General features: G+C 41.5%; 1 pseudogene; it reads left to right on the top strand.

Moving 5' to 3' along the window:
* Nucleotides 1-71160: 71160 nt before the first annotated feature.
* The window catches only part of LOC145072916 (mitochondrial uncoupling protein 5 pseudogene), a 1321-nt pseudogene continuing 392 nt past the window's right edge, over nucleotides 71161-72089 (top strand).

Here is a 72089-nt window from a genome sequence, read left to right as displayed (position 1 = left end):
AAACACACCAACACAGGGACTTTCATGCTCTCTGGTTCTCCTTCCTTCCAGATCTGAGGTAGCAACCTCAGATCTACCTTCTAGACTTCCATTTACACCCTTAGACAAGATCCCACAAACCCCAAATTGAAGAAACAATATACAATCAGACCAAGAACGAGATATTACCCCCAATGGACGCCCGCAACTGCAATGAAGTTGATTCTAAGCAAAGCCCCTTGCCCCAAGCCTTCAATTCCCACAAATTCCTTCAAAGATTACTTCTCCAAGCTTCAATCCACTCAACAATGGAGCTCCTCTGCGATTTAGGGTTTCTAGCACTCAAGAGGGAAGTAAAGAGGCTGGGGAAGGAACATAATGTTCCTTATATAGTGCTCAACCCCGAGAATTAGGGTTTTCTCCACCCAGCGCCTACTCGCCGAGTCCATCTCATCGACTCGCCGAGTCGGCTACTTAACACGCGGTCAAGCCGCGACTCTACTCGCCGAGTCTGTCCATGGACTCGCCGAGTCACTCTTTCCCAATTAACACTTTTGGCCCTTCATCTCTACTCTCGCTATTTCGGGATGTTACAATTCTCCCCCACTTATATTAGGGTTCGCCCTCGAAGCCTATAGCAGCTCAACTCCAAGGATACTCCCACAATGCTCCACCTGGCCTAAACCAGACCAGGTCCCACAAGGCATACCCAAACGAACTCGAATACGCTTTCCTGCCCTCACGGTGTCCTGACCACCGTCTCAAATAGGGCACCGGATTCACTCTCTAATATCTTCGCTTAACCCCTGAGAATTACCCATACTGAAACACTGCTCCAAATCACAATCATCACTCGACTCATAAAGGCTAGGAAACCATGAACCATCGGATCCCCGATCCGAATCCCACTCTATCCATTCCGTGACGACGGAAAACCCATTCTCTATCACAGAGCACTCCCATGAGTCCTCCTCTTACAAACCCATACACATGCTGAACTAGCTCCAGCATCCTCAGGTTTGGAAAACCCGGCACACTGATGACACCCTCAAACCTCCCCCAGGATGAACCACTAATACATAACCAATACCCTGAACAGAATCATACTGAGAGTCCAGGACTCCCCCTCCGCATCCTTTCTAAGCCTCTGGGCTCTACACCTACGGAATTCCTTCCGCAGCCTCAGCAGACATCCCAAACCGGATGAGCTCCTACTTTACTGCCACGAACACGATGCTCAAAACCATACCCGAAATACTCTAATCATAACTCTGCTCTGCAGCTTTCACTTTCGTGAACTTGCACTCCCTTTCGGAGTCACACACCTTTCCCTCTTCCTCTTCCAAGGAATCCACTTGGCTACATTGCCACCCCAACAAGTGCCACGGTGCTCGCCCAACGCGACACCACCCTTTTTGCGTAACCGCTATTCACATACTCAGATTCTCATTGCATGGGCTCTCAAGCCCATGCACTCTCTCAACTCATCAAACTTAATACCCGGGGCCAGACCTTCCAATGCAATCACACTGCAACATACACAATCAGCAATCTCAAACTGATCCAACAATACCTGCAGAGTCTTCAGCATGACTGGACCGCCTCATCAGGCCTTCAGTCCATCTGGACCACTCTCTCAGAACCTTCAGCCAATCTGGACCGCTCTCAGAGCCTTCAGTTTGGCTGGACCATTCTCTGAGCCTTCGGTCTGACTGGTACGCCTTCCGGCCTTCAGTCTATCCGGACCGCTCACTATCAATCAACAATCCATGCTATCCCCCTCGGAATTCCTCCCATGCGTACCGTTCTAGCCCTCTAGGGGTTCCGAACTCTAACTCCATCGACATACTCGATCCCGGCCTGCTTCCAGGCCTCCACAACCAATGCCCTAGGTCTGTATCCCGCCCCGCATGCCCGACACTCGCTCCTATCAGCCTACACTCTAGGCTGACAGAACACTGCTGAATCCCAACAGCTAAGCACCCTCCAATACTCATCGATCTCCCGGAGAATTCTCCAATTCTCCCCCACTATAACACTGACTAAGAACCGCCATCCGCCATCAACGACCTTCCAAAACAACCCTGCACCAAGAGACCACTTACACACGGGCCGCTTCCACAATCATAAACAACCCTTAGCAAAACACATCTCCTCACTGATCAATCCGCTCAAAAAGAATCTGATCTCCAATTATTCCTTCCACGAACGAAGATGCTACCTGACGTATAACCCAATGCCGCATCTCCACTAACAACCCTTACGATCGATAACCAACGAAAGCACCAAAACACTAACCATAATCATATCAAACCCTCAGGGAGCAACGGATACCAAGACGAAAACCCGAAACACAAATCCATAACCCAAACCACAACCCGAAAAACGAAGAATAACACAACGAAAACCAAACAATTATCGGCTCATGAACATTACACCACAATAATCACAAGATAACAAGACATCAAGAAAGAAACATACCCGCAGCTGTCTCTGGCACTGCCCTGACCTCCTCTGCAACAAGCTGAAAAACACGACCCTGAGCCCTTGGGGGCTCCGCTCCACCCTGACCTCCACCTGTGATCCTCAAAGTGGCCGGTGCTGGAGCCTGCACCGATCCCGCAGCAAACTATGGACAGTTGGCCCTCAAGTGTCCAACCTAATGACAATGATAGCAGATCCTCAAATCCCAAACTGACGCTGACTGCCGACAATCCCTCGCATAGTGCCCATCCCTTCCGCACTTGCGGCATGCACCACCGGTCCTACAAACCCCGTTGTGACCCTTCCCACACTTCCCACAAGTGTGGCTGCTCAAATCCCCCGCTCTAACATCAACGGTCTTGGACCGTTTCGGCGCCGGCTGCGACTGCACCGGAGCCTGCCTCAAGTCACGCATCTGCAACTCAATCTCTAACTCACGCCGCCTAGCGGCCTCCTGCAACTCCAACAAGGTCTCGCACCTCTGCGCAGACACAAACTGCCTGATGTCCCTCTTGAGCATGCTCAGATATCGAGACATCTGAGCCTGCTCTGAAGCGAACTCTGGGCAAAACATCGCCCTCTCGGTGAACATCCTGGTGATCTCAGTCACCGACTCCGAGTCCTGCTTCAGCTCAAGGAACTCCTGAGCCAATCTCTCCCTCTCAACCTGCGGAACATAACGAGTACTGAACATTTCTCTGAACTGATCCCATGAAACCACAGCCCTCTGCGCCTCCGAAAATGACCCCGTGGTCAATCTCCACCAATCCTTCGCCCCGAGCCTCAACAGGTTCAGAGCACACCTCACCCTATGATCGGCAGGGCATGAACACGTGAAGAAACATCCCTCCACGTCTGAAAACCACCTCATAGCAACAATCGGGTCCTGAAATCCATCGAATCTGGGAGGCTTCGTCCTATCGAAGTCCCGATACTGAAAACCCCGACTAGCTCCTCCCCCTGCCGCTGCTACAGCTGCTGTAGCCGCCGCGGTAGCCGTCTCGGTGAGAGCCGCATAACGCTCATCAAAATACTCAACCATGGCGGTCTTAATCGACCCAAACAGCTCTGGCAACTCAGCCCGGAACAACTCCGCAATCTCCTCACGCAGGATCTCACGAATCCTCGCGTCCAACTCGCTCGTGCTCATCTGACCGAAAATCTCGGGCGGCACCGATTCGCCCGGAACCCTCTCTCCAGCTCCCGATCCTGACCCGGATCCACTCTCATCATGCCTCGGAATCTCCATACTGAAAGGAAACACCACACAAAATCTCAGACTCTTCCCACACCCTGGGATCCAACTCTCTCTCAACCCACCCTAGAGATCATGGTTTCCCTGATACGCGTATGGGTCCTGTGCTTTCAGTAGTACGGGCCCATACTACCTTCCACACCTACCCACATTTGTATGAAGTACTACCACAATACCCTAGAGAACAAGCATAACAATAATCAACCCCCACCACTAGAGAAACACTGAGAATCTCCCATAAGGGACCCTAGGCTACAGGCATCACAAATCAGGCAACATATCATGAAATCCTGAAGATCCCTAGCCTAACACTAGCATGCTGTTCTATCAAATCTCAAAAACAAATAACATGCATGGTATTTTGGGGTTACTTACTGGCTCCGGCTGATCGTACCTCCGCGTCCTCCTTTACTCATTTTTGAAAACCATTTTTAATTACTCTTTCAAAAACTCTCCTCGATTTGAGACTGGAGTCACACGAGTGTTTCTCCAATTCACTCAAACCAAGGCTCTGATACCAACTTGTAACGACCGAAAAACACAACCAATTTTAAATTTTTCAAAAACATCTCAATTCCAATAATTCATTACAAAAAGGTTTTCAATACAAAATATTTATCGTATTCCCAGAATCATAACACCACAAAATTATGTGGAGCGGTACGATCACGCCTTCGCCTTGCCACGATCTCCTGAAGAACCTGAAAAACATGAAACCACAACTGTAAGCCCGAAAGCTTAGTGAGATACCCCCAAAATACCAACCACAAACACCATACACGCATAACATGCCATAACATATCTGATCATAGAACAGCCATGCTCTCCGGGTCTACTGTGTGACTGGTCCGCCGCACCGGCCAAAAGTCCACCTGGTCCACCCTCTGAGTCAATCCGCATACATCGAGTCTGCAGTGTGATTGGTCCGCCCGTTCCCGGGCCTTCAATCCACCTGGTCCACTCTCTGAGTCTACAGTATGACTGGTCCGCCCGCACCGGGCCTTCAGTCTGTCTGGTCCACTCTCCGAGCCTTCGGCACGTCTGGTCCGCCACTACCGGGACCTACAGCCTATCCGGACCGCTCGCTGGGCCTACGGGACAACCGGTCCGCCCTGGGTATCTTGGCCTACTGCACACAGCAGGACCCGCCTCAACCCAACTCCAGTCCAAACATCCATGTGCACATATACATACAATCATCTAAAAAAATTCACAAATAACAAGCAGATCAACAGATCACATAAGATGCCACTATCCTAACCAGGATACCGACCTAACAGGTCACTAACATAGCATCTCTCTATCTGTCTGGATACCGATCGCAATCAGGTCTCTAGCATATACCATCCTAACTCACAGGATGCAAACATGATAAAGCAGCAACATAAAAACAACTACCTGGATCTCAATCCGATAAGGGCCGGCCTTGGTGCCTTAGACCCCGTTGATATAGTGAGGATAAATCACCTCGAAGCTGCCGACTGAACAGATAATCCAAGCTACTCCGATCACTGATACGATCTCCACCACTGGTCAACCAGCAATGCGCTGAACTCAAAACAACAAACAATAATTACCAAAATGCCCCTGGACACCATTGGTCAACCCTTGGACAAAGACAAGGTCAAAGTCAACTCCTGATTGACCCTACTCGCCGAGTCAACCCTATGACTCGCCGAGTTCCCATACTCAGACTTCACTCTATCTGCGACCTAACTCGCCGAGTCACCCCGAGACTCGCCGAGTCCAACAACTCAGAGTCCACTCGCACACGACTTACCGAGTCATCCCTTGACTCACCGATTCTCGACTCGACCAGAGAATATCGGAACTCTTCGACAAGACTCGCCGAGTCCAAGAACAGACTCGCCGAGTCCAAGGCTATCATCAACCTACTCGCCGAGTTGTTCATACAACTCGCCGAGTTCAAGGCTATCTTCATCCGACTCGCCGAGTTGTTCTTCCAACTCGTCGAGTCCCGGCTCATCTTCAAGCAACTCGTCGAGTTCACCCATGTGACTCGCCGAGTACCACCAATCTGAATCCATTCAGAAGCATTCCAGGCCATGCAAATGATCCAAAACATAGATCCAAGCTTATACAACTCATCCATCACGTAAAGTGGCAAACTTTACGTGAATTCCAAGAGATCTAGGCCTTAATCACTTATAACTAGGGTTTGGGACTTGCAAGCTTTACTAAACACACCAACACAAGGACTTTCATGCTCTCTGGTTCTCCTTCCTTCCAGATCTGAGGTAGCAACCTCAGATCTACCTTCTAGACTTCCATTTACACCCTTAGACAAGATCCCACAAACCCCAAATTGAAGAAACAATATACAATCAGACCAAGAACGAGATATTACCTCCAATGGACGCCCGCAACTGCAATGAAGTTGATTCCAAGCAAAGCCCCTTGCCCCAAGCCTTCAATTCCCACAAATTCCTTCAAAGATTACTTCTCCAATCTTCAATCCACTCAACAATGGAGCTCCTCTGCGATTTAGGGTTTCTATCACTCAAGAGGGAAGTAAAGAGGCTGGGGAAGGAACATAATGTTCCTTATATAGGGCTCAACCCCGAGAATTAGGGTTTTCTCCACCCAGCGCCTACTCGCCGAGTCCATCTCATCGACTCGCCGAGTCGGCTACTTAACACGCGGTCAAGCCGCGACTCTACTCGCCGAGTCTATCCATGGACTCGCCGAGTCACTCTTTCCCAATTAACACTTTTGGCCCTTCAACTCTACTCTCGCTATTTCGGGATGTTACACTTGGTAGAAAGACCATGTGGGGGTTCCCATGGCAGAAAGACCATGTGTGGGTTCCCATGGCAGGAAGACCATGTGGGCGTTCCCATGGCAGATAGTAAGACCACGTGGGGGTTCAGGTGGCACTAGGTGTAAGACGCTAGAGGGTTTCCATGGTTTCGATATATGTTGTATGCATGGCTTGTTTGATGATGTAGCATTTATATCTAATGTGATATATGTTATCTGGATTTGTGTGTGGGGTATGCTCTGGGAAACTCACTAAGCATTATCTTACAGTTTGTGGGTTTGTTTCAGGTACATCTGAGCCCAAGGGCAAGGGCAAGGCTTGATGGCGCGACATGCACTCTCTTAGATATTTTGTTGGACACTCTGATGTTTTGAAATAAAAATTTAATTGATATGAACTTTGAAAACAATTGTATTTGGATTTTGTGGTTATAGAAATATGTGTTTTGAATATTTAAAAATGAAAAATCTCTTTTGAAAATTTGGTTCGTTACAAGTTGGTATCAGAGCCTTGGTCTGAGGGATTCAGGCACACTATCAGGTGTGTCAGGACTCAAACTAAAATGGTAAAATCATTGTTTTCAAAAAATAAAATAAAAGTTAAAGACTTTTATGGTGTGGAAAAGAGGAGAGTGCAACACGCGTGATCGGCTGAGCCAAGTAAGTAGTTCCCCAATGTGTTAGCCATGTTATACTGATATTTGAGTTATGATAATCGTATGGATCTTGCTACGTGTATGCTTTTAAAGTTATATACGGTTAGGATCTTATAGCCTTAGAATGATTAATTTGGCCTTATTTCCTGTTCCTCGCCTGGTTTTGGTCCTAGGGTAGAATCTATTATTCGAAAGTCTATTTGATCCTTTTCTGTGTATAATTTGCATCCATAAAGGCAACCTGGTATGATTGGTATGGTTGGTGTGGGTAGAGCAAGTCTTAGGGTTACCTAGGATTTGAGATTTGCGGTAGTCTGTGGGATATGAATTATTTTGGGACAAATTAGAGTTATCAGGTAGAGCCTTGGGGAAGGTACAGGTAGGTGTGGAAAGTAGTATTGGGCCCGTACTACTGAAAGCATAGGACCTGTACCCGAACTAATGTTAGATCTGGAAACTCTAAGGAGGACCGATGTGGGAGGATCCCCTCTATTGACATCTTTATCATTATATTTTATGACATTGCAGTTCAGTATGGTGGTGACACGATTTGGAGGAGGGGGATCAAGATCAGGATTTGGCACTGGGTTGGGTGACACCATCGAGCCCATTGACGAGAGGCTGCGAGAGCTCATCACGGCTGAGGTTACTAGGGGCATCCTTGACGCCACTCCAATTATCTTTGGGACGGTCAAGGAGGGTATGATGGAGATTATGGAGGAGAGGATCAGGGCATTCAAGGCCGAGATTGTTGCGGGCCAGGTCGGGGCCCGAACTCCCTCATTTCGGGAGTTCAAGGCAAGTAGAGCGCCAGTGTTTTTGGGGTCTGGGACCCTATTATGAGCCTACACTGGGTGGCGAACATCAAGAACGCCTAGCGCACGAGTTCTTTCCCGTACACAGCAAAGGTGGGATTTGCTTCATGTATGCTGAGAGACAGAGCCCGAGACTGCTGGGGCGAGGTGACTAGTCAGGTGGGAGTAGCCGGTGTAGCTAAGATGACATGGGCCGAGTTTATTTAGCGATTGGACTTGGAGTTTGCACCAGCTATTGAGGTGAAAAGGATGGTGAGGGAGTTCCAGGAGCTCTAACAGGCCACCGAGATTGTGGCGGAGATCACCGCCAAGTTTCGGGAGCTAGTATTGTTGATCCCACGGTATGCTACCGATGAGGACATGCGGAGTATCATTCCATGTTGAGGGATGATATTCGGGATTTTGTGAGCTTTACAGGGTGCAAAACCTTGAACAAGATGGTGGAGAAGGCCTGTGAGCGAGAGATGGAGTTGGATTCTGCACCAAGCGGAAGCCGGAGGAGGCACACGCAGCGGTAGGTCAGGCTAAAAAGCCTAAGACCTCGTATTCATCCAGTAGGGGCCAACAGGGTCGTGGCTGGTGCGCCAAGTGTAAGAGATCTCATGGGGGAGCTTGCCAGGGGACGAGCCTGGTATATTATATGTGTGGTCAGTTTAGCCACGTGAGCAGGGACTACCCCAAGAGGTGCCTGATATGTTTCCAATGCAACCAGACTGGCCATAGAAAGGCCGATTGTCCGAGGTTGCAGGGAGGGGGAGGAGCAGTGGCGGCGCCCGCACCCGCCACGATGAGGAATACTGATAGCCGCCCTGCTAAGGCGGATGTTCCAACGATGAAGAGCCACACATTTCAGCTGACTACCGAGGAGGCTTGGGCAGTGCCAGACGTTGTGGCTGGTACATGTTTATTCTTCTCTTCACTATATTTATTTGTACGGCTTATGTATACATCGTGTTTGTATATGGACCTTTTTGGTCAATGGTATGGTGGCGCATGTTTTGTTCAATTTGGGAGCTACCTGATCATTCGTATCTCTTGCGCTTAGCAAGAAGTTTCGGGATGCGCCGGGAACTTTGGATTCCCCACTCGAGGTAGAGATTGCAAATGACCGCGCTATGAGTCCTGCGAGGATGTATCAGGACTGTGTCCTAAATGTGCTTGGGGAGAGGTTTCTCATTGATCTATCTTGATATCGTTGCGAGGGTTAAAGGTAATTTTCGGGATGGACTGGTTGGTGGTCAATGTTGGATTTGGTGTCTAAGCCCATAACTATAACTGGGATGTACTTGACCCGCTTCTAGCAAGGTCCTTTTTGGGTTGCCTTCACCGGTGCAATTTGATAGGATGGATTTTGAGGATAAGGTTATTTATGGTTTATTGACATATTACAAGTATAATATATTAATATGAAATCATATTATTTAAATAGTATTGATCAAGAATTAATTTGGAATTAATTTTGTGGTCAAAAGAGACAAATTAAATATATGGGGATTGATTATGTAAATCAATGATTCTTATAGTGTGGGCCAATTATCCATGATTATGTAGATGGGCTAAACCAATCCATGGATAGTCCATGGAGGTTAAATTCATGGAGCTTGAGAATGTGGAAAGTCATGGGTAATTAGGGTTTACAAAGTGTAACCCTAGCATTTTCCAAACTATAAATAGAACCCTCATGAGCCAAAATTGGTTACACCATCTTCTTGAGATAAGTAACTTATTCTCCCAAACCCCTTCTTGCATTTTGGTGTTTGTGAACCAATAGAGGCATCACACTTGAGGTGTTCAAGCTTTCAAAGGTCAACAACTCTACCCTACTCAAGAGGTAAGCATCCAAACTAAGTTTATATTGTATAGCTTTAATTGTATGCTAGCTAAGGAGAATGCTTTGGAAAAATTGAAAATGCATGTATAATTAGAAAAAACATAGATCCAAAGCATTTAGGGTTGCATGTGAGCCATAGGAGTGTTATAGTGCTCAAAACCCAACAGTGGTATCGGAGCTTAGAATTTTTTTTATTATATTTGATTCTTACTAGCTTTCAAAGCTAAAAAAGTCGAAATTTTGGCCTCTGACTGGTGAACTCGCCGATTCCATGAATAGACTCAACGAGTCCACTTAGTAACAAAGCAACTCACCGAATCCAGTTCATGCACTCGACGAGTTGAAGGCTCTGTTTGTAGAATTTCGAGTTTCTTGGTTTGGTTTGGATTGGGAACATTACCACAACTGTTTTGGATCATTGGAAATGTTTTTTATGATATGGTAGTGCTTGTACTCATCCAACCACAAGATAATTGTCAAAGTTTTAAAATAATTGGTGTTTTTATAAGATAAACAAAATTGCTTTCAAATGTTGACTTGAAATTATCTTGATTATGAGTTTAGTTAGATCATAGATTATCTGATAATTTTAGTTGTTAGAAAAACGATCTAGATGAATTTTAATGACCTCCATAACTTGTCCTCAAGTTATGGAAAATGAAAGGTCTCATACATTAAAATCCAATGAAACTCGTAACTTATGAATATGAAGAGTTTTGACAAGTTTCAAAACTTGCCCTCAAGTTTTGGAATTTGTAAAGTCACATTAATGAAACTTTAATTCCAAACCCTAGAGTTTTAAAAGTTAAAATTCAACCCTTATACTTTATAATATTATAAGCTTAATATATATATATATATATATATATATATATATATATATATATATATATATAAGACTAGTCAGTCTTACCATTTGTAGGCGTCATTCACGAAGCCGGTCTATAAGGGGGATATAAGGTTACTGCCTATAAAATGGTGTTTTGATGTGTGTCCACTCTCACCCACCGCTTCCTTGACTGGTGGAGGGTCATTAGCCGAACAGGTAGGATAAGACATTAATTCTCCCTCATTAAAAGTATAATGATGAATATAAAGTAACTAAATTTTTATTAAATCCCCAATCTTAGTTACCTTAGGAAAAATGTGAAAATGGTGTTAATCCATGAAATTACACTTTGCACCTTGTTAAGTCGTTAGTGGAGCGTGTGTGGTTAACCAGCACACTAATCTGGGACTGACAATGTGTGGCAAAGGGTAGCTTGATGTTAATCATAGATCAATGGGTCGTGTGTGGTTAACCGGCGCATTGATTAGGTAATTTGTAAAATTGGGTGTACCAAGTTAATTTGCATGGTTATTGACACCTTGTTTGTGATCCTCGGCATCCCAATCACAAACTTGAAGGGCACAATTGAGATTTAAACATGCCATTAAAAAGTTCAACGAATCTCAAAGATCTAGGAATTTCAAACCAATTAAAACTTAATAATCTATATCGTTTTTCATGGTGGAAATTGGTAAATAGACATTTACCTGCCTTCAAATATTTTACAATTGGATTACGGCGTCCTTCTTCGCAATTGTAGAATATTGTGTTGGGTCCTAGCCTTAATATTTCATATTGGCTGTAATATTAAGGATTATCATCTAACCTAAACTTTGTTCTTCTTCTTTTCAGATGTCTATCCCAAACAATGCTTCCATACCAATTCCTTCAGGCTCTTTCTCCCTCATGAACCTATGTGGGAGGGTCATTTTCGATGGCTAGAACTTCAGTGACTAGATTCATAACATCAAAATGGCTATTCGCTATGAGGAAAAAGAATATGTCCTGGATAAAGAGCTTAAGGAGATTGATGTAACTACTGCCACTCCTGAACAAATCATTGAACACATTACTCATGAGAGGGATGCGACAAAGGTGTCGTGTCTAATGATTGCTACCATGACTGAGGAGCTGCAGAAGTCCTATGAGAACTACTATCCTTTTGAAATGTATCAAGATTTGATGGAAATTTACCATCAAAGTGCTCGGCAGGACAGTTATGAGATCATTGCCTTCATGATCACAACCAAAATGAAGGTTGATGAACTCATCACGACCCACTTGAAAAAGATGTAGAGATTCATGGACCGCTTGCTTAAATTGAATGTCAATTTTGATGAAGAGTTGGCCATATATATAATTGTACACTCTTTACTTTCTTGTTATGATCAGTTTTGTATGACCTATCATATGAACAAGGAGGAGTTCACTCTTAGCAAGCTTCAAAGCCTTTTAAGTACTAAAGAAATCAACCTGAAAGGAAAATTGCTTGTGTCTACTCCTACTACTATGTCACAACCCCAAACCAAGGATGGTGGAAACGTCCGGGGGTGGAGGACTTCATGTATAGTATCACAAGAACGAGTATAATAGTGCTAAAAGTAAATACAACCATCATAAAGATAATTAAAAAAGTTACACCATCGTATGTGTTTACATGTTTCAAATCAATTACACTATGATGACAAAATGATATGTTTGACGATTTAATGTCCCATCCTCAAAAGCTATTGATTTCCCATTTTACTGATTTCCTAAGAATACAACTAGTTTTGAAAGAGTGTCAAAAATTAAGTTGGTGAGTTCATAAGAGTTATTTGAGAAAAAACCCGTTTTCCTTGTAAAAGCGATAGAGTATGATTCCACAAAATTCAATATTTTCTTTATTAAGTGTGAAATGAACGCTCCTATGTTATGCAATAATGTTCCCTAGAAAGACTCATAGTTTCCTTCAATAATCACCCAGTGTATATAAGTTATATACAATTTAAGTTAAATAAACCGTCGAATATAATGGGTATGCCCTAGGTCCACAACTAAACAAGGAACAGGAAGTAAGGCAGGCCCACCAATTCTAAGTTGATTGCAACTAAATTCATATATAACTCTAACATGTACACTTAGTAATTATAACTGAAGTCTAACAATTCTAGATGAAACGTAGTTTTAATATCATGAAAACCATTTTGTGTAAACCTGGTACTTTATAATGTATATTTCAAGAAAAATCCCTTATTTTCCTTATAAAAAGTTATGTAGCCTTAAGTCCCAAGACCGAGAATATGTGTGTGTTTTGTACCTATAATTTTTATAATAGTAATTTCTTTCCAAATAAAATCCAATATTTTCCTTAAAAAAAAGTCATGTAGTCCTAAATCCCAAGACCGAGAATATGTGTGTGTGTTTTGTACTTATAACGTGTTTTTAGTTTTAAATAGATAAAACCCCTTTTTAAAGTAGAATTTTCCCCGTAAACTTGAAAGATTTTTAACTCCCTATGTGAGTCGTTATAACCATACCATAACGAGAATTAACTTGCAACAACGTTTTTCAGACGTCAAGATCCTATAAATTTTGTCACTCGTAGACCTACGGGTCCTGCTGTAGCTAGCAGCGAGGTGTGGGGTGTCAATCCCAATATAGATATATACACAGTTATCATGCACGCTCTCCGTACAAGAGACTCTGGTTATAACTTACAGGAATTTGAACCCGTACTCTAAGAGTACAATGGAAGAATTGTCTCACAACTTACGTTAGCTAGTTTACATATAGTTTGAATATAAAACCTCTTCCATGGTGGAAAACAAATCACCTTTTATGTAATAAATTCGTGATGTGAAATCCATAAACTATTACTATTATAGTTTATCATGTAGTATATCAAAAACTCGTTTGATTTGAGAGTAAAACCTTTTTCATGTAGTATGCTTTTATTGTAAAATCCATAAACTATACTTATTGTAGTTTATTATATGTGTTTGAAATGAATGAAAAACCTTATCATGAATGAATAATTTCTGTTTATGATGATAAACTAACAAAAAATACATCCAACATTTAGAAACTTATCGTTATGCACCTTGCTCAACATACTACGAAGTGTTGCTAATATTGTAAGCCATGTAACTAGTTTTTAACCTTTCTACAGTGTTTCAAGAAAATCATAGAAACATCATATGAAGTCGAAAGCTGAATTCGTAAACTCTGAGAGTTTAGAAAATGTGTCTAATTTGTTCATAATTTTTATTATGATTTTTAGAAGTCCCTAACCTGTGTGAAAATGTTAATATTCACCGACTAGTCCGAATTCATTTCTGAAATGATAGGCAGTTTTGTAAAAATCACCATAAACTGTAGACAAATCGTATGGAGATGTGCAAGTAGTAATTTTAAAGGTATGAACCTGAACTATTTTCATATTAAACAGTTTTAAAATATGTTAAGTCTAAGTTGGTCAAAACAGTCCGTGAATAGGACTCAACTTTTCTAATGAAACTTGTTGTTTGAATTTAGTTAAGTTTTTGGTGTATTAACTTGTATTCCCCCCTAAAACTTTAAGAAAACATGAAAATGTAGGGGTATGAAATCAGCTTGAGTGATCTCTTAGGATGGATGATGAAGAGAAGAAGTTTCCAAGTCAAGAACACTTGGGAGTTGCTTGAAGATTCGAAGATTCTATGAACAAATATGATGATATTTGTGTAAGGAATCCATGATTTGAGTGAAAGGATGTAAGATAATCAGGTGTAGGATGAAGTTACTTACCAGCAACAGGGGAAGGACTTGGGTCTCTTGGAGGAACTCGAGTTTCTAGAGAGAATACAAGAGGAAGTAAAAGTGTATCTTAGGAGGAGGAGAGTGGGGTTTTATAGATGGAAGAGTGAGGGATTTGAGAGTGGGCTGATGGAAGAGATTTGATGGAGGTATGGGAAGATCTTGAATTGACTAGAGCAAGGTGGGAATAGTGACATGGAGTGGGTATGGGAGGTTGCTTGTGTCATAGATTTATGGATAAGTCAACACTCCACCTCAATATCTTATCAAATAGATTTTTATTCTTAGACTAAGATTTTCCCTCAAAACTAATTAAAATATGAATATATAGGGTCTCATATGCCAAAAATACGAGTTTGGGTGAAAATCCCATGTTAAAATCACGAAAAAACGAACTTAAAATGAAGTCGGGGTCGAAAATTGGGAAGAAGCTGCGAACATCTGAAGTCAGGGCCGAAGGTTCAGTCCTTGGTGCTTAGAACCGAAGGGAGTTTCGGTTGTTGATGAGAACCAAGAGGAGTTTTGGCCAATGGATCTCGTAGGCGAAGCCGTTAGAGGGAACCGAAAGCGAAGGGAGCGAGGCGAAGGCAAAGGGTCGTTCGGGTTCGGTCTATGCGAGTTTGGTTCTCCAGGAGCTTCGGTCCTTACAAGTTCAGTCCAAGCAGGTTCGGTCCTTCCGAGAGGTTTCGGTCCAGGAGGCTTCTTATGGTTTCTCTTCTTAGGGTTTCGCCTCTAAGAGGGTTTCGCTTCTAAAGAGTTGTTTCACCAACAATCTTCCCGTTTTGCGCGGTTTTTAACTAAGTTAAGGGTCGGGATGCCCCGAATTATTATAAAAAGTTAAGAGAGGTTATGAGAGAGATTTGGGAGAGATTTGAGATACAAAGACATAGAGCCAGAGAGATTGAGAGAAACTTTTTTTGTGACTTTTATGAGTGTTTAGCCTTGAAATGCAAGGTTCGCAAGACCCGATAATCCTTGTTATGAGTATTATCCGCCCCCGAGGGGTACAGAATAATGTTTTACCAAGTAGTTTCATCACTTACCTTGATTAGGTTTTAGATTTTCTGAACACGTGAAGACTCAAAGTGATACTTTGCATAAAGATAGTGTGTTGTACAATAGTAAGCACGATGTAAACCCTAATATACAAGGGTTAAATGAGTTGACCGGTTTGACTTGTTGACTTTATTTGACTTTGACTTGACTAGAAATTGACGGTTGTCACATACTACTACTTCTGCCCCTATTCTAGCTATCAGACATAGGAAGGGGAAAAAGAGGAAGGCTCCCTCCAAGAGCCGCAAGGGAAAGTCTCTTGATGGATCCTCTTCTAGTGGGACCAAAGTTGGTTATTCATCTTCTAATCTGAAGGATGCAGAGTGCTTACATTGTCATGAAAAAGGGCACTGGAAACAAAGCTACCCCAAGTACTTGCAGGACATAAAGGATGAGAAGATCAAACCCTCCTTTGTAGGTATTTACACTATTCAATCTAATAACTCATCACATGTTAATTCTTGGGTCCTTGATACATGTTGTGGATTTCACATTTGTTCTGATTTGCAGGGACAAAAAAGAAGTAGGGATGTGGAGCACGGTAAGATAAACTTAATCATGGGAAATAGGAAAATGTCGCCTGTGACCAAGATTGGAGTTTATTCTTTATTGCTTAGTAATGGTTTAAACTTAGATTTGAATAATTATTGTTACTCGACCGATATGGTGAGAAATATTATTTCCTTTCATAGTTTGTACAAACAAGGTTTTACCTTTTCTTTCAATAATGAAGTTGGTACTATTAATGATTATTATAATGGTGTATTTATTTTGAAGCATTACCTTGCAATGGTGTATATGAAACTGTGAATGTTGTAGATAACCTAGGAAATAATGTGTTACACATTGATTCTTCCAATGATTTGGACAGGGCATGCTTGTGGCATTGTCATCTTGGACATGTCAATAAGAAGCGCATAGCCCAAATCCAAAAGGATGGAGTTTTGGAGTCATTCGACTTAAAGTCGGGTGATACTTGCGAATCTTGTTTATTTGGAAAGATGACCAAGTCACCCTTCACTGGTACTTGTGAAAGGGGTGACGGTCTTTTGGATCTCATACACACTGATGTGTGTGGACCATTCATAACCGCCACAAGGGATGCTAACTGCTTCTATGTGACTTTTACTGATGATTACAGCAGGTATGGCTATATCTATTTAATCAAGCATAAGTCAGAAACCTTTGAAAAGTTCAAAGAGTTTAAGCAAGAAGTGGAGAATCAATTGGGCAGGAAGATAAAGATGCTACGATCCGATCGACGAGGAGAGTATCTTAGTATCGAGTTCCTTGACTATCTTAAGGAATATGGAATTGTTTCATAATTGACGCCACCTAGGACACCACAACTTAATGGTGTGGCTGAGAGGCGCAATAGAACCTTTCTAGATATGGTTCGTTCCATGATGAGTCGAGCTTCATTACCTATCTCATTAATAGGTATGCCTTAGAGACTGCCGCACATATCCTTAATCTAGTCCCTACAAAAAATATTTCCAAAACACCTCACGAGATGTGGACAGGGAAGGTTCCCTCGTTAGACCACATCAAAGTTTGGGGTTGCGAGGCTTTCTTGAGATGCAAGACTCATGACAAGCTCGAACCTCGGAGTGAGCGATGTATTTTCATCGGCTACCCGCAAAAGTCCTTTGTATATCTCTTATATAGGCCGAGTGACAATGTTGTCTTCGTTACGAGGAGAGGAGTCTTTCGTGAGAGAGCTCATTTGCTAAGGGGACAGTGGGAGGCAAATTGACCTTGAAGAGATTCAAGAGTCAAGCGGTGAAGGAACCTCAAGCACTAGCAATCAACCTAAGGAAGAAACTCCGGTTGAGCCAATTGACAAGTCCGTACCTCTCAGGCGTTCCAGTAGAGTTAGTGTTCCACCTGTGTTATATGGTTTTCATATAACAGCTAAAGGTGATACATTTATTAGTGACAACACACTAGTAAATTTGGATGAACCTAATAACTACAGGGAAGCCATGGCAGGTCCCGAGTCTGCAAAATGGAAAGAGGCTATGGACAGCGAGATTCAGTCCATGTATGACAATCAAGTTTGGAACTTGGTTGACAATGTATCGGGTCGTAAGACAGTCGGGTGCAAATGGATCTTCAAGAAGAAGAATACATGGATGGGAAAGTACAGACATACAAGGCGCGACTGGTTGCAAAGGGCTTTACTCAAACTCCGGGAGTTGACTATGATGAGACCTTCTCACCAGTAGCGAAGATTAAATCTATAAGGGTTATGCTAGCCATAGCTGCATTTCATGAGTATCAAATATGAACAATGGATGTCAAAACCGCTTTCCTTAACGGAAAGTTGGCTGAAGATGTTTACATGAGTTAGCCAGAGGGTTTTGTTAATGCAAAGTACCCTAATAGAGTGTGTAAGCTTGAGAAATCCATTTATGGATTAAAACAAGCATCTCACAGATGGAATCTTTGTTTTAATGAGAAAGTCAAAGAGTTTGGATTTTTGAGAAGCAAGGATGAGTCCTGTATATATGTCAAAGCTAGTGGGAGTATAGTGAGCTTTCTGGTATTGTATGTAGATGACATACTGCTCATAGGAAACGATATCCCAACCTTGCAGGAGGTTAAGTCCTGGCGTGGGAAGTGTTTGACTATGAAGGACCTCGGAGAAGCTGCCTATATCCTAGGGATAAGGACATTGAGAGATGGGAGTAAAAGACTAATAGGAATTAGTCAAAGTACCTACTTGGACAAGGTGTTGAAGCGTTTCAACATGGAGAACTGCAAGAAAAAGGTAACCTACCTATCCTAAGCAATACCTAACTGAGTAAGACTCAGATTCCAATTAAGAGGATGAGATAGCAAAGATGAGTCGTATTCCATATGCTTCTGCAGTTAGCTCGATCATGTATGTTATGACTTGTACTCTCCCTGATGTGGACTTTGCTTTGAGCATGGTCAAAAAATATCAATGGAATCATGGTAAAGCTCATTGGACTGCGGTTAAGGACATTCTCAAGTACCTGCGGAGGACTAAGGACTGGGTCCTTACCCTTGGTGGAAGTGATGACTTGAGAGTGAAAGGGTATAGTGATGCCAACTTTCAAACCGACCGAGATAATTTCCGCTCTCATTCGAGATGGATATACACCCTGAATGGAGGAGCAATGACATGGAAAAGTTCCAAGTAGGAGACTGTAGCTGATTCAACATGCGAATCAGAGTACGTAGCAGCAAGCGAAGCATCGAAGGATGCGATATGGTTGAAAAACTTCATCAGAGACGTTGGAGTCATTCCATCCATAAAGGAGCCTATGGATATTTTCTGCGATAATGAAGTGGTGGTTGCCTTAACCAAGGAACCAAGAGATCATGGTAGATCCATACATATTGGCAGAAAATACCACTTCATAAGACATCAAGTAGAAGACGTACACCTCGTGGTAAAGGGGATATCGATAGAGGAGAACATAGCAGATCCTCTTATAAAGAGACTGACTTGGGTTAAGCACTTGCAACATGCAAGGGGCATTGGGCTAACAGACAATATTAGTTTTAGTGGTTAGATAAATAGAAACTTGTAATAGCTAAATTGTAATTGACATTTGATGCTAAAATAAAAGGAGTTTTATTTATTAGTAAAGTTACTGTCTTGTGTCGATCATTTACTATTGTTTCACTTTGCATGTTTTGACTTCCAGAATAATAAAATTTATTCAAACTATCCATAGTCGATCGTACGTAGGAAAGAAGACTGTCATGAGTTGGCTTGTAGATTGTCTAAGGCGTTAGGCATAGCAACAATTTGCTACACCATTCATGAGTACTTCTGAAATAAGATTTGAGTATTGGATCAACCCGCGCTCACTTGAATCACTTCATGGAATTTATCACGAATGATCGTGAGATGATAATATCATATAAGTCTTCAAACCTAGATATATGAGTTGTTGACTATGAATTAGTTGTGCATTGATGATACGAAAACGCATTGGTAACTTGATGTTATAAAACGTATCGTTATGCATGATTTAATGAGTAGTTAGTACAAGCATATAATGTCGAAGTTTATCTGTTCCCTTTTATCCTAAGAGGAATAAAAGCGATATCTTGGTCCCCTCGATGATTCTGTTTTGACTTATGTACCGAACCCTGTCAGAACTAAATTGATGTGTTCAGTTATGTTCTATGTTAGACGAATCGGAAATCGGGAAACAAACAGCTGGACAATAAATATGATATTGTTACATGTATTTGTCCAGCTGATATCTTGAGAACTGAGGATTATAAGATCCCTTATCTAAAGGATGCCTCACTGACTGGGTCAGAGTTGACAGCGGCTTCTGAAAGCTTACGATTGCTAAGTTGGATCCTGAAGTTACATTGGTAGCTATAGTTATTAGACTTATCCAAGTGGGAGACTGTTGCATTTGGTGTCTAAGCCCATAACTATAACTAGGATGTACTTGACCCGATTGTAGCATGGTCCTTTTTGGGTTGCCTTGACCAGTGTAATTTGATAGGATGGATTTTGAGAATAAGGTTATTTATGGTTTTTTAATAAATTACAAGTATAATATATTAATATGAAATCATATTATTTATTTAGTACTGATCAAGAATTAATTTTGTGGTCAAAAGAGAATAATTAAATATATGGAGATTGATTATGTAAATAAATGATTCTTGTAGTATGGGCCAATGATCCATGATTATGTAGATGGGATAAACTAATCCATGGATAGTCCATGGAGGTAAAATCCATGGAGCATGATAATGTGGAAAGTCATGGGTCATTAGGGTTTACAAAGTGTAACCCTAGCATTTGCCACATTATAAATAGAACCCTCATGAGTCAAAATCGGTTACACCATCTTCTTGAGATAAGTAACATATTCTCTCAAACCTCCTCTTGCATTTTGGTGTTTGTGAACCAATAGAGGCATCACACTTGAGGTGCTCAAGCTTTCAATGGTTAACAACTCTACCCTACTCAAGAGGTAAGCATCCAAACTAAGCTTATATTGTATAGCTTCAATTGTATGCTAGCTAAGGAGAATGCTTTGGAAAAATTGAAAATGCATGTATAATTAGAAAAAACATAGATCCAAAGCATTTAGGGTTACATGTGCGCCATAGGAGTGTTACAGTGCTCAAAACCCAACAGCCAATGGGGTCATGATTGATTGCGAGCGCCAGTTGGTGAGGGTTCAAACCCCAAGTGGGGGACAATTGGTTATACATGGTGAGTGGGCCTCACGGGGGCCAATCCTCTATTCGGTTGCGAGGGCTACGAGATTTATGAATCAGGAATGTACGGGATTTCAAGCTTATATCTCAGATATGAGGGTTAAGACCACGACGGATGTGGGCAATGTGCCGGTTGTTCATGAATTTCAGGATGTCTTTCCCGAAGAGTTACCAGGAGTGCCTCCAGAAAGGCAGGTGAAGTTTCACATTGATTTGGTGTCGGGTGCCGCTCCGATACCGAAGGCACCATACCGGTTATCACTGCCTGAGTTGCGGGAGTTATCTACGGAGCTTCAGGAGCTGCTAGACCGAGGGTTCATCCGTCCTAGTAGTTCCCTGTGGTGAGCTCCGATCCTATTCGTGAAAAAAAGGATGGATAACATAGGATGTGCATTGATTATCAAGAGGTGAATAAACTAACGGTGAAGAACCGTTATCCGTTATTGAGAATCAATGATTTTTTCGGTCAACTGCAGGGTGCGTCTTGGTTTTCCAAGATTGATATTTGGTCGGGATACCATCAGATGAGGATATACCGAAGACAGGCTTCAGGACTCAGTATGGGCACTATGAGTTTGTGGTGATTCCGTTTGGGCTCACCAATGCCCCCGCAGTGTTCATGGATCTCATGAACAAAGTGTGCAGACCGATGTTGGATCGGTCGGTTATCTTTTTTTATTGATGATATCTTGGTTTATTCTAAGACCAAGGAGCAACATGAGCAGCACCTGAAGGAAGTATTGGAGACTCTGAGGGTAGAGAGGTTGTATGACAAGTTCTCTACGTGTGATTTTTGGCTGCGGGAGGTAGGGTGTAAGTGAGCCGAGCTACTCGTGAGCTACTCGAGATCAACTCATTAAAAGCTCGAATCGAAATCGAATTAAACCAGTCCGAGCCGAGCTCGAGCCTAAATATGAGGCTCGTTTACTAAACGAGCTCGAACCGAGCTTCAATTAGTGGGTTCGCGAGCCTAAACGAGCATATATATATATATATATATATATATATATATATATATATATATATATATATATATCTATGTGTGTGTGTGTGTATAGGCTCGTTTAGGCTTGCGAGCTTACTAAATTGTTCACAAGCCAAGCCTGAGCTTCATTTTAAGGCTCGAATCGAGCTCGAGCTTATTCAAAATTAAACGACCCGAGCTCGAGCATGGTCAGGCTCGGGCTCGGCTCGACTCATTTACACCCCTAGCAGGAGGTACAGTTTTTGGGGCACATCATCAACCAGGAGGGTATTTCGGTTGATCCAGCCAAGGTTGAGGCATTGATGCGGTGGGAAGTACCGAAGAATGCTTTTGAGATCCGTAGCTTCTTGGGTCTAGCGGGCTACTATCGGAGATTCATCCAGGATTTCTCCAAGATTGTTGTGCCCTTGACCCGCTTGGCCAAGAAGAATGTGACATTTCGATGGGGTACGAATCAGCAGTTGGCTTTTGAGACTCTGAGACGAAGGTTATGCGAGGCTCTGATCCTAGTACTACCCGAGGGGTTAGATGATTTGGTAGTGTACTGTGACACATCGATTTCAGGGTTAAGCGCGATACTGATGCAGAGGGGGCATGTGATAGCGTTCACCTTGAGGCAGTTGAAGCCTCACGAGGGGAATTACCGCACTCACGACCTGGAATTGGGGCAGTGGTGTTTGCCCTCAAGATTCGGAGGCACTACTTGTATGGGGTGCGGTGTACCATCTATACTGATCACAAGAGTTTGAAGTATTTGATGGATTAAAACAAATTCAACATGCGACATAGGAGGTGGTTGGACGTGCTAAAGGACAATGATTGCGAGATCCTATACCATCTCGGGAAGGCCAACATGGTGGCCAATGCTTTGAGCCGCAAGGCGGCAGGTTCCCCGGTTGGGAACGTTTGCTGAGGATGACCGTGATCTCTCCATTGTTGGATATGATCAAGGAGGCTCAGGTCGAAGGGTGAAGAAGGAGAATTGGAAGATAGAGTGGATTCAGGTTCAGTATCCTTTGTTTGTTAGGGATAGTCGTGGCAATCTGTCATAGTGTGGCCGGGTATGGGTACCGGTGATTGGAGGAGTTAGGCAGGAACTATTGGAGGAAGCACATAAGTCCAAGTTCTCTACACATTCGGGGGCGGCAAAGATGTATAGATATTTGAGGCTGAGTTATTGGTGGCCCTGCATGAAGCGGGAGATCGCCTGGTTTGTGGAGCGGTGCTTGACTTGCAGGAAGGTCAAGGCCGAGCATCAGCGACCTCATGGCAAGGTTCAGCTGCTACCCATTCCCATGTGGAAGTGGGAAGAGATTACTATGGACTTCATTATGAAGTTACCTTCAAAGTCTAATGCCCTAAAAATTCATGTAGATTACTTAACATCTGTTTCAGGTATTAAGTAATCTACTTGAATTTTTAGGGTTTATGCATGGACTTGGCGAGTTGGATGCCCCAACTCGTTGAGTAGAGGCCATCTCATGGACACGGGGGCAGGACCTACTTGACAAGTCGGAAGTATCGACTCAACGAGTAGTAGCTGAAGAGAGAAAACCCTAATTTTAGGGTTTGCACCCTATATAATCTCCTTAAGGCCCATGAGGCTGACCTCCCATCAGTCTCCCAACCCTAAGAACGTCTATGCTAAACCCTAATCCCCATTCTCTTTCATTTTGTGGGCTAGAGTGTCTTGAGAAGTTTGAAAATAAGGAGATAGTGAGAAGAAGAAGAAGGTCCAACAAACCAAGCCCTCATTCTTGAACTTGACCATCTTGTGGACTGTGGTAAGTCTCCAAGATTCAATTTATATCTTAGGATATGGCTAGATCTTGAGTTTACTCTTCATTTTCTTTCATTCCTATTGATTGCATGCATGGGGTTCATAAAGTTTGCAACTTTATGGATCTCTAGGGCAAAATAGTCCCAAGGTGGGCTGGATCAAACTTTTGATCAAGCAAGGATGCCATGCAAGCGTTTTAGAGCATATTTCCCCCTTTTTGGCCATTTTGACTTAAAGACATGCATTGGAAGTGCATGTCCATAAAGCCTCCATCTTTGGAAAGTTTTGAGGACTAGAAAATCCTTTAGAAAGGAGGGATTCCAGATCCCTAAAGTTTTGGGAATGCATGGCAAGGCTTTTGAGCTCTCCAACCTTGGGTAAGGACGTTAGAGCATTCGGTGTGGTAACAGAGGGGAAAGTTGGAAAGTTTATCCCTCTGGACACCTTAGGGTTTCAGATCTAAGCCATGAAGTCCCTGTATTCGGTGAATCATCAAAATAAGCAAACATGGAGGGGGACACGACGAGTGGCCCTAGCAACTCGACGAGTTAGATTGGGTTTCCTTGCCTTCTGGATATCAAGTGAACTCGTCGAGTTGATGATGAAACTCGATGAGTTGGCTAGGGTTTGATCAGATTTTCTGGACTCCGAAGGAGCTCGACGAGTTGCTAAATGCACACGACGAGCTGGGGTCGACATGGAATGTTGACCTTGACTTTGGCCAGGGTTGACCAGAGTTGACTTCGAGGGTAATTATCGGATTATGATAAGTTAATCTCATAATGCTTATAGGAAGTTGATTGGAGCTGCGCGCTGGGACATATTGGATCTTATCTTATCATCACAACATTCGTGAGAGGTGAGTCATCTCACCATACCAATGGGTCTAAGGCACGAAGTGTAACACTGTAATTTTTCAAACAATTTTTCACATTTTAAAATCATATTTTCATTCATAAACATTATAAAATCTCATCGTTTCACATATCAATCCATATAACACAACCCAAGATCATAATGTATAAAAACTCCTCATGTGTGTACAGATCATGTCGGCGCCTTCCCGCGATCCTCATTGGTACCTGAAACACATAACACCAAACACTGTAAGCAAATATGCTTAGTAAGTTCCCCAAAATACCACGTGCAACAAATACTAGCCACTCAAGGCTATAACTCTGTATGACCCTCTGGTCAAAGTGTCTCGGTGGGACCCTCCAGTCCCACAACTCTGTGGACCATTCAGTCCTAACTTTGTAAACTCTGAATCACATAGCATAGAATCACATAGATATCACATCATGTAATAGCATACAATATACTCTGTCACATAAATCTAATTACCACTCTAGGTAAAGTATAGTGATAAGACTCACCTCGGATAACTCGTTAAATCTCGAACTCTGAAATACTACACTAGCCTCCGCCTAATCACATAAATAATTACTCTAATTAATACAACTTCTAAAGGCTAGGCTAACCCCTCTCTATAAGTTCTATAAGAAGGGTAAAAGACCATTCTACCCTTCTAATGGCTCAAAAGTCCAAACACCAACTAAATCCTAAAAGTTAACAAAAGTCAACGGTCAAACTTTGACCAGATTCGTTGAATGCACTCGGGCGACTTAGCCACTCCACACTGGCCCTCTTAATCCTTCCAATCCCCACTTGGCACGACGAGTTCCCTCTCCACTCATTGGGTTACTCAGCAACGAATCGTGGGGCAACCTCGATTTGACTCGTCGAGTCCACTTATGAACTCGGCGAGTTGCTCCCATGAAAACACTCATATGAACTCCTGAGGTCAGATCTAGTTCACTAATCTATAGATTTGGCTCCCCCATGACCAATAACCACATAAAGGTCGAATCTTGCTACACATGCATTGCTCCTAAGGCTCATTTTGGTGAAATCCCTTCTAACACAACAACCTATGTCCATTTCCTCCATAGAACCACAAAAAGCAAGATGGTTCAGGCTCTCTCGACCTCAAAAGGTCCAGATCTAGAGTTTAGCCCTCAATGCGACACTATACTCAACTAAACAAGCGATAAAAGCGTACAGAAAACCATAAATTCAATGCCCTTAAGCAAAACAGAAGGATAGGATCGAATAGCTACCTCAAACTTGAAGATCCAAGCTGAAAACCCACTGAAATGCAATCCCCCTGACCTCCCCTTGCTGGAAACACTTTCTCCTTTGCAAAATCACACCAAATATGATCGAATTAGCTCAATCTCTCTCATAACTCTCTCAAGCTCTCTAGGGTCTCTCTCTTAGGACTGGTAGCCGCAAACGGAGGCTATAAAGTCCCTTAAATAGGGCACAGACACCGAGAATTAGGGTTTCAATTCACAGAACGGACTCGTCGAGTCCACCCTTTCCGACTCATCGAGTCCGTTCATTTATCCAGTCAGCAATCGCGGTCGTATTCGACGAGTCTACGAATAAACTCGTCGAGCCCCTCTCTTTTTCTCAAAAATAAAATGATAAAATATAATACCTGGAAATCTGAATGTTACAATTCTCCCCCACTAGAATTTGGCTTCGCCCTCGAAGTCTTACTCCACAAACAACTCTGGATGCTGCTCATGCTTCTCTAACTCGGGCTCCTAAGTCAGCTCGGACCCTCTACGATGTTGCCACTGGACCTGCACCAGTGGCACCTCATTGTTCCTCAGAACCTTGATCTTCCGATCCATAATCGCGACTAGCCTCTCAACATAATTCAGGCTGGCATACACCTGAATATCCTCCAACGGTACCACCGCTGACTCGTCGACTATACACTTCCTCAACTGAGACACGTGGAAGGTATCATGGATCTGGCTCAACTCCGCAGGTAGCTCCAGACGATATGCTACCCTGCCTACCCTCGTAGTCACCCTGAACGGACCAATATACCAGGCCCCAGCTTGCCCCTCTTCCTGAATCGGATCACTCCTTTCCAAGGAGATACCTTCAGGAGTACGAAATCCCCCACCTGGAACTTAAGCTCGGATCTTCGCCTATCCGCATAACTCTTCTGGTGGCTCTAAGCTGTCAACAACCTCTGTCTAACCAATTGTATCTGCTCAGTCGTCTGAAGCACTAACTCAGTGCTATCTGTCACTCGCTGCCCGACCTCTCCCCAGCATATGGGAGTCCGACACCTCCTCCCGTATAACAACTCAAAGGGAGGCATACCAATACTCGAATGGTGGCTGTTGTTATAAGAAAACTCAGCCAATGACAAATATGTGTCCCAACTTCCTCCTAAGTCCATCACACATGCTCGCAGCATGTCTTCGAGCGTCTGAATCGTCCGCTCACTCTGATCGTCCGTCTGTGGGTGGTATGCGGTACTAAAATGCAGCCTTGTACCCAACTCCTCATGGAATTTCTTCTAGAATCTGGAAGTGAAACTCACATCTCGATCTGAAAACGATCGAGATCGGCACTCCATGTCGCGATACCACCTCTCTCACATATAACTCTGCCAGCGTCTCAGCAGAAAAGCTCTCACCGATAGCAAGAAAGTGAGCGCTCTTCGTCATCCGATCAAAAATCAAACAAATTGCATCGACTCCCCTCACAGTCTTCAGTAATTTGGTGATAAATTCCATTGAAATCTGTTCCCACTTCCACTCAGGAACCTCAAGTGGCTGCAACTTGCCATGTGGACGCTGGTGCTCGGCCTTCACCCTGCGACAGGTCAAGCACCTCTTTACGAACTATGCGGCATCTCTCTTCATACAAGGCCACCAATACTCCCTCTTCAGGTCCAAATACATCTTAGTGGCCCTGGGATGGATCGAGAACCTTGATCTATGCGCCTCCTCCATCAGAATGGTATGTGCCCGACTTCATACGGCACCTAAATCCGACCCTGAAAGGTCATAAGCCCACGGTTATCGGGAATGAACTTAGATATTTGTCTGATCACCCGCTCTCTTTTGCGGTTCTCCGGTCTCATGGCCTCTACCTGGGCCTCCCGAATGGTGTCCAACACCGGAGTCATCACTGTCAATCTCAAACAAACATCTTGTAACGGGGCACTCTCTGCCCTGCGAATCAGGGCATCGGCTACCACATTACCCTTGCCCGGGTGGTACAAGATCTCACACTCATAATCCTTTACCACATCCAGCCATCTCCTATGGCTCATATTCAGGTTGGGCTGATCCATCAGATACTATAAGCTCTTGTGATCCGTGTATATGGTACACCGGACCTCGTACAAATAGTGACACCAGATCTTGAGGGTGAACACCATAGCCCCTAACTCCAGATCGTAAGTGGGATAACTCATCTCATGAGGCTTCAACTGCCTCGATGCATATGCTATCACATGACGTCTCTGCATCAGCACCGCACCCAATCCTGATATCGACGCGTCACAATACACCACAAAATCCTCCATCCCCCCGGAAGGGCTAACACTGGGGCTTCGCATAATCTCTGGCGAAGTGTCTCGAATGAGGCCTGCTGCTCTGGACCCTAACTGAAAGCTACGCCCTTCTGGGTCAACCTGGTGAGAGGAACAACAATCTTGGAGAAATCTCTGATAAATCTCCGATAATAACCGGCCAACCCCAGAAAACTCCTGATCTCTAAGGGGGATCTCGGCACCTCCCAACTCATCACTTCCTCAATCTTGGCCGGATCGACCAATATCCCATTCTGGTTGACGAGCTGTTCTAAGAACTGGACCTCTCATAACCAGAAATCACACTTGGAGAATTTGGCTTCAAGCCTCTCCGATCTCAGAACTCCGAGGATCTCCCTCAAATGCTCCTGATGCTGCTCTCTGGATCTCGAATACCACAATATGTCATCGATGAACATGATCACTGAACGATCCAACATCGACCTGCACACCTTGTTCGTGAGATCCATGAACACCGCCGGTCCATTGGTGAGCCCGAAAGGCATCACCACGAACTCGTAATGCCCATAACGAGTCCCGAACGTTGTCTTCTAGATATCCTCCTCACGCACTCTCATCTGATGATATCCAGACCTCAGATCAATCTTGGAGAACCAAGACGCTCCCTGCAGCTAATCGAACAAATCGTCGATCCTCGGTAAGGAGTAACAGTCTTGACCGTCAGCTTGTTCAACTCCCGGTAATCAATGCACATCCGGTGTGTACCATCCTTTTTCTTGACAAAAAGGATCGGCGCTCCCTACGGCGAGATACTCGGCCATATAAACCCCTTTCCCAGCAGCTCCTAAAGCTGCGAGGATAACTCCTACATCTCTGGAGGCGCAAGGTAATAGGGCGCCTTGGCGATAGGCGCGGCCTTCGGAACCAAATCGATACGGAGCTCCACCTGCCTCTCGGGAGGCATACCCGGCAATTCCTTGGGGAAAACATCCGGGAACTCACGCACTATCGGAACCTCATCGACCGACCTCGGTCTCTCTGCACCTACTCTTGTATCCACCACATAAGCCACAAACCCGCTACAGCCCTGCTGTAGACTCTGCCTCGCTCTAGCGGCCGAACAAAATGCTGAACCGAAACGGGTACCCTCACCATAAACTGTAAGAACTCCCCCACTAGGGTCTCGTATGGTCACCAGCTGTCGCTCGCAGTCGATAACCGCTCTAAATCTGCTCAACCAGTCCATGCCCACGATGACACAGACATCTCCCATCGCAATCGGGACGAAATAAACCGGAAACTCAAAGCCGTAGATCTCGAGTACACATCCTCGAATCACATCAGTGGCATACACCGCTATCTCATCAGCTATGGAAACTCGCAAAGGTCGACTCAACGCCTCACGACAGATACTGATGTGCTGACTAAAGGCTAACAACACAAAAGACCGACTCGCAACCGAGTCAAATAACACCAAAGCAGGTATAGAACTCACAAGAAATGTACCTACACGTATCACAATATAAGCACAACACCACAAACTCAAAATAAATAGATGAAAGAATACATACCAGCCACAACATCTGGCGCTACGCGGACCTCCTCCGCTATCAACTGGAAGGCTCTCTCGCGAGCCTTTGGCGCCTCAGCCTTCATTGGCCGACTCTATGCAGCTCGAATGGCAACATGGGCAGATCCCTGTGATGCTCCCTGGGATGACCCCCGCAACTGCGGGCACTCAGCCTTCCGGTGTCCGGTCTGGTTGCAGTGAAAACAAACTGCAAACCCCTTGGGGAAATCCTTGGCCATGTGCCCCTCCTTGCCACACTTGTAGCAAGACCCTGCTCTGCAAACCCCCTCATGACCCTTGCCGCACTTGCCATAAGTGCGGCCCTTCTGGTTCCCTTATCTCAAATCGACGGGCTTGGCCCGCTTGGCTGACGGTTGGGACTGAGCCGGTCGCCGACCCCTCCCCTAAGACTCCGCCTCCTCTCTCGCCTGAGTCTGCACCTCTATCTCCCTCTTTTAAGCATTTGCCTGTACCTCGGCAAATGTCCGGTATGACGAGTTCGCCAGGAACTCTCGTATGTCCCTCCTCAGAATACTCATATACCGACTCATACGTGCCTGCTCGGTAGACACGTGCTCAGGGCAGAACATCGCCCTCTCATGGAACATCCTGGTGATCACAGTAACAGACTCAGTACCCTGCTTGAGGGTCAGAAACTCCTGGGCCAATCACTCCCTGTCCACTGGGGGAACATACTTATCACGGAACATGGCGGTGAACCTCTCCCAGGTCACCGCATCAAGCTCAGCAAGCGAATAGTGCGATGTAACAAACTTCCACCAGTCCTTCGCTCCCAAGCGAAGCTGGTTCAGCGCGAACTGAACCCTTAGATGCTCCGTACATGAACACGTATAGAAGCATCCCTTAATATCAGAAACCCATCTCATCGTAGCAATCGGATCCTGCGTCCCATCAAACTCTGGTGGCTTCGTGTTGCTGAACTCCCGAAACATCAACGAATCACCACCCTGAGGTCTGGGAGCAGCAATAGCTGCGGTAGCTGCAACGGCTGCAACATTAGTAACCGTTGCGTATCTCTCATCAAAAGTCTCAATCAGTGTGGTCTTAATAGACTTGAACATCTCTGGAATCTCTAGGTGGATGGTAGCAGCCACCTCCTAATGAATCAGCCTGCAGATCTCCTCATCACTAACACCATTGCTCTCAGGTGTGTGGCGTGTCCTAAACATGATGTCTCTCTGAAATACAACACAAAATATCAGAGACTCGCTTAAGTGTACACACACTTGATATCCCATTCCTACTCGATCCCTGGTACCCTAAGGATTCTTACTTGGGCTGCACACTGATCTGATGTCTTCAATAGTACGGGCCCAATACTACCGTCCACACCGCATCGGTATTCACCCCAAGTCCTCCTCCTAGGATTCCAAATCCGACGTACTCTACTCTCACTATGCATAGTCTACTCTCTAGCAAATCTCTCATAAGCCCCTTGCTGCTATCTACTCACTCTCAAGCATCTCCTAGCAGCAAAACCCCTAGGCTAAGGCATCACAAATCAGGCCACTCTAGTCCTAATAAGAATACCTAGCCTACTCTAGCATGCATAACATATTATCTCATATCTCATAACACATAATACAAGGGTATTTTGGGAAATCACTATTCGGGCGCTGGCTAATCGTACACACTGCTCTCTGCTCTGCTCTTTTCAAAATGTTTTTACTCTTTTAGAAAAATTTGTTTTATTTCGAAAACAAATCTTCAAATCCTCAGTTTGAGTTCAAATGCGCTCGAAGGTGCATCCGAATCCCTCAAACCAAGGCTCTGGTACTAACTTGTAACACTGTAATTTTTCAAACAATTCTTCACATTTTAAAAACATATTTTCATTCATAAACATTATAAAATCTCATAGTTTCACATATCAATCCGTATAACACAACCCAAGATCATAATGTATAAAAACTCCTCATGTGTGTACTGATCATGCCAGCGCTTTCCCAAGATCCTCACTGGTACCTAAACACATAACACCAAACACTGTAAGCATAAATGCTTAGTAAGTTACCTAAAATACCATGTGCAACATATATTAGCCACTCGAGGCTATAACTATGTATGACCCTCAGGTCAAAGTGTCTCAGTGGGACCCTCCAGTCCCACAACTCTGTGGACCCTCTGGTCCTAACTCTGTAAACTCTGAATCACATATAGCACAGAATCACAAAGATATCACATCATGTAATAGCATACAATATACTCTGTCACATAACTCTAATTACCACTCTAGGTAAAGTATAGTGAGAAGACTCACCTCGGATAACTCGGTCAATCTCGAACTCTGAAATAATGCATTAGCCTCCACCTAATCACATAAATAATTACTCTAATTAATACAACTTCTAAAGTCTAGGCTAACCCCTCTCTATAAGTTCTATAAGAAGGGTAAAAGACCATCTACCCCTCTAATGGCTCAAAAGTCCAAACACTGACTAAACCCTAAAAGTCAACAAAAGTCAACGGTCAAACTTTGACGAGAGTCGTCGAGTGCACTCGGGCGACTCGGCCAGTCCACACCGGCCCTCTTAATCCTTCCAAGCCCCACTTGGCACGATGAGTTCCCTCTCCACTCGTCGGGTTACTCAGCAACGAATCGCGGGGCAACCCCGACTCAACTCGTCGAGTCCACTTATGAACTCGGTGAGTTGCTCCCATGACAACACTCATCTGACCTCCTGTGGTCAGATCTAGTTCACTAATCTATAGATCTGGCTCCCCCATGACCAATAACCATGTAAACGTCGAATCTTGCTACACATGCATTGCTCCCAAGGCTCATTTTGGTGAAATCCCTTCTAACACGGCAACCTATGTCCATTTCCTCCATAGAACCACAAAAAGCAGGATGCTTCAGGCTCTCTGGACCTCAAAAGGTCCAGATCTAGAGTTTAGCCCTCAATGGGACGCTATACTTAACTAAACAATCCATAAAAGCATATAGAAAACCCTAAATTCAATGCCCTTAAGCAAAACAGAAGGATAGGATTGAATAGCTACCTCAAACGTGTACTCTCTAAGACATTTTGTGGGACATTCTGATGTTTTGAAATAAAATTTTTAATTGATATGAACTTTGAAAACAATTGTATTTGGATTTCGTGGTTATGGAAATATGTGTTTTCACTATTTAAAAATGAAAAATTTCTTTTGAAAATTTGGGTCGTTACAAAAGCCTTTGGCTGACTCATGTAGACGTCCTCAGATAACTTCTCGTTAAGGAAAGTCGTTTTTACATTCCTTTGCTAGATTTCATAATCATGAAATGCAGTTATAGTAATCATATTCCTGATAGAATTTATCGTAGCTACTGGTGAAAAGGTCTCGTCATAGTCAATCCCTTGGGTTTGCGTAAAACCCTTTGCGACCAGCCTAACTTTGAAAGTGTGTACTTTCCTATCCATGCCAGTCTTCTTCTTGAAGATCCATTTTCACCCGATTGTCTTACAACCAAGTACATGATAAAATGAGTTCCACACTTGTTTATCATACATGGACTGAATCTCACTCTCTTATGCCTCCGTCTATCTTGCAGTCGTAGGGCCTGCCATTGATTCCTTGTAGTTAGCAAGTTCATAAAAATTTACCATTGTTTGATCATTGATAAACGTATCACCATCCAATGTAATATTGAAGACCATAGAACATCAGTGTCATGCTAACCCTACTGGTTCGACGAAGGGGTAATGAGTTTCAACTAGCTCAACTGGAATTTCTTCCTCAAGCTAAGTGCTAGTGTTGTCAGAGGTTCCTTCATTCCATGAATCTTGAATTTCTTCAAGATCATTAACACTCCTATTGTCCTCTTGAATATGATCTCTCATTCACGAAAGACTCCTCTTTGAGCTACCAAACCACATTCTTACTAGGTCTATAGAACAAATATCCAAAGGAATTTTGTGGGTAGCCAATGAAATAACACTTCTCAACTATGGGTTTGAGTTTTTCATGAGTCTCTCATCTTATGAGTGCCCCACAACCCAATACCTTTATATTTGCAAGCAAGTGAGCCTTCCCTGTCCACATTTCATGAGGTGTTTTGGCAACCTTCTTTGTTGGAATACGATTCAAGATATGGGTGGTTGTCTCTAGGGTATAGCCCTAGAAATGAATAGGAAAGGAAGCGTGACTCATCATGGAATGAACCATATCTAATAATGTTCGATTACACCCTCAACCACACCATTAAGTTCTGGTGTTCTGGGAGGAGTCAATTGTGAAGCAATTCCATATTCCATGAGATAGTCGTGGAACTTGATACTAAGATACTCACCACCTCTGTCAGATTCGATCATCTTTAACTTTCTACCCAATTGATTCTCGACTTCTTGCTTAAAATCTTTGAACTTTTCAAAGGTTTCTCATTTATGTTTGATCAAGTAAATATAATTATATATGCTATAATCATCCGTAAATGTCATGTAGTATCGATTAGCATCTCTTACGGCAGATCTAAATGGGCCACCTACAAATGTATGGATGAGGGTCAATAAACCTTCACCTCTTTCACATGTTCTAGTGAAAGGTGATTTTGTAATCTTACCCAAGAGAAGAGACTCGTACTCCTCATTTGTCATAAGATCAAATGATTCCAACACTCCATCCTTTTGGAGTTGGCCAATGCATTTCTTGATTATGTGCCCAAGACGACAATGCCACAAACATGCTTTGTCCATACCATTGGACGAATCAATATGAAACACATTATTGCCTAAGTTATCAACACAAGTCCAGTTTCATACACTCCATTACAAGGTAAAGTTTTAAACATAAAAACACGATTTTTGAAAGTAGAAATTGCACCAATATCATAATCAAAAGAATTTTTAAAACCTTGTATAAACAATGCATGAAATGAAATAATGTTTCATATCATTTCTGACGAGTAGCAACAATTTAATAAGTTAATCCTAACATCACTACTAAAAACAAGCCCATTAATCCCAAGAACCCATGAATGAGAAAGTTATGTGTTATTGACTTGGATAGTGCAAATACCCGACGAGGAAGCCTTGACCTTTCCATCCTTCAAGTCCTGAAAGTATTTTGGGTTGCTTCTTCTCCAAGGACCCTTTTTGCCACAATGGAAGCAAGTAACCTCTTTTGGATCACTGATCGCAGGAACATCAAAGTTAGGCTTTGTCTTGGACCTACTACTATACCTTTCGGAATGGGCCTTCTATTTCTTGGTGGATTGGGAAGGAGCCTTCATCTTCTTCCCTTTTTTATGATCTAGTGGCTAGGACAGGAGAATTTTTTTACTATAGGAATCATCCCCGACTCAGCCGTTTGCAACTAATTATGGAATTGGTTTAATGTCGTCTCCTTGATGTTCAAATGATAGCTTAAGACAAATTAATCATAACTAAGAGGAAAGGAGTTTAGGACCATGTTAATGCCCAAATACTCATTGAATGACAGATTGAGCCTCTGGAGTTGATCTATGTACCTTTTCATTTTCTGTATGTGAGCACAAACCGATTCTCCTTCCTTGAGCTTGCATGCCATAAGAGATTTGACCACTTCAAAGCGCTCTTGTCTGGTCTTCTTTTGGAAATTTCAAGAAAGGTCAACACTCATCTCATATGGCCAGTATTACTCATAGAACTTGGCCAAGTCAGGTGCCATATTGGCCACCATGATGCAAGCGACCTTCGTGGCGTCATCCGAATGTTTGTTAGAGGAAGTAATTTCCTTAGGAATAGCAGTGGAATGATCGATTTCAACAAGAGGCTTATTGAGGACATATTCTATTCCCTCATATCAAAGATTCAACTTCAAGTTTTGATCCAATTCATGTCGTTGGGACCAGTGAGCTTCTCTTTTGGCAAAATCGAGAGTAGGGAGAAGTTTGAGTTTTAGGCAGCATTTTTGAGTAGTTGTGTGTTCACCATTTCCAGACATCTATATAAAGAGACTTAGTTTTTACTTAGTGATATAAATCCTTAATATTTTAACCCAAAATGAATATTCAATGCTAGGATCCAAAAATACAATTCACAACAAAGAAATGGGATGACGTAATCCAAATGTGAATTTGCTATGGTATCTAATACAAATTTACCAATTTAATCTTTAATGAAATTCCTAGATCTTTTGAGATTCATTGAATTTTATCAATGACATGTTTAATCTCAGTTTATGCTCTTCAAATTGTGACCGGGATGCCGAGAATCACAAATAAGATGTGAATAACCATGCAAACCCGCTTGACAACATCGATGTCATTTATCACCTCAAATTAATATGCAGGTTAACCACACACACTCCATTAATAATGATAAATTTCTATTTGTCCATCACTTAACTTTATAGTCATAAATTAGTGTTTTGGTTAACCACAACGCTCTACTACCGACTTATAAAGAGTGATGTGCGTTTTCATGGATTAACATACATTTCACATTTTGTCCTCGAGTAACTAGAATTTGGATTTTCTAAATGTTTTAGTTACTTTATAGTATCATACTTTTAGAGGTAATGTCCTATCAACCCGTTCGGTTAACAACCCTCCACCATGTTGGGAGCGGCAGGTGAGAGTGGTCACCCATTCAAAGGTCATTTTACAGGTCGTTACCTTATAACCCCTTTATAGCATAGTTTTGAGAATGAGACCTACTAACGATTGAATTACTTGTCTTATACATATAGTGTGTGTGTGTGTGTGTGTGTGTGTGTATATATATATATATATATATATATATATATATATATATAAGATGTATTTTAAAACTTTTCAAAATACAAGGTTTACATATTAATTAACTAAATTATCATATAATTAATTAATCAATTTAAACATATTATGAATTTATACCCTTTAATTACATTACTCTTAAATTAATTATTACATTCATAAGAGATAATTCAGTTTAATTTTATCTAATTATAAATTATCAATCAAGGATATCTCCTAACATTTAAGGTTTTATGGATTATCACGCAATGCTTTCAAAATTCGGAATCTAAAAGAATTAATACATGATAATTACCAAAATTAACACATAAATCTGATTAGGAGGATGAAAAGTCAAAGTTGTGGAAAACGCTGAGCACACGTCGTGAGATCTAATTCTCAAGCCGTGAGATCAGTATTTCGAAAAAAACATTTTAGTTCTATTAAACTCATGTGCAATAAATGTTTGAAAAATCTAGTCTTTGATACCATTGATGGGTTTTATATATGACAACTATATACAATGTGGAAAACAATTAACAATTAATAGGGTACATGCATCCTATAAAAGATCTATGTCATACACTTTGATAGCAACATACATTGAACAGCTAAACTTGACTAACCCTAGTGTAAATCGAATATTACATAGTTTAGGATACATACCTTTGATTTGTTATAGGAAACAAACCTTTGATTTTTCATAGCTTCGAGAGACTAGCACCAAATAGATGATGACCTAATGGCTTATACCCAAACCTTAGCAACAAGAACATAAGACGAGTGAAGAGGAGGGTAAGGAATTTAGGCTACAGAAGAATAAGAATCCATGGCCGGAATTATAATCCTTATGGTACTATTTATAGGTGATAAAGAATCCTTGGACAACACTCAATTGAATATAATAGTAATATCTCAAAATAGGCAGTTATCCAAATCCTTTACTTATCCTCCAAGGCTTCCACAAAATGTCCCCATGAGGGAGGTTATAGAATCTCTTCATTGCTTTACTTTTGAACAATGTCACCCTTAGTCCCTACACTTCCAATTAATTTAATTAATCCTAAAAATTAATTCCAGTTAATTTCTTATTAATTCTAAATTAATAATTACCATTTCTAATTAATATATAATCATATAACATATTAATAAATTATCCTCTCTCTCCAAATATAATTCTTCTCAGTTGTTGGTTCTGAGGGCAACCCAAAAAGGACTTTGCTTTTATTTCAATAATATATTAATTTAGTTATTAGCTTAGACACCTAAATAAACGTATGGTTCAGTACTTCAAGAAAAGAAAGGGGTTATTCAATCTATGTTCTTTTTAATGCATTAAAGGAATTTATATTTAAAACACTGTTTGGTTTTCCATCCCACACTTTTATTAAAAAAAACTATTCAAATCTTACATTGGTTCGTATCGCATAAACATTTAAAGTACTTTGTGATTTTGAAAAGAAAATTCTTATGTTTGGATGTAATGAGGCTGTTATTTTAAGTTCCTGTCACACTTTACCTTTACAGATCTATCGAATGTAAACGATATCCTCATTTCATGTAACTTTTTCAAAATTTTCCTTTTCATTTTTTATATTTATGCAGAAAATAAACGCTAAAATAACTAAAAATAAAATATTTTTGGTTTTTTATATAATGCGGAAAAATAGAAATTAAAATATTTTTGGACTTTTTCGACTATTTTTTATGCAAATGCAATGCAGAAAAGGAAAAAATGAAAAAAGTAACAAAAAAATTGAAATTTTTTAAACCTTCTAACAATAAATAAATTTTTTGACACTAGCCCCCTCCAAGGCTTAAAATGAAATATTGTCCTCGATGCTTAAAGAGGAAATGAACAACTCAATAAAACAGATAAAAACAAAAGGTTGCAACTAGGAAAAAATGTATGTAATATGTTTGTAGAAATTTCTATTTCTGACGAAGATGTTGGCAAAAATTCTAAATTTCAGTAACTTAGAAGATCCTCTGGTTTCCCCACGCTTGCTTCGAGCTGCGGCCACTCTTTATTTAAAACGAACAAATAAACTATGCATCAGTTTGTCTCCCGGAAAGCCGCCTTTTTTTTTAAAGTCGTCGACTCGAGTGTGTCCAACCAGATTTGTTAAATAGTGTGGCTAGGACTTCTCTTTAACTCAACTATTTTCTTTCTCGATCTAGATCCCTTCACATATGGAAAAGATTTCTGATATGGTACGTGCACACATAACTGAAAGATTTTAGATTTTTATCAGATGAAATGTTTTTCTTCAGTCTTTTCAGAAATCACCTCATCCTTTTCCCCAAGCTTTTTCCTTTTTAACTTTTTCCTGATTCTTCCTTAGCATAATTCAGCTGCTCCTCCTTAAACTTGCCTTTTTTGTCAGCTTTATTTCAATCCCTTCAGCAGAAATCATATTCTCTTTCACCTTCCCAAGGTTGCTTTAGTTCAGCTCCTTTGAGGCATAATTAGTTATTTTTTTGTCTAAAAATATTTCTTGCACAAAATCATCAGAAAGCTCACAATAGTCCTCAGGTAAAGGACTGTTTGTACCCGAAATTTAATAGAAAGATTATTAGTTGGAATATCAACATCTTTTATTTTGAAGTTTACCTCATTACATTCAAATTTCGTATAGAGTGTACTAGCAAAAACATCAATTTTCGATTTAGCAGTTTCCATAAAAGGCATTCCAAAAATAATAGAGTTTTTGTCTGATACGTCTAAATTGCTCATGTCCAAGATGTAAAAATAAGCTGGAAAAATTAAGACATTCACTTGGACAAGAACATCCTCCAATACACCTTTTGGGTGTAATGTCGAGTAATCAGCCAACTGAATGATAGTCCCCGTCTTTTGTAAAGATCCCAATTTTAATTTTTCAAAAATAGAAAAGGGAAATACATTGATTGAAGTACCTAGGTCACACACAACTTTTGAAAAATTTAGGCTTCCCAATTTACAAGGAATCAGGATAATTCTCGGATGCTTGCACTTTGGAGGTAAGTCTTTTTGCAAAATAGCATTTTTCACCTTACGAAAGGTGTCCATGATTTCCTCGTTCTCTCGCTCGTGCTTCATGCTTTTCAATCGTGAAGGGAATGGTAGAACTTGCTTGTATTCCTTCAAAATTGGCTTCACTGGCTTGGGAGTTTCTTTTTCATCCATCTTTTAAGATTCTTTCTTATCTAAAACTTCTTTAATTGTCTTTATTTTTAATAATATTTCTAAGGCAGTGTGATGATTGTCACCTCCTGAGGTTTTATGTCGGAGATCTTGAATGATCAAGAGTTTTCTTCATATATTCTTCTTACTTTTTTTTGTTACACTCATCTATCACATTTTACATTGCTTTTACATAATTTATTAAGCAAATTTATATGTGATTACATCTTTATTATACACCATTTATCTTGGGGTACTTTATAGTATCTTGATCTTTTTGAACATATTATTATTATTATTTTCAAAATTTCTACATATCTGCCACTTTAAGAGTATTTTTGTCCCAATTTCAAAATGTAACATTATGTAACTTATTTTCCTTATAAAAAGCCATATAATTACTGTCATGTTCCCAAGATCTCGGGCACGTCCATGATCTTTGACATTTTATAAAATCTTAAGCACCTGATAAATCTTCTTCTTAAAATCTTTACTTAAAACATCACACCACACTTACTAATGTGTGCAACAATTAGGTTCACCGCCTAATGTGTGCAACAATTTGGTTGCGATAAAGTCAATTTTATAAATTTAAAATTTGATATGTATTCTATATATGTTAAATCACACATCAAGTTTTTGTTGTTGTTGTCGGGGATCCAACACGGGTCACCCACGTGAGAGGCATAAATACTTACAACTTACAATGACAAGCACACCTTGAGTCTAATACCTTGGGAAATTGGTAAACACACCTTAAGGTTAGGGAATTTTTAAATGGTATATTCAAAGGAATGCATAAAATGAGTATTGTTTAGACTAAGAGATAAAGATTTATGAGAATTGTGAGTATTTAAAACTTTGAAAGTTATTATTTACGGATGTAATTCGTTTCTGGAGCAAAAAGGTTGAAAATGAAGTTGTAATGTAAAGATTCAAGCATATTTTGAAAGAAACAAAGCACGTCACGCCTTTTAGCTAAGACTGTCGTGTCCCAGATGAGATGAATTAGAGGAAACGGGACAAACTCTTAGTTGTGACGCGAACCTTACATTTTCGCGATACATTTTTCTGTTGGAGTCTATAAATAGATGCGGAAATTTGACATAATGATATAATCCACACAATTTGGTTGACAAGAAACCTCTACAACACCGTTTTAAGGGTGTAGAAGGCGTCAGGAGGGACGTTAAGTTGATATGGGGAAGGAAACAGGTGAACGCAGGGAAGAAATTATTTGAACATCATCTTTTTTAGGGTTAGAAAATAATCCACATGTGTTTTTATCTCTATGGTTGCAGAGATTAGAAGTGCTAGTTTCATATCGTTAGTATAAGAGGACATGTAACTGTTTTGATGTCTGTGGTCTTCCAAAAAACAAATAATCTACAGGAAACTACGAGTCAAAACAAATGCTCTCCCTCAGACATAAGAGGTTAAAAGATTTTAAACAAAAAATAAAATAAAAACCATGTTAGTTACTTAATGCTAGCTTTTAATGTGTTTTTTTATATAATAATTGTGATCAAATGAACTCTTTGAAAGAGTAAGTGCTAGTTATATGATTGAAAAAAAATACAAGTGTAATATAATGTGACAACCCGAAATTTACATTCTGAACAAACCATATCAAGCCAATAGAAGTAGAGCAGTTGCAGTGAAATTCCAGACTTTGGGTATAAGTTTGAGTATTTCAGGATTAGCACTTAAGGAGATATCAGGAGAGTGGATGCACTAGGGTTTTGTGCAACACTGTTATTCTAATACTCTAGGATATTAGAGTTCATTCCGAGAATAAAAATATTTTCTGCCAAAAATCCCAGGACTATATATAGAAATCTGAACCATATCCGTTCATTAGTTCCATTTACAACTAGAGAAAATCCAAATTCTCTCTCACGGATATTCGGGTTTTTATCCCAAATCGTGAGTACTTCTATCTAGTTGTATTATATAGTGTAGATTATGTTTTATAACATCAAAATTGAATCAAAACCCCAAGATTTGGGAGTTTACCGCCCAAGAACACTTGGAGAGTAAACTCCATTTTAAGGGCCAAAAGTGTGTCCAATGTCCCTCAAAGCCTTGGAACTCAACCTAGGGACTACCATTGCATGTTTATACCACAAAATCAATTAGAAACAAAGGGTGGAAGGGAGTTCACGGCCAAGGAAGTTCTTGGGCCGTGAACTCCATGTTTAAGTGCCAAAATGCCCTAAAAACCCTCCTTAAGCGAAGAGACTAATTTGGGCATGTACCTGAATGAGTTTAGGATTAGAAAACACCTTTAGAACACCAATAAAAAGGTTTTCATGGCCCAAGAAGTTCTAGGTCCGTGAACTCCATATAATGGTGCCAAATGGTGCCATAAACACTTCTCAAGCCTAGTAGAAAAGCCTAGTTTAGTTCCTAGTTAATTTAGGGACTTGAAAACACCATAAACATCCTCCCAAAGGAGATTACAGCCATCATCTCCAAGGGATATGGTCCCAGGGCCATGAACTCCTCAAAGGAGTTAAAAGGAAGCCCAAACACTTATTTAAGCCTTGAAGCAATTCACCACTTGAGTTGTAATAATGTTAGGCTTCATTTAGGAACCTTATTGAGAGTTTACGGACATGAGTTTACTCCCCTGGGCCGTAAACTCCAACATATATGGTCTTTTGACCATAAACTCCCATAAGAGGTCTTGCACTCCTTTGTTGCAACCCATTAGCCTCCTAGCACTTGACCAAAGTGTTTACCTCGCATTAGAATGTTTATACATGTTTAATTAGTGTTTTAATCACTAATTATTTATCTACATATGTCTTCATATGTATTTAGGATCATTATGTGTGTCTAAATTCGTCACTTGACACCAAGCACTTGTCTGATCCTTCCTTACGATACAGTCCGTTCAATTCCAATCACTTACTACAGGTGAGTTCATACCCCTTAATCAATGTTTTAACTATTTTTAAATGTTGTATGGGGGATACAAGTAGAATCATGCTACTTATTATATCAAGCACACGTGATTAATAAGCAACATTCAAATGATTTACTACTCATTAGCCGTTTTACCAAACAGTTTTCCTTCAAATGATTTTCATAAACACTTTATATGTTTAAAACTCCTTATTAAACTGTACATTTTACTCTTTATGTTTCATTTCAAACTCATTTACAACTGTGTTTCAAACAAATGTTTACTTATACTTAAACTGTTTTATCAAACCCATGCTTTCAAACCGTTTTATAGATTGACATCCAGTCGATCTTTTCTTAGATAATAATTATGTTTAAAGGTTTTACAAAACTTATTTTACGCTTTTATATTATAAATTGCATGCCTCTATATGTATGGTTATATAAGAAATGTTTAAAAGACTTAGGAAGGCTATCCACCCTATTTCCTTTTCGCGCTTGAGATGTGGTCTGGTGGGATATGGGGTACCCGTCCGAAGGTCATTTAAATATTAGTTATATATCATGTGTACATATATAGTCATAAAGGTCCTTCCAGTTCATCCAATGCCCTTGAGTAGCAAGGGTATACATCCATGTCCATACGTACCAGTTAGATTACTAGTAAACTACCATATGGGTAGTTTAGGAAGATACTAGAACTATTACTAGAACGCGATATCATACAATGAGTCAGTTCATTCATGAGTCAATACTTGCTAGATAGAGAGAGAACACACATTACAGCTAGCACACGTAGAACATTACAGTACATTACTATACTATTACATAGATATGTTTACATGATCACACTTACATGAGTACACTTACATGATTACACTTACATGAGTACACTTACATGATCACACTTACATGAGTACACTTACATGATCACACTTACATGAGTACACTTACATGATCACACTTACATGGGTACACTTACATATACATAGGACAGACGTTACTAGGTTCTATAGCGTGGAACAAGTTCAGGATCTAACTATACCGATGAATCACAATGCAATTGTGATAGTTATATCGGGTATACATGATCATAGTAATGTGGATGTGTCATGTAGTGCAGATATGCATGGGCGTGTAAAGGTCTCAAAATCCCTTTGACAGGGGAGCGTATAGTCTGGGATCTATCCATCACATTATACCTTATCCCTCAAATAAGGCAGTTGAGTACCGATGTAGTTATTTATTACAAATTCTACAGTACTTAGAACAATTAACCTAGACTTGAGGTAATTGGTATGGTTGTAGTTTGACACTACACCATAGTATTATTTCATTTTCCCATTACATTCACTTCGTGAATATTCACACGACGCACAGTAATGTAGAAACTATATTTTTGGTTAATGATAGTCAGACTTGGGAAAATACACACTCTTACAAGAGACACACACAGACAATGGATGCCTTGGTAGAAGGCTACATTCAAAGAAGGTAGGTCTTGGTAGAAGACTACATTCAAAGCAGTTAGGTCTTGGTAGAAGACTATATTCAGAGCAGTTAGGTCTTGGTAGAAGACTACATTCAGAGCAGTTAGGTCTTCGTAGAAGACTACATTCAGAACATTTAGGTCTTAGTAGAAGACTCCCTTTTATAGTAGTAGGAATCATAGGGATTTTTAGGGTTTTTCAAATGTTTACAGTTGTTTTACAAACATTTTCATACTTACAATTCATATACATTTTCATACTTACAATTCATATACATTTTCATACTTACAGTTCATATACATTTTCAATACTTACAATTCATATACATACAAATTCTTACATACAAATTAAGACACTAAAATATTTATGATCTCACCAACTTCAAAGCTGATACTCGCTTTCAAAATTACTTGTATCCTCAGGTCATCATAGACAGGTACCAATGCAAGGTTTAGTGAAGATGGAGCTCGTTCAAGACTCATCTTTCATTTTGATTTATGCTTTAGTTTTATCAAAATTTAACAGAACACAGTTGTATAATAATTATATTATTAATGCAATGGATGATGTTGTTGCTTGTTTACTACTTTTCATTGTTGTGATACTATACATGACGTCCTCCGCCCCAGAACGTTTCCGCCGTTCTTGGTTTTGGGGTGTGACATATAAGCTTTTGTACTTTAAGATTTGAAACTCGTAAATATTTTGATATGGTATTTACTAGTTGTGAGACCCATGTATTACGTGAGTTATTTTAAAAAAAAAGTTAAATACAAAGGTCAAAGTATTTGAGAACTTTGAATTTATAAGAAAAAAATAATGAATTATTATAATTTAAATATTTTTTATCTTCTAAATTTAAAGAAATAATCAAAAGAAACTAATGAGTTTTAATTGGAAAATTTTGAGATTAAAAGGTAAGTTCATTAATGAAATTGATATCCAATTATTATTATATTTATTGCAACTATTACATTAAAATATTACGTGAAATTTAATAAAATAGAAAAACTCATGAAATGACATGTGGAAAAAAATATAATTCAAAATAACCACAAAATGACATTTGACAAATTGAATGAGAGTATGACATGTGACAAAAAACATTCATTTATGTGACAACCCAAAGTTTATTCCGTTACATTACCCTGTTACCGTTAACGGAATATTCCACTGTATAAAGGTTCCGTTAATAAGAGGTCGTTAAATAAATAAATGTTTTATTTATTTATGTTTTTATGTCGTTTTAGTCGTAATAAGGTAAATGAAAACACTTAAATTACATTTCCAAAGTAATTTAGAAAAAGTTAGTTTTATTATTACGACCACTAAATCGGGTGCGACCAAAAGCCCCGTATAACGACAGTATCGGGTAGAATCCCACTGAGCCCCAACTCCAACCCCTATATAAGGGTGAGTGGAGTCCATTGGAGACTTTTTACACTCTCCAAACTCTCTCTCTACAACTTTTTCCCGAGCCAAAAATCGTCCGTTTCGAGCCCCAAACGAGTAGGTAAACTATCCTAACTCGTTGTATAACTTATCTAGCTTACAAATTCGAGTTTAAAACATAAAATAGGGACAATATCATGAGTTTATGGCCCAAGAACACTCTTGGGCCGTGAACACCAATTAATGTGGTTTTTAAGCCCCAAAACCCCTCCAAATTGTCCCTAAGGCTTAGATATGACTTGTAGGCTTATGGAATCGGACTAAGAATACCTTGAACTAGCATTTGGAAGAGTAAACAAGAGTTTAATGCCCAAGAACATGATTGGGCTGTAAACTTCTCTTTATGGGGAGTAAACTCATTTTTGTGTGTTAAAAATGCCCCTTAAACACACCAATGGCCTTAGATTAAATTCTAGAAACGACCAACAACAAGCTAGGGACCTTAAATGCAATTAAAACAACTCCATAAGGAGTTTACGGCCATAAACCCCTCATGGAAGGGTGCCTTGGCCGTAAACTCCCACAAAGGGGTTATTTGGTGCCCTAAACTCCCCATTTGACTTGGAAAAATGCTTAGGAATTTACCCACTACCACTTAAGCCCTTAAAACACCAAAAGAAAGAGGGTATAGGAGCTTACGGCCATAAGCTCCCTTGCTTATGGCCGTAAACTCCTCAAAGGGCCATTTCAAGCTTTAAACTCATTCACACCTTATGGTTTTGGACTTAGATTAATTCCATGAGCAAGTAGAAGCCTTAAAACACCCTAGAACCCATCACCATGAGTTTACGGCCGTAAAATCATAGTGAGTAGTCCCTGGGCTGTAAACATGGTGTTAGGGGTTTACTCTTGGAGAGTAAACTCCATTCCTTAGCCATACACACCCTTAGACGCTACCCGGGACACCCAAACACTTATCCAAAGTGTTTTCTGCTCCTTTGAGCGTGTATATTTGTTTAATTAGTATTAAATATACTAATTGTATGTGAACATATGTTATCATATGTTAAATTGGTCATTGTGTGTGTTCAAGTCCTTGCATGACACGGAACGCCCAAACGGCACCTTCGTCGGACCTACTTACACCAGGTGAGTTCATACCCCTGAATGAACCTTTTAAATGTTTTCACATGTTTTATAGGGGGAAATACAAGTTAAACATGCCAGTTATCATATCAATCACATGTGATTGATAACCCGCATTCACAAGATTTTACCACACTTTATACTGTTTTACCGAGTAGGACACTATAATGGTTTTCTAAAAGGTTTTCATTCGTTTCAAAACTCTTACTTATACTGTTTTGTATAAATTCATTCTAAACTGATTTATGAAAGATTTCCAAAGGTTTTCAAACATGTTTTTACAAAAGGATACAAATTGTGATTTTCTCCGAATATAAAGGTTTTTTCATCAAAGTTTCTCTTTCACGACGTATACTTTTACTTATTAGATATTGTTTCTTCGCTTATACTTATTTTATACTCATACTTAGTAATGTAACAGCCCGGAATTTCAGGTATTTTTATAATATTGTTTTTAGGGTGTTTCAGGAGGGGACTCGGCGAGTTGGAGCCAGACTCGCCGAGTGGGACCACAGACTGGGTCGCGGGTCCGCGACTGGACTCGACGAGTCCATTATGGACTCGGCGAGTCTACGCTGTTCAGCGGAAACCCTAGCCGTTTAGTTTTGGAACGTATATAATGCACTTATAGGCCGTCATTGTTCGTCTTTAGTCGACTGAGAAGAACCCTAAACGGCTGTGGGCATCTAGAGCAAGATTGAAGGATATTAGGGCCTTGAGGAAATTGTTGTGCAAGGAGGAGAAGAGTTTTGGCTAAAGGAACAGCAAGGGATTCGAGTTATGCGGTTTAGGGACACAGAGAGTGCGTTATTCAGGTAATATTTCGGATCTTTTCTGTGATGTTGATGTGTGCATGGATTTAGGGTTATAGAACCCATTTGGGGATTAGATGGATTAGTACCTTGTTACCCAAACAACTATAACCCTGTATTAGGACCTTTAGAGGTCCAGAAGGTCCCATGCTTGTGTATTTCGGGACAATACGTATCTCAGGAAGCAGTTTGATCGACTGCATGGCAGGGACTCGCCGAGTCCGACGAACATACTCGGCGAGTAGCTTGGAGATTGAATGGAACTCGTCGAGCTGTTCTTCAGACTCGGCGAGTGGAGTCGGGGTGGCCCCGCGATTCCTCCACGAGGATCTCGTCGAGCCAAGAGGGATACTCGACGAGTAGAAAGGGAACAGCAGGGAAAGTTGGGGAGGACGTCTAGACTCGCCGAGTCGCCTTTGCACTCGCCGAGTCCGGCCAAGTTGACCGTTGACCGTTGACCGTTGACCAGAGTTGATCTAAGTCTGACTTCTTAGGGATAGTTAGAAGATATAAGTGTTAATGAGAAATATGTGATGTTATCGGGAGGTTGTAGCTCGACGGATTGTGCACGAGTGATTTCAGGATTTGCTAACTTTCAGCATTCACGAGGTGAGTCTTCTCACTATACTGTACCCGGAAGGGTTTGACTGTGTGACCGGAAGGTCAGATATGATATGTGATATGTATGCTATATGTGGTAAGTTATTTGTTATATGTGCTATGTATGTTATGTGGGCCGGAAGGCAATATGTTATGGGCCGGAAGGCGATTATGTTATGGGCCGGAAGGCGTTGTGCTGAGGACCGGAAGGTCAGGGCCTGGAAAGGCGTATGTGCGTAAGTTGTATATTGGGGAACTCACTAAGCATTTATGCTTACAGTTGACATGGATGTGTTTCAGGTACTAGCGAGGACCGTGGGAAGGCGCCGGCGTGATCAGTACACACTGAAGAATGTTTTTATGATCTTGGGATTTAGACAGTTTGTATTTGACATGACACTTAAATTATTTATGCCTTGTTTTGAATAAAAATACTCTATTTTTTAAAAGGAAAAATTTGCTTGAAAATTTGCGTTGTTACAATTGGTATCAGAGCCTTGGTTTGAGGGATTCGGGTGCACCTTCGGGGGTAACTGAACTCAAACCGAGGATTTGAGGAAACTTTTTTTTTAAATAAAGGCATAAACTTTTGTGAATGGTTTTGTGATAAGCAAGAAAGAAACAGTGTGTACGATCAGTCAGCGCCCGAACGGTAAAGATCCCCAAAATACCTTACAATATTATATGATATGAATTGATATGCATGCTAGAAGACTAGGTATTCATGATAGGACTAGAGTGGCCTGATTTGTGATGCCTTAGTCTAGGAAAGTTTGCCGATATGAGATGCTTTGCTAGTGTGAGAGTAGATAGTGCATAACAGAAGTAGAGTACTCACTATCCGGGGTTTGGGGAAGAAGATTTGGGATGAATGCTGATGCGGTGTGGTCGGTAGTATTGGGCCCGTACTACCGAAGACACCGGATCAGTGGGAGACCCAAGTAAGAATCCCTGGATCACGGAGACTGAGTAGGGTTGCGTTATCGAATACGACTATACTCGATGGAGTCTCTGATAGTTTTATGTTGTATTTCAGAGACATCATGGTTCGACCACGCCACGGAGCGAGTTCGAGCAGTGTGAGTGACGAGGAGATTCGTCAGATGATTCACGAGGAGGTAGCTGCGGCGATCCGGGCTGAGATCCCGGAGATGTTTGGGTCTATTAAGACCACCCTGATGGAGACGTTTGAGGAGCGGTACGCCGCATTGACTGAAGCTGCAGCCGCTGCAGCTACCGCAGCTGTGGCCGCTGCCAGGCCACAGGGGGGTGACTCGTTGCTGTTCCGGGAGTTCAGCAACACGAAGCCACCTGAGTTCGATGGGACGCAGGATCCGATTGCTGCGATGAGGTGGATCGCGGATATAGAGGGGTGCTTCTACACTTGTTCATGCCCGGAGCACCTGAGGGTACGGTTCGCTTTGAACCAGCTCCGTCTGGGAGCGAAGGACTGGTGGAAGTTCGTGACGGCGAACTTCACTTTGGCAGAGATTACAGCAGTGACATGGGAAGGGTTTACTGCCATGTTCAGGGATGAGTACGTTCCCCCGGTGGAGAGGGAACGATTGGTTCAGGAGTTCTTAACCCTCAAGCAGGGTACTGATTCGGTTGCGGCAATCACGCGGAAGTTTCATGAGAGGGCGATGTTCTGTCCCGAGCTGGTGTCCACAGAGCAGGCTCGGATGAGCCGGTACTTGGGAGTTTTGAGGAGGGATATCAGGGAGTTTGTGTCGAACTCCACCTATCATACTTTTACTGAGCTTCAGGCGAATGCCAGGAAGCGTGAGATCGAGTTGGAGACCCAGGCCAGGGAGGAGGCCGAGTCTCAGCAGGTGGACCGGCGGCCGGCTCAGTCTCAGCCGGCAGCCAAGCGGACCAAGTCCGCCGATTCGAGGACGGGAGGTCCGAAGGGCCGCACTTGCGGAAAGTGCGGCAAGGGTCACGATGGGGCGTGTCGAGCTGGTGCTTGCTACAAGTGCGGCAAGGAGGGGCACATTGCTAGGCAGTGTCCCAAGGGGTTTATGGTTTGCTTTCATTGCAACCAGACCGGCCACCGGAAGGCCGAGTGCCCTCAGCTTCGTCAGGGATCTGCACCTACTGCCAGGACTACTGAGACTCGACCGGTGAAGGTCGAGGCCCCGAGGGCTCATGGGAGAGCCTTTCAGCTGACTGCGGAGGAGGTCCACGCTGCGCCCGATGTTGTGGCAGGTATGCTGTAATTCATGTATTTATTTTAATGTCGAGATGTTATGCTTATGTTATTATATGCGTAGGTACTTTCCTTATGAACTTTGTGCATGCTCTAGTGTTATTTGACTCGGGTGCGAGTAGGTCCTTTGTATCTTTAGCCTTTAGTCAGCATATCAGCGTTAGTCGCGAGTCGTTGAGTCGACCTTTGAGAGTTTCTATAGCTGACGAGAGAGTGATTTGTGCCACGGAGGTTCTTCGGGGGTGCGTGCTAGAGATTTTCGGGGTTGAGTTCCCTATTGATCTGATTCCTATTGCGATGGGTGATGTCTGTGTCATCGTGGGCATGGACTGGTTGAGCCGATTCGGCGCTGTCATCGACTGTGAGCGTCAGCTGGTGACTATACGAGACCATAGTGGGGGAGTCCTTTCGGTGTACGGCGAGGGTACCCGTTCAGGATCAGCTTTTTGTTCGGCCGCTAGGGCGAGGCAGTGTCTACAGCAGGGCTGTAAGGGTTTTGTGGCGTATGTGATGGATACGCGGGAGGTTTCCGAGAGACCGAGGTCAGTTGAGGAGGTCCCAGTGGTGCGTGAGTTTCCAGATGTTTTCCCAGAGGAGCTGCCGGGAGTACCTCCTGTGAGGCAAGTAGAGTTTGGTATCGACCTGGTTCCGGGGGCCGCGCCTATTGCTAAGGTGCCTTATCGTCTTGCACCTCCAGAGATGCAAGAGTTGTCCTCGTAGCTCCAGGAGTTTCTGGGGAAGGGATTCATTCGGCAAAGCAGCTCGCCGTGGGGAGCACCTATCCTGTTCGTCAAGAAGAAGGATGGTTCACACCGGATGTGCATTGATTACCGGGAGTTGAACAAGTTGACGGTCAAGAACCGTTACCCGTTACCGAGGATCGATGACTTATTCGATCAGTTGCAGGGAGCATCTTGGTTTTCCAAGATCGATCTGAGGTCAGGGTACCATCAGGTGAGAGTGCGGGACGAGGATGTCCAGAAGACAGCGTTTAGAACGCAATATGGGCATTATGAGTTTGTGGTGATGCCTTTCGGGCTCACCAATGCCCCGGCTGTGTTCATGGATCTCATGAACAGGGTATGTAGGCCGATGTTGGATCGGTCAGTGATTGTATTTATCGACGACATTCTGGTGTATTCGAGATCTAGAGAGCAGCATGAGGAGCACTTGAGGGAAGTCCTTGAAGTATTGAGGTCGGAGAAGCTTTATGCAAAGTTCTCCAAATGTGACTTCTGGTTGCGGGAGGTCCAATTTCTAGGACATGTTGTTAATCAGAAAGGGATATTGGTCGATCCGGCCAAGGTTGAGGCGGTGATGAGTTGGGAGGTGCCGAAGTCACCCTCTGAGATCAGGAGCTTTCTTGGGTTGGCAGGGTATTATCGGAGATTCATTAAGGATTTCTCCAAAATCGCAGTGCCGCTCACCAGATTGACCCGGAAGGGTGTTGCATTCTCATGGGGGCCCGAGCATCAGACCTCCTTTGAGACACTTCGCCAGAGGTTGTGCGAAGCCCCGGTGTTAGCTCTCCCGGAAGGGATGGAAGATTTTGTAGTATATTGCGACGCATCGATTTCGGGACTGGGTGCAGTGTTGATGCAGAGGGGTCATGTGATAGCGTATGCGTCGAGGCAGCTGAAGCCTCATGAGGCGAGATATCCCACGCATGATTTAGAGTTGGGGGCAGTAGTGTTCGCTCTCAAGATTTGGCGTCACTACTTGTATGGGGTTCGATGTACGATATACACGGACCATAAGAGTTTGAAGTATTTGATGGATCAGCCCAACCTAAATATACGTCAGAGGAGGTGGTTGCATGTGGTCAAGGATTATGATTGTGAGATCCTGTACCACCCAGGCAAGGCTAATGTGGTAGCCGATGCATTGAGCCGTAGGGCGGAGAGCACTCCATTGCAAGATGTATGCTTGAGACTGACTGTGATGACTCCAGTATTGGATGCTATTCGTGGGGCACAGGCCGAGGCTGTGCTACCAGAGATGCAGAAGAAAGAGCGGGTTGTGGGGCTAATTTCAGAGTTCGTTAAGGATGGACGAGGGCTTATGACGTTTCAGGGTCGGATTTGGGTACCGTTCGTGGGCGGTACGCGAATTACTTTGATGGAAGAGGCTCATAGATCGAAATTCTCTATCCATCCCGGTGCTACGAAGATGTATTTGGATTTGAGGAAAGAGTATTGGTGGCCCTGTATGAAGAGGGACGTAGCATGGTTCGTTGAGAGGTGCTTGACCTGCCGTAGGGTTAAGGCCGAGCACCAGAGACCGCATGGCAAGTTACAGCCATTGGAGATCCCCGAGTGGAAGTGGGAACAGATCACTATGGATTTCATCACCAAATTGCCAAGGATTGCTAGGGGAGTTGACGCAATTTGGGTGATTGTGGATAGGTTGACGAAGAGTGCACACTTCCTTGCCATCAGCGAGAGTTCTTCAGCGGAGAAGTTGGCAGAGATATATGTGAGAGAAGTGGTATCTCGCCATGGAGTGCCGATCTCGATTGTTTCAGACCGTGATGTGCGCTTCACTTCCAGGTTCTGGAAGAAATTCCATGAGGAGCTGGGTACTAAATTGCATTTTAGTACCGCATACCATCCCCAGACAGACGGTCAGAGCGAGCGGACGATTCAGACGCTGGAGGACATGCTTCGAGCGTGTGTGTTAGACTTCGGGGGTAGCTGGGATGCATATTTACCCTTAGCAGAGTTTTCCTACAACAACAGCCATCATTCGAGCATTGATATGCCACCTTTTGAGCTGTTGTATGGTAGGAGGTGTCGGACCCCCATTTGCTGGGGAGAGGTGGGACAGAGAGTGATGGGCAGCACAGAGATCGTGCTTCAAACGACAGAGCAGATTCAGCAAGTTAGACAGAGGTTATTGATCGCCCAGAGCCGACAGAAGAGTTATGCAGACAGGCGCCGATCCGAGCTTGAATTTCAGGTCGGCGACTTCGTTCTCCTGAAGGTCTCTCCTTGGAAAGGAGTGATTCGATTCAGAAAGAGGGGCAAGTTGGGACCCCGGTATATTGGGCCATTTCGTGTGATTGCAAGGATAGGCCGGGTAGCCTATCGGTTGGAGTTCCCAGCAGAGTTGGGACAGATCCACGACACTTTTCATGTGTCGCAATTGAGGAAGTGCATAGCCGATGAGTCGGCAGTGGTTCCATTGGAGGATATTCAGGTGGATGCGAGCCTGAATTATGCCGAGAGACCAGTGGCCATCAGGGATCGGAAGATCAAGGTTCTGAGGAACAAGGAGGTACCTCTAGTGTTGGTGCAGTGGCAACACCGGAAAGGATCGGAGATGACTTGGGAACCGGAGCGTGAGATGCGGGAGCAACATCCGGAGTTATTTACAGAGTGAGACTTCGAGGGCGAAGTCTAGTCCTAGTGGGGGAGAGTTGTAACAGCCCGGAATTTCAGGTATTTTTATAATATTGTTTTTAGGGTGTTTCAGGAGGGGACTCGGCGAGTTGGAGCCAGACTCGCTGAGTGGGACCACAGACTGGGTCGCGGGTCCGCGACTGGACTCGACGAGTCCATTATGGACTCGGCGAGTCTACGCTGTTCAGCGGAAACCCTAGCCGTTTAGTTTTGGAACGTATATAATGCACTTATAGGCCGTCATTGTTCGTCTTTAGTCGACTGAGAAGAACCCTAAACGGCTGTGGGCATCTAGAGCAAGATTGAAGGATATTAGGGCCTTGAGGAAATTGTTGTGCAAGGAGGAGAAGATTTTTGGCTAAAGGAACAGCAAGGGATTCGAGTTATGCGGTTTAGGGACACAGAGAGTGCGTTATTCAGGTAATATTTCGGATCTTTTCTGTGATGTTGATGTGTGCATGGATTTAGGGTTATAGAACCCATTTGGGGATTAGATGGATTAGTACCTTGTTACCCAAACAACTATAACCCTGTATTAGGACCTTTAGAGGTCCAGAAGGTCCCATGCTTGTGTATTTCGGGACAATACGTATCTCAGGAAGCAGTTTGATCGACTGCATGGCAGGGACTCGCCGAGTCCGACGAACATACTCGGCGAGTAGCTTGGAGATTGAATGGAACTCGTCGAGCTGTTCTTCAGACTCGACGAGTGGAGTCGGGGTGGCCCCGCGATTCCTCCACGAGGATCTCGTCGAGCCAAGAGGGATACTCGACGAGTAGAAAGGGAACAGCAGGGAAAGTTGGGGAGGACGTCTAGACTCGCCGAGTCGCCTTTGCACTCGCCGAGTCCGGCCAAGTTGACCGTTGACCGTTGACCGTTGACCAGAGTTGATCTAAGTCTGACTTCTTAGGGATAGTCACACTTAGAAGATATAAGTGTTAATGAGAAATATGTGATGTTATAGGGAGGTTGTAGCTCGACGGATTGTGCACGAGTGATTTCAGGATTTGCTAACTTTCAGCATTCACGAGGTGAGTCTTCTCACTATACTGTACCCGGAAGGGTTTGACTGTGTGACCGGAAGGTCAGATATGATATGTGATATGTATGCTATATGTGGTAAGTTATTTGTTATATGTGCTATGTATGTTATGTGGGCCGGAAGGCAATATGTTATGGGCCGGAAGGCGATTATGTTATGGGCCGGAAGGCGTTGTGCTGAGGACCGGAAGGTCAGGGCCTGGAAAGGCGTATGTGCGTAAGTTGTATATTGGGGAACTCACTAAGCATTTATCCTTACAGTTGACATGGATGTGTTTCAGGTACTAGCGAGGACCGTGGGAAGGCGCCGGCGTGATCAGTACACACTGAAGAATGTTTTTATGATCTTGGGATTTAGACAGTTTGTATTTGACATGACACTTAAATTATTTATGCCTTGTTTTGAATAAAAATACTCTATTTTTAAAAGGAAAAATTTGTTTGAAAATTTGCGTTGTTACAAGTAACGCTTTCACTTATACTTGTAGTCGCTTATACCGATAGACGCTCTTACTTCACTTATTGTCGTTTCTACTTCGTGATACGCTTATACTTGTTCGACACTCCTGCTTCACTTGCGACCGCTTCTACTTCACTTGTTCGACACTCCTACTTCACTTGTGACCGCTTCTACTTCACTTGTTCGACACTCCTACTTTGCTTGCGACCGCTCCTACTTCACTTATTAGACACTCCTAGTTCACAAAAATCACTTCTACTTGATACACACTCAATCGTGGTTAGATGTATGTCTGTGCTTGTATAGATGCATATAAATAATGATTGAAGGACTTAGGAAGGCTTGTCCGCCCTATTTCCTTTTCTTCGTTGAGATGTGGTCTGGTGGGATCGGATGTCCATCCGAAGGTCGTTTGATTCATTACTTATATATTATGTACACAAGCATAGACATACGGGTTTACTTCAGTCAATTCAGTTAAGAGTCTCTACCTCTAGTTCAGCACTTACATTAGAAACCCACTAGTTGGAAGTCTCTACGCACTATTTGGGATGCATCTTTAGGACACGACCTTCTCCGTAGTCTAGTTGGTAACCAGAGTCTCCTGTAGGGAGAGCGGACATTGTGTGTACAGATCTATACGGGATTGACAACCCCGCACCCAGACTGCTAGCTACAGTCCCGGCCTACCAAGCCAACGGGTGGCAAATGTCACATCTTATAGATGCTTGTAGGGTGTCTGGAACTCTAGTCAGTATGGTTACGAGTATCCCGGGTTACCTTATAATTCTTTGGCCTTAAGGTAACGGTATTTCGCCAGCAATTTACACTGTATGCTGGTAATTCATTTTCAGAGTCACACTGTTTTGACCTTACAAGACGTATCTTTCGTTTGATACTGTCTGGGGTCTGTCTCCTCTGTTTTGACCTTACAAGACGTATCTTTCATTTGATACTGTCCGGGGTCTATCTCCTCTGTTTTGACCTTACAAGACGTATCTCTCATTTGATGCTGTCTGGGGTCTGTATCCACTGTATTCACAGTATCCACAGTAATCACTGTATTCACTGTTTTAGACCTTGCTAGACATATCTTTCATTTGATATTGTCTGCGGTCTGTATTCACTGTTTTGGACCTCACCAGCTATACCTTTCATTTGGTACCTTCTGGGGTCTGTGTCTCTATTTGTTAGGCTGAACCAGGCGTGTCGTTAGTTCGATACTCTCCTGGAGTCTATGATTCCTTTGTCTTAGTCAGCAGTCCTCACTGCTGAGGCATATGTTATTTTCCTATTGTCTCTTGCTTTCTTTAATAACCAAATTCAGTATTTTGATAATGATAGCAATTAAAGGAAAACCACTTTTTACCACATAACACTGACCAGCCTTGGTAGAAGGCTGCTTTGATTAAAGAAAATATAGGATTTTCTGGAAAGAACTCTAATACACTGTAAACACTTAAACTCTTACTTTATAAAGTTATTGAATGAAATGTCACTAAATACTTATGAACTCAACAGCATTGTAAAAATGCTAATACTCGCTTTTCAAATAACTTGTATTCTCAAGTTAGCATTAGACAAGTACATCTCGGAGTTGTTGATGAGGATAGCTTAGTATCATGTTGTATCTATTCTATTACTTGTATTACTTTGAATTGTTGTAATGCAACCATGTAAAATTATTACTATTAATGCAATGTTTTGTTGTACTTTGATTACAATAATGGATGTGTTGTGATACTTGACATGACGTCATCCACCCCAGAACGTTTCCGCCGTTCCGGTTTTGGGGTGTAACAGATTGGTATCAGAGCATTGTTTATAGTGAGCTAAGTATATCAATTCATAAAAGATATACAACCTATAAACACAAAGGGATAAAACACTCTGACCAAGAAATTATACTTTAAAATATAACCATATTTTACCAAAGTATAATAACATCCAAAATCTAAACACTCGAACAAAAGTATCACAAGAAGAAAAATAATAAAAGTCTTCGGATGTTGAGCACTACAGTCAAACCTGGGCAGTTATGTAATCGTAAGTTGGGATAAATGTAACCTGATCAACTACATTTATCCGAGATGCGATGAACGTGTGCTTGGGAGCGATAGTGGTGTACAACAGGTCTGAAACTTACCAACTAGGAATGCTAGAGCCAAACATAAAGTTAAAATACTATAGGAGTATTTTAGAACACTAAAAGATCCACACTAATCCCAGAATCATAATCAGAAGGTAAGAATCAAACAAGAATTAAAATACCATAGGGGTATTTTAGAATCCACTAACAACCTTGCGTGAATAACTAAAAAGATCCTTATTGATATACCTACAACTACAGAGGGTATACTCCCAAGGTTATATATAATAAGGATCCCATAGGCTGAGAATGTGTGGTTTCGCTCTATTTCCTTTTCCTCGTTGGGATGTGGTTCTAGAGTAGTATCACATATTCGAAGGCCTATCGGATCTAAGCTATATATGATTTGTATACCCTGTGTAATCGTAGCAGGACTCCATAAGGATCATCCAGTGAAATGTTAATAATCTCTTAGGATTCTTTAGACATTTCCATTCTCGCGTGAACCCTATAGACAACCCTATCCACTTCAGTGCTCGACAGATGAGTTGATTCAGACCCAGAGAAGGTTCATTGAGAAGATTTCCTGTTCGGAAATAAATGAACTGGGTCGAGACTATTGAATTCACCAAGTGCCTATATTCTTTTAGGGACATCGGTGAGGAAATCCGCCTAAACTTCGGAGATTCCCAGTCATCCATCATGAAGTGAGGACACTCAGAGTTGGAATCAGAAGGAAGGAGGGGTAGAAATTCAATATGTCTTCACAAGAAAAGAACCCTAGGTAACTACCCGAAGGAAACCAACGCCGATTCCAGTCAAAGATACGAGGCAGACCGAGGGAACCAGTACATGGAACCCGGGAATTGTCTTTTCCTCGTGTGTGTCACGCTAATACACCCATAAAATAATACAATTTAGTGAGTTAGTGGTTACACTACTCACTCTATGTGTTAGGTAAATCTTCGTTTCCCGTTGCCAGATACACGATTAGAGCGGATCCCCGCATCTCTATTGAGAGAATTTTAGCCGTTTGCCCTTGTGAGCCTCTCTTTCCGCAGTTTCGTTCCGAACTGTTCTCAAATCTCTCCAGGCCGGAGAGTGAAACCTTTCCCAATATAAAGGTAACTTAGTAGGAACGACTCGCATCTTATGGCCTTTTTCTGATACTCATACCCCCACTTCGATTACCAGGACTACATCATAGGGATGTAGGTCGACACTCAGACGACCAGTACCCGAGCCACGGGAAAATTTATGCCTAATACGTTCATAACAGAAATGTCCAGGGTTAACCATCGTCTCTCATTACCTTGTATTCCTTTCCGTGTAGGAAAACCATGCCACCGAAGAAGCGTAACCAATCCACAAGCAAGAAACCTACTCTCTTATTCGATGAAGCTACGTTCCAAGCTATAGTCTCAGCAGCCGTAGCAGCTGTCATGGCTCACCTGAATGCTAACACCGCCAATGTTAGCAAGGGCCCTGTCGGGATTTCCACTCCTGGCAACGAACAGCAGCAACCAACACTTCCATACTCAGCCACCCAAGAACCTCACTCAAACCCACTAAAGAGAAAACTCAAGATTGAGGAGGGAAGTACCTCGGCTCAAGCACCTTCCGAAGGGCAACGAGCTGAGGCTGTCTATACCCCTGTCAATCCTTCCCTCCCGACTCCAAGAAGACCGTACCTAGGAGACCTTCCCCACTGCAGCAAGTGCAGCTACCATCATCATGGTGCCTGCCGGGAACTCTATTGTGCTAGGTGCCACATGCTGGGGCATACCGCTCGCGTCTGTAGAACCCCGATTGAGTTCATTACATCAACCACCAATGTGGTGACCCGCACAGTTTGCCACATATGTGGTGAAATGGGACACTTCAAGAAGGACTGCCCAACCGAAGGAAAGACAAAGACACAGGAGGAGCCTAACTCTACTGCTTAGGGAGAAGCATCAGGAACTCGTTAGATTTTGGTACGTCTCTCGATCTTGGATAACTAAACTAAGAACAATAAAAGACTAATTCAAATGTAAATTCTTCCCAGTAAGGCGAAAGTCGCAGCACTGTTATAAAATTTAAAATTCATTAGGTAAAACTATAATGGCTAAACATATACGTTACTGCCATTTATATTTAAGATGGACAGACCTAGAGTGAGCGAATGCCGCCTCATTTCCTGTTCCTCGTTTGGTTGTGGATTTAGGGCGGAGTCGCTCAGTCAACAGTCCTCCCGACCTTAAATATACATGACTAGTATATGCGAGGCGATTATAGAAATGCCTTGTGAGAATTCCTTCATGAAAAGATACTCTATTCGGAAACACTTAGAAATCTCTATAGTTCCGCGTCGACTCTATCGGTCCAAGTATCTGCGGTAGTGATACATAGGACGAAACCCGAGATGCCTAGAACTTGTGTGCCTGTTCGGCACATGACTCTATTGATCTTCATTATATATCATGTTGGAGTGTGCCAACTTCGACGACTCTATTGATCATGGTTGGACTTCGTGCAACCATGTGTACATCCTTAGTGCTGTGTAAAAAGAACTTTCTCCGTAGCCATGTCGGCAAATAAAGGTTCTTTTGAACCTAAACATAACACAAATAATTTAACCTAATGCGATCCGTCAATCGTCCATCTTATCTCAAACCTTCCGAAGTAACCAAGAGAGGGTACCACGCGCCGTCGAACGACCCCTCGTAGTCAGATGAACACCGAAGTGAACGACATTGCAGATACTCTAGAAGACAACAACCATCCGAAGCGTACTTCATAGTTTCCCCAAAAAGACCCTTCACACCTCGCACGTCAGGTTCGTAAGCATAGAGATTAGAACTCATGAGACTGACCACTATAACTAGGTATATGCGTAGAGGTGGCATATAATTGAGATAAAAAAGATTTAAGGTGTGTGTTTCCTCCCTATTCCCTGTTCCTCGTTGGGTTTTGGGTTTGGGGTGGAGTCGCACAGCTGAACATCCTGTCGACCTCAATTATGTACTGCTTGCATACACCCGGTATTCGTAGTTAGGCGAAGCGTGAGCTCTACCACGAACCTCTTAGAAAAGCCCTTCACCATATTCCATAACATAGGAGCCGGAATCAAGAGAATCACTGCAGGTTGAGCTAGTAAAGTTCTGAGTGATGGGACCCTATACCCACTAGAATTGACCTAGACCGAGCAAACTCAGAACCTTCGGAAGAGTAGTTGTAGTAGATGCTCTTACTGCTCAGGCACCTTGCCACTCTGTTATAGACAAGTAGTGCCTATCACCCTCCACCCTCTCGCATGGAGGAAATCGTCGTCGTCCCGTAGACGATAAAAATTCACTCTCCGAAGTGAACACTAGAATACCGAGAACCACAGGATAACCTTCGCAGCCAAGAATACTTGGTCAAGTGCGGAAGTAGTTGCGTTAAAACTCATGACCCAGATCTCGAAGAGATTATAGACTTGACACTAGCCTTGGTGTTAGTCGAAGGGTTATGCAGGAACATACGCTTTCCGCACTAGAATAAACCAAAGTCTTAGGGATTAATTGGACTATTAGTTGTTCCACAAATACCATCTCACACAGAGATAGTAGAACCACCTCCCGAGATAGCCCAACACTCGTCTAGTGAAACCCTATCTCCCCGACCCTCAGGGTTTCCGTATCTCGAGATCCCTTAGTGCAGATTCATTTTGCACAAAGCTTGAGATAGACACTTTATAGCAAGCAGACAACCATAGTCATGCAACCCACTCGACGATCTAGAAAGTCTCTATCAGCTTGTTGACAGGAAACACGAAACCAAAGACCACTCGAGCTCTCTAAGAACCAACCTGAAGGACTACACTACCAGTACAGGAGAGAACGATAGGCATTTCGGAGTGGCGATCGTGCCAGTGACGATCTTGCCATAGAAGTACACTATGTTCTAAGTATTGAAAGGCTCTACCCTTCCGAGAGCCTAGTACCATCTGAGAATCCTCAGATATTTGGTCCAACCCTTTTCAGGCCGCTACTTCTTTCAGATATACCACAAGATTCACACCTGATCAATCCACTTCTTAGACTAGATATGCGATTACCCGACATCACTCGTCGTGCCTCACTCATCTTGATAGAATCCATTGAGAACCTTAACCTTGTAGATACACCAGTTGGAACCCACTAGCTACACGAGACGAAATCCGCATCCCGTACGTGAGGGTCTGTTGGAATGTCAAACACAGACCAGAGATCACTTGGGAATGCGAGGACAACCGTATAGGAAGTACTCTCTTACCTCTACTTGGCCATTCATACCTACTTCCTTGCCTAGACCTGAATTTCAGGACGAAATTCCCTCTAACGGGGGGATGATGTGACAACCCAAAGTTTATTCCGTTACATTACCCCGTCACCGTTAACGGAATATTCCACTGTATAAAGGTTCCGTTAATAAGAGGTCATTAAATAAATAAATGTTTTATTTATTTATGTTTTTATGTCGTTATAGTCGTAATAAGGTAAATGAAAACACTTAAATTACATTTCCAAAGTAATTTAGAAAAAGTTAGTTTTTATTATTATGACCACTAAATCGGGTGCGACCAAAAGCCCCGTATAACGACAGTATCGGGTAGAATCCCACTGAGCCCCAACTCCAACCCCTATATAAGGGTGAGTGGAGTCCATTGGAGACTTTTTACACTCTCCAAACTCTCTCTCTACAACTTTTTCCCGAGCCAAAAATCATCCGTTTCGAGCCCCAAACGAGTAGGTAAACTATCCTAACTCGTTGTATAACTTATCTAGCATACAAATTCGAGTTTAAAACATAAAATAGGGACAACATCATGAGTTTATGGCCCAAGAACACTCTTGGGACGTGAACACCAATTAATGGGGTTTTTAAGCCCCAAAACCCCTCCAAATTGTCCCTAAGGCTTAGATATGACTTGTAGGCTTATGGAATCGGACTTAGAACACCTGGAACTAGCATTTGGAAGAGTAAACAAGAGTTTACTGCCCAAGAACATGCTTGGGCCGTAAACTCCTCTTCATGGGGAGTAAACTCATTTTTGTGTGTTAAAAATGCCCTTGAACACACCAATGGCCTTAGATTAAATTCTAGAAATGACCAACAACAAGCTAGGGACCTTAAATTCAATTAAAACAACTCCATAAGGAGTTTACGGCCATAAACCCATCATGGAAGGGTGCCTGGGCCGTAAACTCCCACAAAGGGGTTATTTGGTGCCCTAAACTCCCCATTTGACTTGGAAAAATGCTTAGGAATTTACCCACTACCACTTAAGCCCTTAAAACACCAAAAGAAAGAGGGTATAGGAGCTTACGGAAGTAAGCTCCCTTGCTTATGGCCGTAAACTCCTCAAAGGGGCCATTTCAAGCTTTAAACTCATTCACACCTTATGGTTTTGGACTTAGAATAATTCCATGAGCAAGTAGAAGCATTAAAACACCCTAGAACCCATCACCATGAGTTTACGGTTGTAAACTCATGGTGAGTAGTCCCTGGGCCGTAAACATGGTGTTAGGGGTTTACTCTTGGAGAGTAAACTCCATTCCTTAGCCATACACACCCTTAGACGCTACCCGGGACACCCAAACACTTATCCGAAGTGTTTTCCGCTCCTTTGAGTGCGTATATTTGTTTAATTAGTATTAAATATACTAATTGTATGTGAACATATGTTATCATATGTTAAATAGGTCATTGTGTGTGTTGAAGTCCTTGCGTGACACCGAACGCCCAAACGGCATCTTCGTCGGACCTACTTACACACGGTGAGTTCATACCCCTGAATGAACCTTTTAAATGTTTTCACATGTTTTATAAGGGGGGGAATACAAGTTAAACATGCCAGTTATCATATCAATCACATGTGATTGATAACCCGCATGCACAAGATTTTACCACACTTTATACTGTTTTACCGAGTAGGACACTATAATGGTTTTCTAAAAGGTTTTCATTCGTTTCAAAACTCTTACTTATACTGTTTTGTATAAATTCATTCTAAACTGATTTATGAAAGATTTCCAAAGGTTTTCAAACATGTTTTTACAAAAGCATACAAATTGTGATTTTCTCCGAATATAAAGGTTTTTTCATCAAAGATTCTCTTTCACGACATATACTTTTACTTATTAGATACTTTTCCTTCGCTTATACTTATTTTATACTCATACTTAGTAATGCTTTCACTTATACTTGTAGTCGATTATACCGATAGACGCTCTTACTTCACTTATTGTCGTCTCTACTTCGTGATACGCTTATACTTGTTCGACACTCCTACTTCACTTGCGACCGCTTCTACTTCACTTGTTCGACACTCCTACTTCACTTGCGACCGCTTCTACTTCACTTGTTCGACACTCCTACTTTGCTTGTGACCGCTCCTACTTCACTTATTAGACACTCCTACTTCACAAGAATCACTTCTACTTGATACACACTCAGTCGTGGTTAGATGTATGTCTGTGCTTGTATAGATGCATATAAATAATGATTGAAGGACTTAGGAAGGCTTGTCCGCCCTATTTCCTTTTCTTTGTTGAAATGTGGTCTGGTGGGATCGGATGTCTATCCGAAGGTCGTTTGATTCATTACTTATATATTATGTACACAAGCATAGACATACGGGTTTACTTCAGTCAATTCAGTTAAGAGTCTCTACCTCTAGTTCAGCACTTACATTAGAAACCCACTAGTTGGAAGTCTCTACCAACTATTTGGGATGCATCTTCAGGACACGGCCTTCTCCGTAGTCTAGTTGGTAACCAGAGTCTCCTGTAGGGAGAGCGGACATTGTGTGTATAGATCTATACGGGATTGACAACCCCGCACCCAGATTGCTAGCTACAGTCCCGGCCTACCAAGCCAACGGGTGATAAATGTCACATCTTATAGACGCTTGTAGGGCGTCTGGAACTCTAGTCAGTATGGTTACGAGTATCCCGGGTTACCTTATAATTCTTTGGCCTTAAGGTAACAGTATTTCGCCAGCAATTTACACTGTATGATATTTAATTTCATAATAAAGTTGAATTAAAAAATAAGTAAATAAATAAATAAGAAGAAGAAGAAGAACCTTGTAGTACCACCATATTTTATGTTTGACCTCATCATCATATTTAAATCCTCCCATAATTTGAGGCATTGTGATTAACCAAAATGCAACAATGCTTGGATCTTTCATGCTATCAATAATATGCTGAAACACAAAAACAGATGTTTTGAAGTTTTGAAGTGAGATAATTGTTACAAGAGGAAAAGGGGTAGAATCATAATTGACATTTACCTCATAAGGGTTTTTTTGTTTTTTTCATTATGTTGTACGCTTTGCATTGTGACAACCGTCAATTTCCAGTCAAGTCAAAGTCAACTGAAGTCAACAAGTCAAACCGTTCGACTCAATTTGCCCGTGGGTACTAGAGTTTACGTTATGTAAATTCTAAACAACTCACTATTCTAATGAGAGATCACTAATCGAAAGTACGTACATCTAGATCTCCTTAACCTAAAACGGTGGTATGTGGCGAGCCAAACAATCAAACAATGTTGCATACTCATCGGGAGTGTGTAAGATCCTTAAACAAGACTTAACAGGGTTTACAGACCTTGCATTGCGAAGCCGGACACTCACAATTGTCACACACGAAACCTTTCTCAATCGTTTTCACTCTATCTCTCTTTATCAAGAATCTCTCCCAAATCTCCCCACGTATGTCAAATCTCTCCCAAATCTCTCTAAGTATGTGAAATCTCTCCCAAAACTTTCTTCGTATGAGAAATCTCTCCAAGAATATGAAATCTCTCCCAAATCTCTCGAAGAATGTGAAATCTCTCCCAGATCTCTCTTTGTATGAGAAATCTCTCCAAGAATATGAAATCTCTCCCAAATCTTTCTTTGTATGAGAAATCTCTCCAAGAATGTGAAATCTTTCCCAAATCTCTCTCAAAAGTTCTCGTAACTTTTTGAAGTCATTCGGGCCATCCCGACCCTTAACCGGGTCAAAAACGGCTTGAAACGGGGTAAAAACGAGTAAAATAGGCTTAAGGACCCGAAACCCCTCTTAAGGACCCGAAATCCCTCTTATGGCCGAAAGTCCTCTTAGGGACTGAACCCTTCTGAGCCGAACCCGAAGGCTGCTGAACCGAACCCGAAGGGTCCTCTCGGGCCCGAACCTCGCACAAGACCCGAACCCGAGCCTCGGTCCATTTCGCTCCATGATGCCCTCGGTCTATTTCTCTTCTGACTACTTCGGACCGAGCCTGCTCTTCTCGCTGTACCGCTTCGCTTCGCCTTGCGCCTAGCCTCAGGAGGACCGAACCTCCGACCCAATCTGAGAGGCCTCGTTGGAGGATCAATTCTTTCCGGTTATCGACTACGACTTCATTTTAACTTCGTTTTTCATCATTTTAACACGGGATTTCCACCCAAAACTTTATCTTAACATATAAGACCCCTTAATTAATGATTAATCATGTTTTTAAGGATAAACCTTATCCAAGAAGAGTGGGTGAAGTACAAGAGGTGGAGTGTTGACTTTCCTTTATTCTATGACACAAGCAACCACTCCCATACCCACTCCATGTCACTATTCACCATCAGCCCATCCCTAGTCACTTCATAAGTCTTTTCTCATTATTTCCAGCCATTTCCCACGTTCTTAGAGCTGGAACATCCACCCTCTCTCCTCACACTTCATTCATTCTCTTATTTTTCCACCAAGAATCACACTCCAAACTCTCTCATCTTTCTCTCTCAAATTCGAGAACTTCAAGGCATACTCCAAGACTTTTCTCCTTCATTTAGTAAGTATCATCATCTTTCTTATGATTATTACACATCCTCCTACTCAAAATCATAGATTGCTTACACAAACATCATCACATTCTTGTTAGATCTTCGAATCTTCAAGTGATTCTTCAAGTGTTCTTGAGTTGAACACGTCTCTTCTTCAACACCCATCTTTTGAAACTACTCAAGGTGAGTTCATATCTCTACATTTTCATGTTTTCTCAAGTTTTTAGGGGGGGGGGGGGGGGAATACAAGTTAAAACACCAAGAACATAACTAAAATTTTCTAACAGCTTTCATCAGAAAAGTTGGACTCCATTCACGGACTGTTTTGGACAACTTAAACATTTTTGTTTGAAAAAATGTTTTAGGTGTAAGTAGTTCCAGTTCTTAGATTTAAAATGACTACTTGCACATCTCCATACGATTTTTCTACAGTTTATGGTGATTTTTACAAAACTGCCTATCATTTCAAACACCAACCCGGACCAGTCTGTGATTATGGACTATTTCACCCAAGTTGGAGGTCATTAAAAATCGTGATAAAAATTATGAGTAAATTAGACACATTTTGGGAACTCTCAGAATTTACGGATTTAGTTTTCGACTTCGTATGATTTTTCTATGCCTTTTCTAAAACAACGCAGGAAGGTTAAATTTAGTTAACAGCATATAAATTTCATAACACTTTGTATTATGTTGAGCAAAGTGTATAACAATAAGTTCTAAATATTGAATGTGTTTCCTTGTTAGTTTATCATCATAAACTGAAACTTATTCATTCATGATAAGATTATTCATTCATTTAGAACACGTATATTAAGCTATAATAAGCATAGTTTATGGATTCATAACACAAATGCGTTTTCATAAAAGAGTTCTTATACATTACAAACGTTTTGGGATAAACTATAATAGGTATGGTTTATGTTTCCACTAACACAACAAACACATTTCGGAAGGTTTTATTCCCACAGAAAAAGGTTTTACACTCATGCACACCACACGTAAACTTGTTAACCTAAATTGTGAGACAATCTCTTCCGTACGTCCGAGTGCGGAATCTAAATTCCTGGTAGTTATAATCAGAGTCTCCTAGAGGGAGAACGTGATAGTTGTGTATAGATCTATATTGGGATTGAAAAACCCACACCAGAGCTGCTTGCAACAGCTAGACCGGCAGGTCTGAGGTGACAAGTGTCATTTCAGTTTCGCGACACCTGAGAAACGTCGTGGCAGGTTTATTCAGTCATTAGTATGATTATAGCGGCTCACATAGGGATTTAACAACATAAAGTTTACAGGGATTTTCATAAATCAAAAAGGGTTTTATGTCGATTTAAAATCACTTTTTATATCAATAATTACAGATATTATGGTATATTTTCAGTCTTGGTATTTAAGACTACACATCATTCATTTCGGGATTTTTCTTAAATCAGAAAGGGTTTTACGCCAATTTAAAACCACATTTATATCCTTAAGTATGACAAATACTTTTTCATCTTCGGACCTGGAATTTAGGACCACATAACTTTTATAAGGAAAATATTGGATTTTTCTTGGTAACATACATCTATTTACAAAGATCGATTATCAAACTCTTACTGTCAAAAACTTATGAACTCACCAACCTTTGTGTTGACACTTTTCAAAACTACTTGTATTCTCAAGAATTCAGTGAAAACAGGAAATCAACAACGTTTTGAGGATGAGACGATAAATCGTCAAACAGTTCATTTTGTATCATAATGTAATTGATTCGAATCATGTAAACATATACTTTGGTGTAACTTTTTCAATTATATTTATGATGGTTGTATTTACTTTGAGCACTATTATACTCGTTGTTGTGATACTCTACATGAAGTCGTCCACCCCCGGACGTTTCCGCCATGCTTGGTTTGGGGGTGTGACAGATTGGTATCAGAGCATTGTTTATAGTGAACTCAGTATATTGAACCACATAAGATATACAAACTATAAATGCATTGGGACTGAAAGTATTTGATTTAAAGTTTTCAAAACGATCATACTTTTAGAAATAAATAAACTCCTATTAAAAGTATACATGCATGCATACATATTAAGGTCAGCATCATTCTCGAACAAAACAAAAGTAACGATTGTTGAATATCACAGGTAAGCTCGGGGGTTTATGATCAGTCTTGGGAATGGCATAGCCTGATCAACTATGCTAGTCCGAGGAGTGATTAGCACATACCCAAGAATGGTTGTGAGATGGCAACAAGTCTAAATACTTACCAACACTACCACAATGAGAACATTAGAACAGAACACGAGTTTAAAATACTATAGGAGTATTTTGTAATATCATAACTTATATGAAAACTAAATAGATCCTTAATAATAGGTCTATAGTCCCTAAGTGGATACCCTAAGATATTACATAACTTAGAAATCATAGACTTAGAATTTGTGGTCATTGCCTTACTTCCTTTTCCTTGTTTGGATGTGGATCTAGGGTAGGATCACTTATTCGAAGGTCTATCATATCTTGTTATATGTAATTAGTATGCACTATGTCATTATAGAAGTAACTAATAAGGATCACCCCTATAAGTAATTAATTATAGAGTTAGACGCCTAGTAATTATATCTTCCACTCCTATTCTCGCACGTACAACATAGTAAGATCCTACTTACCGGACGACCCCTACTTTCCCATCCAAACCCGATAAATGGTGAATGGTTATGAGGAGAATCAGAAGCGGAACCGGAGGTAATCAATCCTCCATGCATAGCAAGGGTTTCCGCAAACCGTTTCGACTACATCGAACCTGTGCCCCGTTGGGCAATCGTGATCGAGGGTTGAATGTCGATAGCAATGACAACAACCACCATGTGGAGATCAACGAGGGTGCTATGACCTCAACCACAGGGGACCGACTGACAGAGCCCTCCCGGCAAAGACCCGGCAGATTGCGAACATCGGGGATTAAAACAGGTAGACTACAACCCGAGTTCGGAAATTGCGCGCTACTACAGACCCTACTTTCTCACGTACCCGAGAGTTGGAAAGAGACTACTATTCCCGAGACCAACTCTCTTTTAGAACCTTATCGCCGCTCGTGAAGAGGAAAGAACCAACTCTATACATAAAGATTGTAGATAAAGATGGAAACTAAAACACAATGGATTATGAGAAATCACAAAAAATAATAACCAAACCTAGGAACCAACATCGAACAAAAACCCTATTTTCTTTACTTCAAAAAAATCAACGTACCTGCACATACTTAAAACCGTAGAACGAATTTCACAAAAAAAATGTTATTTCATAAAAAAAGGAGTCTGAAAAAAAAAGATGGTGGTAAACCGAAGAAGACATATCAAAATCAACAAAAAAAACGAAGATATAAACATAAATGATGCACCTGATAAATGATTTCTGTCATATTATCCCTATAATAAAAAAGAAGCAATCAATGAATCTTAACATTGTCGATGATAGTGACAATAACTCAGATTAAGGAAAAAAGACCTGATATTAGAGATGAAGTGGAAGGAGATGATTAGCTTCGTTGCAGATTTATTGGTTATAGTTTCTTTATATTTAATATTGTGGGGGGTTTTATGTGGTTCATTTTGAAGGAACATAAATAAATTGCTATTTTTTTTAAATAAACAATTATATTTCGCAATATAGCCATAAAATAACAATGTATTTTGAAAGTACATTGTCAAATGTTGGATTATACTTGTGTAGACCCATTTTCACGCATGGTTGGCTATATATATAGTTGTTTTCCTTGTCACAAGTAAAAAATGTTTAAAAGTACTTATATGTGACGAGCAAGGTCATTGAACTAATAAAACAACAACTGTTGTCTAATAAGACTAAGGGGAATGGTAACACTCTTAGTATCTTGCCACATCAGTTTTTTGAGTGCCATCTCATTTTTCTCCATTTAGCATCTAATCTTAACATTTGGTAGGGAGTGGTAACACCCTTAGCATTCCTTTTTTTTCTTAAATTAAACTAATTTATTTTAATACACAAACATTTTTTATGCACAAATATTAATCAAAATTTATTTTTTTAAACCACCAACAATTAATATAATATAAATCAATTACATGAAAATAAGTATAAAATTTAAGTGTAGGGTCCTTTTGGTAATTTCAGAAACTAGGTTTGTGAGAGGAATTAAACTAGGGTCATTTTCACGCATGGTTGGCTATATATATATATATATATATATATATATATATATATATATATACACACACACACACACACACACACATAAAAATGTTTGTGTATTAAAATAAATTAGTTTAATTTAAGAAAAAAAGAAAGGAATGCTAAGGTTGTTACCACTCCCTACCAAATGCTAAGATTAGATGCTAAATGGAAAAAAATGAGATGACACTCAAAAAACTGATGTGCCAATTAATATAATATAAATCAAGTACATGAAAATAAGTATAAAATTTAAGTGTAGGGTCCTTTTGGTAATTTCAGAAACTAGGTTTGTGAGAGGAATTAAGATAAGGGGTGTGATGTGTAAGTATGTGATTTTTGGAGGTCTATTTCTATCAAATTCAAATTTCTATCTTCTTCCCATTTCCATTTTCAAGCTTAGAAATTGCGATTTTTTTTTTCCGAAAGCAAGTGAATAACTCAAATTTGTGGAGAGGAGATTGAGGGAGGCAACAACACCGAAGGTGAATCATGAAAAAAACAACAATAGAAAAATAAAATAACCAATCAGTTTAAGCTCTTCATTCTCTCTCATCTCGCTAGCTTCTTAACGAGTTCTTTCTGACGTATCCTTTAGCGAGCTGTTAGGGATGGTATAGCATCTCATAGCGAACCTTTTGGCGAGAGGGGTGACAAGGTCACTCCCTCAAACCTAAGAAGTCCTTCAATACTATAAATATTTACCGATTTTAGTGTAATTTCTATACATTTTAATAATAACAATAACTCTGCTTTTTTTTATAATTATTATATAATATCTATATAAATTTGTATTTTATTTATGTGTTCCTGCATTTAACACGACCATAATTTAGTTTTAAATAAAAGAGAAGTGGATGGATAATCTTCACTCATAATCTTCGTTCAAATTCAAGGGATTGTGAATCATGATGGAAATAAGCTTAACATGTCTTTTTATATATTTTTTATATTTTTTTCATTATTTTAATAGCACCATTATTATTATTTTTTTCCATCCTTTTTTTCTCTCCATACATTCCTTTCGATTCCTTTTATTTTCCTTTACTGGAACTCTGAATTACAAGAATTTTACCTTAATTACCTTAATTGATTGAAATTGTATTATTATTATTATTATTTTAAATTTGTTATTCATTTGGATTTCAAAAAATCTAATTACAAAATAATACAAAATTGTCAAGAAAAAAGGTTTTGTAAGATCAAGTTTTCTTAAATAGATTTCAAAATAAGAGCATTTAATAAACACGTATATTAGTTTTCTCTTTACCAAAAAGTCAATTCAAATCACACCCAATTATGATAAAAATCGCCGACGCGTATTCTTCTTCCTCATCCGACTTTCTCTCCTAATTCCATCAATAAATATCACCCTCCAAACCAATTCAATTCACTTCATTTCCTTCCTTTTCACTGTCAACTTCATAAATTTTATGTCTCACAGACCCGTGATTCCTCATTCTTCCTCCATAGCCTTTGGGCTCCATTCCCATCTCCTTGTTTCCAGTGATTTGAATCCTAATTGGTCCTTTTGATTCTTCCATTCTTTTTTCCCAAGTTTGATTTCTATTCAAATGGGTGTCAAAGGATTCGTTGAAGGTGGTATCGCCTCTATCATCGCAGGTTGTTCTACTCATCCTCTTGATCTAATCAAAGTCCGTATGCAGTTACAGGGCGAATCCGCCACTGTTTTCGCTCTCAATGGCTCTAGTGGTGCAACAATCACCATGCCAAGGCCGCCGCCGCCGGCCGGACCCATATCGGTGGGTGTGAAGATATTCCGGACTGAAGGCGTTGCTGCTTTGTTCTCCGGCGTCTCTGCCACAGTTCTCCGTCAGACGCTCTACTCCACCACCAGAATGGGTCTGTACGAGATCTTTAAAGAAAAGTGGTCTGACCCAAACACCGGTAACCTCACGCTAACCAGGAAGATCGGATCCGGGTTGTTAGCAGGTGGGATCGGCGCTGCCGTCGGGAACCCAGCTGATGTCGCTATGGTGAGGATGCAAGCCGACGGGAGGCTCCCGGCTGCTCAACGGAGGAACTACAAAGGTGTTGCAGATGCGATCTCGAGGATGGTGAAGCAGGAGGGTGTAACCAGTCTCTGGAGAGGATCGTCGCTGACGGTGAACAGAGCGATGATCGTGACGGCGTCGCAGCTGGCGTCGTACGATCAGATCAAGGAGACCATATTATCAAAGGGGGTGATGGGAGATGGGTTGGGGACACATGTAACGGCGAGCTTTGCAGCAGGGTTTGTGGC

The sequence above is a fragment of the Lactuca serriola genome, chromosome 9 (genome assembly GCF_051521515.1).
Source record: "Lactuca serriola cultivar US96UC23 chromosome 9, Lser_US96UC23_V15, whole genome shotgun sequence".
In the NCBI taxonomy this organism is placed as follows: domain Eukaryota; kingdom Viridiplantae; phylum Streptophyta; class Magnoliopsida; order Asterales; family Asteraceae; genus Lactuca; species Lactuca serriola.
The sequence above is the reverse complement of the archived record's forward strand: the minus strand, read 5'-3'. Positions and strand labels throughout refer to the sequence as shown.